Raw genomic sequence first — 72,089 nt, 5'->3', positions numbered from 1 at the left:
GACTAACAGCTAAAAAGAGTCTGTGTTTATGACAAACTATATGATGAAGAGACAGTAACACACACAAACTCAGGTTTGTTATATATGCATTAAACCTTAAAGTCCTTCAAATGATGAAACCCTAATATGTTCTCAGCATTGAGGAAGAAGCAATTTGTGAAAATGCTTAGTTTTCTCTTGTAATTCCTGCCAAATTCTGAATTCTATAAACATTCCAGACATGAAATTATTTGAAATTGGACCAAAGCAAAACTCACTGGCACAGGTCACTGAAAATTCACATACTATTATTCAGTCTGAAGTTTGTAGTGAAAAGAAAGAGCCAGGGACAGACCACCAGCATACCACAGCTTGACAGCATCTCAACTGTAGGTTTCATACGGTCACAAACTACCCTTTTCTAAAGGGCCAAGGCAGACTGGGTTCTCACTGTGCACCCTACAATCACACCAGTACCTATATAAGAACTAAGATAAGTAAACTGCCCTAATTCCCACATTTTAGGAGAGTGGGCCAAAACAATGGGTTGCAGAGCACGTATTCCTCATCATTAGAAGGTAGAGAATGTTCATGAAACACAGCTAGGAGCTATTTGCTTATATTTGGCAGGGTTTTTTCTCTTGAATTGTATTCAGTTTCTTCCAATATACTCAGTCTTTCCCCTTTCACCACTCCAATGAGGTCTTCTTATTCTGATGAATACAAGATCCAATCAACTTCAAGGGATGGTAGTGGATTGTGTTTCTACTTTTACCTTAGTTTCCACTTATTCTATCATTCATTCTTCGTTAATAATTTTTGTTTTTTTCCCCATTCTTTTTCCTCTTACAGTTGTACTGCAATACAATGGTAATAGCCAGAACCCTGTACTCTGATTCTGCCTTCCATGAATCTTAGTAGAATCTGGAATTCTACCAGATAGCTGGAGAATTACATGTTTTGGCCACAAAATCTGCCATTTTGCAGCATTCAGGCATCCAACATTTTAATCTGTCATGCCGTGACCTGACTGCAATTTCCCCTCTGCAGCTTTCATCACGAGGGGTGTGTGCATTCCATAAGCATCACATTATCCTGCCCTGTTGCTCAGACAAGAGGGAGCCAGAAAATGGGACAATGGCTCTCTAGGGTCATTATGGTCACCCTTACCTATCGTTGAAGGCATCTGCCCTGTGTGAGGGTGGAAGGGAATGTGGCAGCCACGGGCTGTGCTGACGAGCCACAACTTCTGGGCAGAGTTCTGTCCCCACTGGACTATGACATATGCAGGCCAGGATTAAAACAATCTGGGAGCCTTAATACAGCATGACACAAGGCCCCCTGTGACACCACCCACATGACCCTGCCCTGCCACCCGCAGGCCCACTCTGTTTAGGAGTGAGGGTGGAATTAAGCCACCACCACTCCCAGAGAAGCAGGGGTAGTACCAGAGGCCCCCTTGCCCTTGGCAAAAGTGGGATCTGCAACAAGGGTCCCTGTTCCCTCTCAAAGAGGCAGGTGTTGGCAGCAGGATACCTTCCCCCTCCAGCTTTTCCCCATCCCCAGTGCTCACCTCAGCAGCTGGGTGCATCTGTCCCCAAACAGATGGACGTGAAAGGGGATGTGTTTAGCAACTGGACATTCTTTTGGTCACAATAGGAAAACAATGACATTGCAACAGGATTGGATAAAAAAAGAAACAAAATAAGAGCAGCCACACTATTGGCTGTAATGGGCAAAGACTGCCATATATGCCAGCAGCATCTGGATAGGAGACCAGATAGACCCATGTAAATCCTAGAAGTTCTCCAAAAGCATTTGCAACCCTGACAAAATTCTCATATACAAAGCTATTGTTACAACAGGTGTAATCAAGAATCTGGAGACGCAATGATAAGTATAATGCCAAACTGTACAAAATGACTGACTCATACCATTACAAATCTTAAAAGATTGATTAATTTGTGATAGATTAGTACTAGGAATGAAAGACGCAGAAGCTTGAAGAAGAATATTCAGAGAGCCCAAGTTAACTCTACCCAGAATTATGGACATGTGAGCAAGCTCCCCTGCAAAGGCATAGAGAATTTTCCAAGCAGCACTGGGAAAGCATGGAAACACAAGGAAAAGCACACCAAAATTTGTGTAAAAGCGAATGCCCAAATACAGAGCAAAGGATATAAACAAAAGGCAAAGAAGAACTCTGAGTATGCTGGAGAAAAACATGAGAATGGAAAATGTCCCTCTTATTGGGTTATCTGTAATAACTGTGGCTAAAGAAATTATTATTCCAAAGCTTTCAAACAAGAAAAACAAAGAAAAAAATGTACCACATTGAGGAAGCATGCAGTGACTCAGAGTATGAAAATTTGCACGTAAATTATATTAATATAGTGCAAAACAGCAAAAATGAACAGTTTCCAAAGCTCAGAGTAGCACTGGATGCAAAAATAAGGCAGCAACACACAAACAAACAGGAAATTGAATACCAAATAGACAATTGTCGATTGGTGAATGTGCTAGGCTAAAGACTTCCTCAGCATTATGCAAGAGAAGAAAGTGAAGTTGCAATCAAGCAAAGGCTAATTACAATTATATAGTGACACAGATCCAAGCAACGTAAGCAAAGCAATAAAAAGAGCTCACTACCAAATACCTCCAATTGAAGAAATGGTACCTGACTTGACAAAAGCAAAAAATATCTTCAGCACTTGATACCAAAGACATATTATTGAGAGCTACTGGATAAGGAAAGCAGCAACCTCTTCACATTTTGGACATCAGCTGGTAGGAACAGATGATTGAGAAGGCCATTTGGATTCAAACCTGTAGCGGAAAAATATTTATGCCACCGGTAAGATATACACCTCTACCTCGATATAACGTTGTCCTCAGGAGCCAAAAAATCTTACTGCGTTATAGGCAAAACTGCGTTATATTGAACTTGCTTTGATCCACCGGAGTGTGCAGCCCCGCCCCCCTCCAGAGCACTGCTTTACTGCATTATCTCTGAATTCGTGTTATATCGGGTCACGTTATATCGGGGTAGAGGTGCACTAACAAGACTTAGAGGAGCAGCAGATCATGTCTGCTAGGAAGAGCCAGGAAAGTAAATCTAAAATTGAACAAAAACAAGATGACGTGCACATTTTAGAGGCAAACTACTGTGTAAAGATACAGCATGGACATGATACAGCATGGACAGCCCCCTCTGCTGAGGTGACCCAAGACCATCCTTGACAGGTGTTTGTCTAACCTGTTCCTAAAAACCTGTAATAATGGGTATTCCACAACCCCACTTGGAAGCCTATACCGTGCTTGATCCTTTATAGTTAGAAAGATTTTCCTACTATCTAACCTGAATCTCCCTTGCTGCAGATTAAGCTGTTTTACTTTTTGTCCTGCCTTCACATGGAGAGCAACTGATCACTGTCTTCTTTATAACAGCCCTTAACATATTTGAAGGCTGTAACAGGTCCCCCCTCAGTTTTCTTTTCTCAAGAGTAAACATGCCCAGTTTTTTTAAACTCTACTAATAGGTCAGATTTTCTAAACCTTTTATTATTTTTGTTGTTCGTCTGTGGACTCTCTCCAATTTGTTGATTTCTTTCTTAAAGGGTGGTGCCCAGAACTGACCCAGTACTCCAGCTGAGGCCTCCTCAGTGCCGAATATAGTGGGACAATTACCTCCCGTATCTTACTTACAACACTCCTGTTAATATACCCCAGAATTATATTAGGCTTTTTTTGCAATTGCATCACACTGTTGATTCATATTCAATTTGTGACTATTGAGACTTCTGAGAACTAGATGAACTGTCAGATACTACTGCAGTGACCATCACAGACAACTCAATGAAGTACTTCAGCAGACACGGTATCCCAAATTGTGCAGGTTCAGATCGTGGATGCCAGTGCACATTCAGTGAGTTTGTGCAACTTACTTGGCAAAGGGAATTCAGTCATATCATATAATTACTGTACCACAGCCAGTGAAATGGCAACACTGAATTGGCAGTTAAAATTGGTAAGACTATTAATGCTGCAAAGAGCAAAGAAAATATATGGCAAGCCATTTTGGAATGGAGAAGCACTCCCATAAAAGGCATGAGCAACCCAGTTACAACAGTTTGTCAAGACACTTGTGTACCTTGGTGTTGGTAGCCCAGCATTATTACCACTTGAGTAACAGGCAGAAAGAAAGAAAGCAATGCAAAGGCCAAAGCCTATTACAACCAACAAGGTGAGACCTCCCAGATCTACAACTGGGAGACTTTGTTAGGGTCACATTATTGCCTCAGGATAAATCAAGCACTTGGAAGCAAGCTACAAGTGTTGACTAGATAAATCCTCATTCTTATAACAGTGGATGGGCATATATTTCACCAAGCCCCCAGATACATACACCTACTAGGAACACAATACTTTGTACAACACTAAGGCATGAAAGAACAAACCTTCAAATCCAGAAAATATTTTAATTGACAAACAGGTTGTTAGTTAACACCAACTTTTTTTAAAGTCATATGTATAATGATACAGATTTTACAGTGGATATAATAGAATGCTAAGCAAACATATTCATGTTTAATTTTGCTATTTCAAATCAATGTGACAAAAGAGATGTTATGATAAATAGCTTCCCAATAGGGGTGTTACGGTCTGATTATGCATAGGCATCATGTCTAGGAAGTTAGAGAACTTTACTTTCTGGAAGTGCTCGATGAAAGTGGACTATATGTGCAGGAAAGAATAAAGCCTGAATATTGCACTCTCTTGGGTCTCTGTTTATGCTTGCACACAGAACGCTAATGGTGATTTGAACAGCATGCTCTCTGCCAAGTTGTCCATAAGCAGAGGAGATGAAAACCTGGCCAATCCACACAGGAGGCACCACTGAAGGTGGGTGGGTGGGAGGGCATAGTACCAGCTCCATGGCATTGTCCCTAGTCATCCGTAGATTGAGAGGGGTTGGGCTGGGCACAGCCACTCTTTGCAGCGGTGTTTCTCCGGTCAGCCCAGCAAGGATCCCCACCCAATTTAAAGCTGCTTTGTGCATGATTCAACTTGAATTTAATCAACCTGTTGATTTGTGTCCGGTCAGAAGTTTGCACTTCAGCAATAAAAAGACCATCTCTTGCTGGGCTTTCTCAAATATATAGCTGTTTGTGGCCAGGGAGGGACTGATATTAGGACATGATGCTGCTGACATTTGGGGATGATGATGTAATGGTAGACTCCTAGAGGAGAGTTTGAGCCTCCATGCTGCCTTTGGATGACTCCAGATAATAATTTGTTTCCAGTAATCCCTGTATTAAAAGGCATTCTCCATAGTCAATGAAGGAGTCCTGTGTCTTGCCAGACACTCCTCTTCTTTCGCCTGTTGATTTCCTATAGTCCTCTTTCTCTTCACTTGAGACACCCAACACAAGTGAACAGCAGTCTCTAAATGAAAGCCACCTTTACTGATAGTTTCTTTAGCTGCTTTTTTTCCCTGAGTAAATGGTATGAATGCATTATTGCCAGAATACCAAAGCCTGCAGGGTTTGTCTTGTGGAGGTGTTTTTTGAGCTACCAATAAAGCTCTACCTCAGGAATTGGGGGTGAGTTTGGACACTAATTCAGGGATTGTGTGTTCCCAGGGTAGTGACTCAATCACACACGAAAAGTGAAACTGGGCTACAAAATGACAGAATGAATCTCTGGATATTTTCTTATGAACTTAGAAGAGAAAGAGAAAATGACCGTTTTCATCCATCACTATGTTTAAACCATAAAAATGAGTTGTGATGTCAGTCTTTTCTGCATCACAGATGTTTGCAATAAGTATGCAGTTCAGAACATACAGTAAAGATGAATGAATCATTATTATGTGTAAGTAAACGTTGTGGCTCATTTGTCAGATCAAGCTGAATTGCATTGTATCTTTTCGGATTATAAATGGTTCACATTAAAGAACCATTGGGGGGAGGGATAGCTCAGTGGTTTGAGCATTGGCCTGCTAAACCCAGGGTTGTGAGTTCAATCCTTGAGGGGGCCACTTGGGAATCTGGGGCAAAATCAGTACTTGGTCCTGCTAGTGAAGGCAGGGGGCTGGACTCGATGACCTTTCAAGGTCCCTTCCAGTTCTAGGAGATGGGATATCTCCATTATTAAAGCACCAGCATTTCAAGAAGGCTGGGAAAATATCTTAGCTGCTTGTAAATGCTCTAGTGCAGAACCTTTGCCCAGTCTCCTTCCTTCTGAGTTTTGTAAATAGAAGCTTAGGTAAAAGCACTATTATTTCCAGTCCAAGATTCTGTTGTGTGAGAGGCTGCCAAATCTTTTCCTATCAAGGAAGTCCGAGTAGCTATCACATCTATGACAAGGCTCTCAAGTGATATATAGACTTATTCCTCTATTTATTTTTAAGTTGCCCTTAAACACATTTTCTTTTGAGCAATGCTTCAACCAAAAAGACAGGAAAGTGGTTTTTTTTTTCTTTAAACAAGTGAACATTTTTAAAGGTGACACTATGCTTCAATGTTTTTTGGCACACAGAATCCATCTTAATGTGAAGTACATGACAAAAAGTGCCAGGCTTTCTATAAAGATCTTAACTAGAATGACTGAGCCCCAGTACCACACTGTAAATTAACCATTGTCCTTTGTCAGCATCAACTGTGCCCCATCGTGTCAAATAACCACAGTTAGCATTCAGTGTATGAACATGGCTCCATTCATTTCATCCAGCAGTGAATAATTCATATATCAAGTTTTACCCTGGGCAAAATACACTGACATCAAGAGTCATTAAACTGTAGTCATTCATTGAACAAAATAGCTATTGATGCTCTAATGTGAACCATTAAATCTTGCCAGTTAAATTTAAGAATGAATCAACTCAATTCATTTGACATCTAAGCTCACAATAACATTGTTACACACTCAGTTTTCAAACTGTTTGTACCTGAAAACTGAAATGCGGTACAAAGTGGGTTTTAATCTGTTCATAATGGGAAAATCTCAACACAGAAGATAATTCTTAAGTCATAATATAATGTTTCAAGTTACTGAGAGCTTTTTAAATTAAGTATAATCCCCTGTTAACATTAAATGTTAAAGTAACTATTGTCACTGTTCAGCACAGCTGGGAAGGCATCAGCACTCCCAATGCTCTGTCCCAACATGCAGTGAGCCCAGTTTATAACCTGTGGATCAGTGATTCTCAAACTGAGGTCCACAGAGCACTTGCTGGTGATCCATGGAGCTGGCTCTCCTCTTCCTTCTCCTTCTTTTGTTCAAGTTAATTCTACAAGCCTCCAGGTTCACCAGTATGAAGGAGAACTTAGACGTCTGTTAAAACATCTAGGAATGGGGAGGTGGAACCAACCTAGGTGCTTCTGTTAGGGGTTACAGCTGCACAGGAGGAAGACAGGAAGCAGAAGCTGTGCTCATGGTCTATAGCTACTAGGCACTGTTGAGGGAAAAGCCAGGAGCTCTCCAGTACTAAGGACTATCCAGGGGAGAAGTGAACCAGTCAGCCTATTCAAGTAAGAAGGGGAGCAGAGGGCTTAGGTGGGTGGACAGCATAACCAGGGAATCATAGGAGAAGGAAGCCAGTCAGGTGGGTATACGTTCCCTAGGAGGGGGAACCTTTGTCAATACATGCAGTGGAAGAGGAAGACTATCCACAGTGCCACTGACAAAAAAATGTATGTTTAAATGTAAATAAATCACAACATCTCAACAACCAAGGTGTATGTCTGCCTAAATAGAAAAACCATGCCATTTCACTGTAACCCAGGTGCTTCTTGGTGTATGTGCTGTATCCACACTACTCTGTCAGTTCATCACTGAGGTTGTCAGGGCTAACTCAGGAGATACACTGGCTTATACCAGCTGAGATCAGGCTCGGTAAGCCCTTCAAGGCAGAGGTTTGCCTTGTCTGTGTTTCTGTGAAGCAGGCAAAGTAGTACACTTGTGGTGCTACTCAGACATAAAGACTAATAATGCTGATCACGTGGCAGAGAAGCACGTGCAGGGGAGATACAGAACACAGAGGAGGAGATTAAATGAAGAGTAACATTACAATCAGGCTAACTTTCTTTGCAAAGGACAAAACAGTTTCTATTTGCTAATACTGATTTTTTTTCTTTTGATGTGGTTGCGATTCATGAGACCCTCAGCCACAATGTAGTTTGAAAACCCCTGTTACGGATGTGGTCTGTGTTTAGGTTGTTCCAAAGGCCTGGTCAGAGTCTGGAGGGGCTCTTTTGTGGAAAGAACGTATTTCTTTTTATTTTTAATGTTATTTCTAATTAGAAGTTTTTAAAAGGATGGTAGATCAAAAGGGGAGTTTGACTTATTAAATGACAAATGAGCCATTAAATGGATGGTGTTGGTACAGCATAGCCTAATTGCTGGATGGATATTGCATTTAAATCACTGCATATTTGGATATGATTGTCTTAAAAATAATGGACCCAAAAAAAGTGAAATGTGAGTGGTGCCTAATTAGGAAAGATTAACAATTTACTCCTTTTTTTCTAATTGAATGGAGACTATAACACTTTAACTCACAGAACTTGATACCATTCCCCTTTTTGCTTGGGATGTTAACCTGTTGCTTTCTGGAATTGGCTATTTCATTGGTGACGTGCACTTTGAATTGATGAATAGAAAAACAGCCCTAAAGTGTGATAAGCATTTGAGATCTACTATAGAGTAAATGTACAAGCATCCACCCGTTGCGAAAGATTAACTTGGAATATTTACAGGCTGTTAACCTCTTTCTGGTTCTGAAATATTCTATATGGCCTTTTGCATATCCTGAGTTCCCTACACTGAAAATAGTATTAAACAGCAGTGACTACTGTATTGCAGTATGTCCATTGTATATTCTGTTTATTTACTTAATTTGCTTCCTAGACGTGTTTTAGTTGTTTTGTATGGAAAATAATGATACTTTTTTCGTATAATCTTTTCATTATGTGGTTTACCACGCTCCAGCTGTATGTCAGAGTGTTTTTCAGGTTTGATGAATACCATGCTGCCAACACCCATCCTGCCATGTGAAAGTTCCATGAATAAATAAAATACTTTTGGTTCTCGATTTGGCATATTAGGTTGACTGATGTGTTCATTGAGCTGAAAAATCATTGTTATGAGGTTACTGGCTTAAAGAATAGCGTGCAGTTTGATTTGTACAGACTCTAGATTTTGTTAGCTACTTAAAAAGAGTGTCATTGTTCACGTGACCTGAAATAACCTATCTTAAAAGTATAATTTACATGTCCCCTAGACAATGAAAAATAGATCATCTTCCAAAACAAGTGCCACAAGCTTTAAAATCGCAGCTCCTAATCTGTGTAACCTAACACCAACAAATCCAGGTTGCTGGTTTTATTGTGATTAAGGATACATATGCTCACTGATTTCATCATTGCTTGCTCTTGCTGCCTGCTCCTTATTTGTGACCAAGCTGGATGTAAAAGGGTCACAGAGAAGGGTGGGAGTGATTAATGGGGACAGAACTGCAGGGTCAGAGGAGGGAACCTCAAAAAGTACTGTTGGATATTAAAAGCCAGCTGATGTAAATTGACATAGTGCCACTGACTTCGGTAGAATTTTGTGAATTTGCACCAGCTGAGAATCTGCCCAGTAACTTTTGGATAATTAGCTGACCCTTTTGGAAGGTTGCCTCTCATTAGCAGAAAAGTACATTGAGCTCAACTTTAGTGGTATGCCCTGTAGTGCCTCAATGCCAAATTTATAAGCAGCTCCATTCAGGGTAGGCATGTACATGTAGCTAAGTAAAAACAAACATTTCCATGTAGGAAGAAATTTTGATTTTGATTTTGATTGTGGTTTTTTTTAAGTTGTATATCTACGGAGAGTGTGATTATCTAATGGACATAGTTAATTTATGGCACCACTGTTTATTATGGATTACAATCTGCTTTCAGAACTGCATGCACTACTCTCACTAAAAGCAAAAGGAACACTGTGTATCTAAGGGCAGAACTTTCCCTGTATGTATTGGATTTCACAGGAGAAGTGAGAGAACTATATATATATATATATATATATATATATATATATATATATATATCTACCATGAAATCGCCAGAGAAAGCATTAAAAGTCCTGTTACTTATAGAGAAGGATATACAGTAAGGAAGTAGCCCCAACAATGCTAAATGACATGGCTCCCTACTTATTTGCTCTAACCCAATTGGTGGCACTTGAATTTGCCAAATCATTTTCGTTTACAATGTACTACTATTACTGTACCTCTGAAACCAGGTACAAGTTAAAGATTGAAGCCAAGATTCCAAAAGTGACTAGCGATTTGGGGGGGGGGGGTCTCAATTTTTGGGTGCCCAGACTAAGAAAGCTTGAAGGGGCCTGATTTTCTGCTTGTTGGTACTTAGCACAAAGTGCTGTCAGTTGAGCATCCAAAAATTGAAAATCTTGGCCTAAAGCTTTCACTTGCATCACTGACTTCTCATTTACTGTAGTTTTGTTTAAAGCCTTTCAAACATCCTCTGTAGCAGGAGTTCTATGTCACATCGTCAATTAAACATTTGATCAGTAACAAAGGAGATGTTTTTCTTTTTGAGGTGAGGAAATACAGCCAATAATATCTATTTATCTTACTGAGTCACCATATTGTGTACAGTTCAAGTATTACCCACTATGAAAAGAAAACAAATTATTTTGTCTCTTTTTCATGATAAAATCAAACATTAATTCTGTAGCATGTTTGAGTAAAAATACAACACATTGGTGATAAAGGTGAGGTGGGAGGGCTCTCAGAACAGTATACAAAAAACAAACAAACATCAAGCGTTTGGTCTGAGCAGCTAACAGGACAGCCAGATATGCTCAGTTCTACCAAAAAAAATAAAGGCACATTATTAACTTGTGCTGTACATTAAGGATCCAGCCCTTGGGTCTGGTGGAATGTGATTGCTGCAGGACCTAAGGATCAGTGATAGGAAAAGGTGGCTGTATGCCACCTTAACCCTTCCCCACGGATTCTGTTCTGCTGTAACTCCAGCTGCAGCAGTCCCCATCAGGCTAGCATGGCAAGTGAGGATTGCTGGAACACAGACTCACTCTGGGCGCACACCCTTCTCCCTAAAACGTCCTGTGCACTGGACACTGCAGGGTTGGTGGTGCAGGCCCAGCTATGATAGTTCTGCACCACTCAAGCATTTCCCTTGCACTGAGTTCAACTTACTACCTGAATCCTCATCTGGCCACTTAGGCCATCTTTAAGTCTGCTTTGCACTGCCAGCGCTCACTAAAGGGAGGCCAGGATCTAGACCTTCTTATATACACCCTTACCATTTGCATAACACACACAGATGGGGGACATGTTGCTTATTCCAGAGACCCTATGGTCTAAGACAAGACAGAGGACAACTATTCATGAGACTGAGAGTCCGGCAGTTGCTAATGATGAGAAGGAGAGGAGGGATTTCTGGCAGAGGTCAGTTTTAGAATGAATTTGAAAGGGGAAAAATCCACAATCTCCTATACTTCATCCAAGAATATTCAGTGCATCAGTTGAAGTGATGCAGAAGCTGAGGTGTTGTTCAGAGAAGTGGTAACCTCTAGAAACTGAGATAGGACAATGACCTGCAAAGAAGCAAAGTGTGGGTTTTTCCCTCCTGCACAGTCAAATATGGTTACTTTTCCCTCCATTTGTTTTTACTTTAATAAAAAAGACAGTTTCAGGATCAATTTCTTAGTTTCGTATAGAAGTCAGCTCTTTAATCTAGCAGAAAAAGATAACTAGATCCAGTGAAGCTAGACAAATTCACACTAGAAATAAAGAGCAATTTTTTAACAATTAAGCATTGGAATAACTTAGCTAGGAATGTGCTAGATTCTCCCTTACTTGAAATCTTTAAATCAAGCCTGGATATCTTTGTAAATGACATGCTATAGCTTAAACAGAAGTAATGGGCTCGAGGCAGATATTACTGGGTCACATTCTTTGACCTATGTTATGCAGGAGATGAGACTAGATGGTCATAAATGGTACCTTCTGAGCCTAAAATTTATGAAAATAATTTAATGTGAGACTTGAGTTCAAAGTTTTATAATTACCACATTGCTTGATACAAATGGGTGAACACTACTATTCTAAAATACATCTTCAGTAACATTAGTAAAGGAAATTGTTTTGTCTCAGTAACTGTTTTTGTACTCCTGAAATGCAAGGAAATGAACAAACCATATAGTCCCTGCTCCGAATGGGTATTAGGTAATCTCTCTGTTGAGCTTTGGTTCACACTGTGAAAAAAGTTCATGAACCCCTGATCTCACTCATTTCTTTGGGACTTTTATTCAATTATCAAAAAATTACGTCTCATTTATCTTTGTTCCCTATTATTATTTTATCCTACTTTATAATGAGTGAAAATTTAAAAATCATTTTCCTTTTAAAACAATAGCACAAAATTTCATTTTAAGTGCCTGATCCAAAGTTCAATGAAGGCAAGGAAAAGACTCCCACTGGGCTTTGGATCAGTTTCTAAATCTGTAAAAACATGAACTAGTTAGTCCTCATGATATCTCTGTGAGGTGGGAAGGAATTATTCCCATTCTGTACAGAGAGGTTAAGCAACTAGTAAGAGTTCCTGGCTCCCAGTCCCATGCTGACTAGACAATACCAGTCCTGTTTCACACCCATTCATTCAACAGTGGAGAATTTAATGAAGCACTACAATAATCTAAAGTGTTCTTTGCATTTCATTAATATTGCCAACATTTATTTTAATACAGTTAAATCAGGGTAGCATTTAATTTAATTTTAATAAGATAGTTATTATCTTAACTAAATATCAATTGATTAATAAAGAAAACTACACTGTGAAACAAAGATGTAAGAAATAAATCTTGTTGCCATGCAATTAATGTAAAATTACATAAATAATAGATGTCTAATTAGATCCTGTATAACAAAGAGTTCTATGTATTTATTGATATTCGTCTGGATGGCTGTTGCCTATTTATGTTAGATATTACATTGAGATAGGCCTGAACCAAACACCCTTGGTCTGATTCACTTAACATATGCACTTCGGGGAAACTAAGAGCTGCATTTTTACATGTACAACAACTTAACTCTTTCATTCCCAGGACCGATATAACATGAAGAACTTTACATTGTCATTTTCTATGTTGAGGCTTCTAGGAGCTACAGCAAAAATAAATGTGTTTTATTAATAATATAATAATAATAAATTAATAATGTGCCTCCTTCCCTTCAGTTGCCTATTGCACCAACCACCTCCCTTCCCATTTGTAATAATTTAGGGTTTATCTACAGGATTTTTAAAAACCAGATTGAATTGAGTTAAAATGCATCCAACACAATCCATCACTGCGCACTAACTCCGCATTTATCGTAAACTCTGGAGTCCTCTTGCAAAGTGAACTAGTTTACCTCAGATTGAAATAATTCGGCCTATTGTTCATGAGGATGCAGTGGCTACGCACCACTTTGTGCAGCCATCCCACAGTGCTTTGCAAGTTGATTGTTACTGACCTATTCATTTACCTGTGTGCCCTCCCTGGCGTTGGTGTCAAATTTCCAGGACAATACCTGCCCCCATAAATGCTGGTGCAGAGCCAGATTTTGCCCATTTGCTCCTGGATTCCAGTTTATGATTCTTGTGATACAACCATGATAGCTCTCCAGAAGCCCTACAATATGCCTCACCACAGCTCCCTGGAGCCATGCTGAGACCCTTGATCTCATTGCCAGCTGTGGAGAAGTGACAGTTCAAGAAGCTGTTGTGGCCAAGACCTTTTTGTGGACATTGCAAAACAGATGTCCTCAAAGGGTCATGACCAGGAGACTGAGCAGTGCTGGATAAAGAGCAAGCAGATCAGGAGAAAGTACCTTGAAATGAGGGACAAAAGGAGGCAATCCAGCAGGTGACATGTGAAGCCTGAAACTATCAGAAGCCTGCATCCCAAGAAAGGGGAAAAAATTCATAGGTAGCAGTTGTAGACCAAACTGGATGAGCAAGCATCTCCGAGAGGTGATTAAGAAAAAGCAGAATGCCTACAAGGAGTGGAAGATGGGAGGGATCAGCAAGGAAAGCTACTTTATTGAGGTCAGAACATGTAGGGATAAAGTGAGAGAGGCCAAAAGCCATGTAGAGTTGGACCTTGCAAAGGGAATTAAAACCAATAGTAAAAGGTTCTATAGCCATATAAATAAGAAGAAAACAAAGAAAGAAGAAGTGGGACCGCTAAACACTGAGGATGGAGTGGAGGTTAAGGATAAGCTAGGCATGGCTCAATATCTAAACAAATACTTTGCCTCAGTCTTTAATGAGGCTAATGAGGAGCTTAGGGATAATAGTAGGATGACAAATGGGAGTGAGGATATGGAGGTACATATTATCACATCCGAGGTAGAAGCCAAACTCGAACAGCTTAATGGGACTAAATTGGGGGGCCCAGATAATCTTCATCCAAGAATATTAAAGGAACTGGCACATGAAATTGCAAGCCCATTAGCAAGAATTTTTAATGAATCAGTAAACTCAGGTGTTGTACCGTACGACTGGAGAATTGTTAACATAGTTCCTTTTTTTAAGAAAGGGAAAAAAAGTGATCCGAGTAACTATAGCCTGTTACTTTGACATCTGTAGTATGCAAGGTCTTGGAAAAATTTTTGAAGGAGAAAGTAGTTAAGGACTTGAGGTCAATGGTAATTGGGACAAAATACAACATGGTTTTACAAAAGGTAGATCGTGCCAAACCAACCCGATCTCCTTCTTTGAGAAGGTAACAGACTTTTTAGACAAAGGAAACGCAGTGGATCTGATTTACCTCGATTTCAGTAAGGCATTTGATACAGTTCCACATGGGGAATTATTAGCAAAATTGGAAAGATGGGGATCAATATGAAAATTGAAAGGTGGATAAGGAGCTGGTTAAAGGGGAGACTACAGCGGGTCATACTGAAGGTGAACTGTCAGGCTGGAAGGACGTTACTAGTGGAGTTCCTCAGGGATTGGTTTTGGGACCAATCTTATTTAATCTTTTTATTACTGACCTGGGCACAAAAAGTGGGAATGTGCTAATAAAGTTTGCGGATGGCACAAAGCTGGGAGGTATTGCTAATACAGAGAAGGACCGGAATATCATACAAGAAGATCTGGATGACCTTGTAAACTGGAGTAATAGTAATAGTAATAGGATGAAGTTTAACAGTGAAAAGTGCAAGGTCATGCATTTAGGGATTAATAATAAGAATTTTGGTTATAAATTGGGGACACATCAGTTGGAAGTAACAGAGAAGGAGAAGGACCTCGGAGTATTGGTTGATCACAGGATGACTATGAGCCGCCAATGTGATATGGCCGTTAAAAAAGCTAATGCGGTCTTGGGGTGCATCAGGCGAGGTATTTCCAGTAAAGATAAGGAAGTGTTAGTATCGTTATATAAGGCACTGGTGAGACCTCATTTGGAATATTGTGTGCAGTTTTGGTCTCCCATATTTAAGAAGGATGAATTCAAACTGGAACAGGTACAGAGAAAGGGCTACTAGGATGATCTGAGGAATGGAAAACCTGTTTTATGAAAGGAGACTCAAAGAGCTTGGCTTGTTTAGCCTAACCAAAAGAGGCTGAGGGGAGATATGATTGCTCTTTATAAATATATCAGAGGGATAAATAGCAGGGAGGGAGAGGAATTATTTAAGCTTAATACCAATGTGGACACAAGAACAAATGGATGTAAACTGGACATTAGGAAGTTTAGACTTGAAATTAGACAAAGGTTTCTAACCATTAGAGGGGCGAAGTTCTGGAACAGCCTTCCAAGGGGAGTATTGGGGGCAAAAGATATATCTGGCTTCAAGACTAAGCTTGATAAGTTTATGGAGGGGATGGTATGATGGGATAGCCTAATTTTGGCAATTAATTAATCTTTGATTATTAGCAGGTAAATATGCCCAATGGTCTGTGATGGGATGTTAGATGGGATGGGATCTGAGTTACTACAGAGAATTCTTTCCTGGGTGCTGGCTGGTGAGACTTGCCCACATGCTCAGGGTTTAACTGATCGCCATATTTGGGGTCGGGAAGGAATTTTCCTCCAGGGCATGGGGCACGGGTCACTTGCTGGAGGATTCTCTGCACCTTGAGGTCTTTAAACCATGATTTGAGGACTTCAATAACTCAGACATAGGTTAGGGATTTGTTACAGGAGTGGGTGGGTGCGATTCTGTGGCCTGCATTGTGCAGGAGGTCAGACTAGATGATCATAATGGTCCCTTCTGACCTTAAAGTCTATGAGTCTATGTGAACTGTCTGTTTTATGATGAACTGGACAGGATTCTACACAACTATCTTACAACCTATCCCAGACACTGTTAGACACCTACTGTCCACAGTCTCCCACCCACCGAGGATGACCAGCTAGACCAACCAGAGGATGAGCAGGAAGATGCAAGAGAGAAACTATCCCCTGAGAACCAGGATATTTCTGGGACTCAAGATTCTGACACCAGCCAACTGAAAAGTCAGCCCCAGTCCTGCCCTGCTACAACAGACCCCAATTCCTGCCCTGCATCAGCTGAGCATCAGTCCCAGCCAGAAACACAAACTGGGCCCAAAGAGGCAGTTCCCTGGAGGGAACTTCAGCAAATAAGTACCTATGTTTACAATGTATTAATTATCATTATGCTATATTGCCATCCTGGTTTCAGTTCTGGATGCCCCTTGGCCACAGCCATTGTAGACAACCTCCCTGACCCATTTTCTATGGCATCCACCAGCATGGTGAAGCCACAGTCTGTACCCCCTTCTCCTCTCCCCTCCCTCCCCCACCCTCCCAGCAGATTCAAACAACAAAAGCATTCATTTGTGCAAAATGCAACATTTTGAGACAGTGGTTACAGAACAAGAAGTTTGATTAGTGTTCATAGTTTGGATGAGATATAAATGAACACTGCGTGGCTGGTAAAGGTACACAGAGTACTGCTCCCACCGAGGTACAAATTGTCATGACCGACAGGGCCTCAAACCCAGGTCCACAGGAGCAGCCACACTTTAACACTCCATTTGGCAGCTTGCTGACACACGACCCATTAAGTCCAGGCCCTATTTGATATTTTGCCCCGACATCACATTGACAGAGTCCCAGAGCAGCCGATTGGCCTGCTGGCCCTACTTAAGCCAGGAACAGGAACTGAACAACTGGGATCCACCCTGCTCTGGATTGTGAACCTTGTGCCTCCTGCTCCTCCAGTGTGACTTCCTGGCCTCCTGACCTGACTAAGCTCCTGACTTGTTGTTCTGATCTCTGGTTTGTCTCCTGCCTCTGACCCCCTGGTATCCTGACCCAGCTGATGCTGGACTCTGGTTCTGACCACTACCATCTGGCTGCCCACAACCCAGTCTTGATAAAATGCCCTGTATCATGCATTGTAGCTGACGATCATTACAGGACCCCATCTGTTTTTCTCTGCACTTTCTTCCATGTCTGCAGGGAAGATATAGCAGAACTTACCGCTGAGAAATTGCTCTATTTCATTTCACACATTGTAGCAAGTAGCCGCACACCCATGCTCCCCAGCATAGCTTGCAAATCCCCTTGTACTCCTGCAGCACTTCTAGAAGGGGACCATCCTGGTGAATAACTTCATGGTGCATCTCACTGGTCTGACCTTTGCATTTATGAATTCTCTGCTCCTAGTCACCTACATCAACACAACGTCATGGAGAGTCACAGCAGCCTAAAAGGGATGTAGAGGGAATTACCCACTTCAGCGCTCCCTCATAGCCCTCTGAACTTCTCCAGCACTAGAAGCTCCTCCAGCGCACAAGCAAAACTGCAAAAACAAAATGGGAACATAATTCTACCCCACCAACTGACCAAACATCTTACCAGTATATACAACAGACAGAAATCCCAATGCAGTGAGCACCATCCTTGCACGCAGACCTCTCACCACCTCTGAGATTCCCCCAAGACTGGGAAGAGTCTTAGAGGTAAAGTCACATATACATATTGAAAACATACTATCATAGTCTGTCTGGGTTATGAACAACAAGGGACTGTTTTTTCTCCCCATACTCTCACAGCATTTGCAACAGCCAGACTCTCATGGACAAGGCCTCAATGTACTGCTGGGGTGGCAAACCTAAGAGAGCAAAAAAGGAATCCTCAGTATAAAATGTTTGTAGAGCTCATCGCAGAATCCAAGAGGAAAACCAGACTGGATGAGAACCGAGAGGGAGAAAGAAATGCAGCTCTACCAGGAGATTGTGGCAGTGACTGAGGACAGTGTAGCAGTGGCCGGTACCACATCCCAATGGCCAAGTAGAGTATGGTAAAAGGGACCTGCAGAGGCAACTCACGTTCGCTCTCCTGAGCTACAGTGCTCTCCTCCAAAACATGCTCCTGCTAGACCAGCAGTCCCGTAATTTGGAACCCAGCTATGTTCTTCAGTCCCTTGACAACACAGGCTACTGGGACCAGCAGCGACTCCTCCCTGCTTTACCCCTGTAGCAGTGCTACCAGTGGCCATTCCCCTCTTGGAACAAACTTCTGGGCACCAAGAACGCTGACTCCTGGGAGCCCAATTGTGCCCCTGATAATTTTGAGCCATGGCACTTAACCCCATGTGGACAAGAAGAGGCAGAGGGAAGGCATCGATTCACCTGTGACTTTATGCACACGCCCCCCCACAGCCACCTTGGGTTGCAAGGTTGGTACTGTATCACTTTCAGTTTTGTTTATATTGTTGCTTTAGTTAAATGTATTTTCAAATACAAAAATATTTTTCCATGGGTTCAATTCAGACTTTATTTTTGGTTTTGTTGTTGTTCTTTCATAACAAAAACTGTGTACAATCCATCCATAGAGTCATCTTTACATTTAACTCCTGAAAATCCTTCAAATAAAACTGAAATAATTCATAGGGTTTTACAAAAGTACATATAGAATGTTGCACTTCCACCACCCATATGCAATGCCCCACTGCTCACAATGTATCTATCCTAATACCCCCATCCATGGGCTAACAGACATATTTGCTGAGGACACAACATGCAGTCATAATAGTCGGCATGTTTTTTTTCTGCTGCTTCCACCCTATTCCATAAACAGCAGCATCTTTCTTTCAAATGGCTAAATACTCACTCCATCACCATTCTGCACCTAGTCAGGCGACAATTAAAATGTTCCTTCCTTCTCTCCAAGCTGCCTGTGAATTACTTTTTTAATCAGGGCATCAGAGAATAAGCCAGGTCTCCCAGAATAACCATATCAACCTGCACACCATGAATCTCGACAGTGGTCCTGGGGTAAAACAGTGCTTTAATCTAAATAGAACTGAGTTCCAAAAGATCCTAGCCTTGAGGTCCCTGCCAGAGCACCATGCCTTTATGTCTGTAAACCTGCCACAGTGATCAACCAGTCCGTGGAGCATCATGGAATAATACTCCTGTCAGCACCCTTGCCAGAGGAGCTGCTGCTGTAGAATATTCTCCTGCTCCCGCATAATCTGCTTGGTGGTGCGATGGATGAAGTCCAAAGCCAAATTCATCTGGCTTTGAGTGCTGTAATACTACCGAAGCAGCCTCTGTGTGTTCACTTGTCATCATCGTGGTGTGGGGCAGACTGACAGAAACTCAAAAATGGCATGAGCCAACCCAGAAAGGAAGTATGGGGCAGAGACAGTGGAAACATGGAATTTAAAAAAAAATGACCCCACCTAGCTTGCCACAGCAAAAACATCCCAGGATGCCTGCTACTCATCAGTGAAGCAAAGGAACATGGGTTATGCCCGCTGTTCATAGCAAGCTGCCACCATGTTTTTACACAATGAGAATTGAAAATGGAACAGGCATTCTGTCTGCATGCTATTATGTGACTTACGTACTGTGAGTTATATGATGCACATCAAAAAGATTTGGATTAAGCATCCTGTGTGTAGACACACCCCTAGCAGCCCTATGCGGATTACAGGAAGGACAAATCTTTAGTATATTTTCAGTTGTTTTGTAATGTGATTTAGCAACTGGAAGGGAGAAGGAGAATTACCAGCGCATGACCAGCTAACTCTCTGCAGACTACCAATGATTATTGACCACAGGATACAATACTCTGTGTTAGATAAATGATTTACTGAAAATTAGCAAGTCAAGCTTATTCAAAGACCCAGGCAATGTCTCAATGTGATGTGGCAAATCACTTTAAAGGTCTTTAAAAACCTTTGATACATAGAGCAGAACTAGATTCAAAAAGTATTACTCAAACACTTAATTTCTGTATACTTCTGGATAACGTAATAGAAACAACAGCTGGAGTCTGCAAAAGAGTCTTGTATTGCCAAGACTTTATGATGAAACCGAACAGTCTGAAATACGCAGCAAATATAGGACTTGATCCAGCTCCCACTGAAGTCAATAGTAATATTTCCAGTGACTTCAGTGGGAGCTGGAGCAGGCCTATCCCTAATAAAGATAATTCAACAGACTGACTTTTAAAATCAAAGTGAGTCATGTACCCCTTTGGATGTTCAAAGGGAACACGTACATTTTACAACAGGAATTAGAAAATCAATGCATCATACAACATGTGCAAACAAAAGCATTTTTAAAAGGCTTCTTTTTTTCTCCATATGTAAAATGTATGCATGTAAAGTGTGCATTTGCCAGTTTGCACACAGATCCCAATCTATGTGTGCTAATATCGCAACTACAAGCAAAAAATTGATGGAGGTATACACATCATAAACCCAAACAGTTAATCATTAAGGGTGAAGCAAGGAACATACTCTTAACAGTGACTATGCTGAAGTTTAAAACTTCTATATTTGGTCCCCTACATATTATCAATTTAGGCTTAACATGCAAGGAACACACATGGATCAGATAGTCAACGTTTAAAGTCAAGATCATGCCCAGTAATTTCATACATAATTCTTTCATCATGGAAGTGTGATCCTTGCACATTTACTGGTAGAAGGTGACTGGGGAAATACAAATATATAGATAGAAAAGAAAGGAAATTCAGTTTAATATTAATATCCAAATAGTTAAACTTAACAAGATTTATAGTAAAGTAAAATTAGGTGGAACAACATATAATTCCTAGTACTGTATTAATCTTCTCATGCTTTACATTTCGCATTATTTTCATGAAGGTTTCATTTACTGAATTTCCTGGTTTATTTTCTAGTGAAAAACAAGGAAAATTAAGAAAGATCTTTTTTTAAAAAATTCTAACTTAATTGCATGATTGCATAGTATTAGATAAATGCATCATTTGCAATAACTAGTTGATACACTGTTAAATATTATTTTGCAACATTATGTCAAATGATGTATTAATGGTACTGCTGTAATTAGCATTGAATCATAAATATATTAATATACCTTATTAAGATGTGGCATGATGTATTTATGTGTTGGTTAGTTGTTACATAGATGACTAATTCGGGACACTTACTGAATCAATGTGCCAGATTTTGGAGCTCGATGATTTTGTATTTATTTTTACTGAGAGGGAAAACTGAGATCTTGACACTGTTTCTTGTGTCACTTTTTGCCTGAGTAAGTGTATTAACTTGTTTTCCTGGTGAAACTGCCCTTTGTGTAATTATATGCTGCTTGCCATAATTCCCCTATGGTTAGGATTTTGCACATTTCAATGTTTGGGAGTGGTTCTCGCCAGAGTTTTACTATGGCCTAACTACAAAGGTAGGAATCATTTGCTAAATGTAGACTGGGGTATGGCTTTGAAATGCCATTAGTATTTGCAGGTTTTTGATCCAGAATCATGTCTATAAAATACCTTTTAAAAAGACTGAGAGCTCTCTGTCACTTGGATCTGCATTATCATGGAGGCCTATAGCATACAAGCAACATTAGGAATGGGTAAGAGATGGGAAAAAGCATGCTGTTCAATGAAAACCTCAGGGATTTTTAAAAAAAGTTAATTTAGTTGTGATGAAAAGTGCTGGCTTGGTTGACCTGGAGACTGAAGTTATCAAGCTATTTCGAACAGATACAGCAGCTGCAGTATAAAAACTTAGCACTTATATAGTGCTCAACAAGTTTTAAGCAACAAAGAGTCCTGTGGCACCTTATAGACTAACAGATGTATTGGAGCCACAGGACTCTTTGTCGCTTTTTACAGATCCAGACTAACACGGCTACCCCTCTGATACAAGTTTTAAAGTGCTCTGTGACTATCATGTAATGTAACTAATTTTAATGTAAATACTAGTTTCCCAAACTCCATTCTAGCTCGCCTTGTTTCCTTTCTGGCACCACATCTAGGGGTGATGAGAAGATAGTTCAGTGTGCTTGCCCAAGCCATCCTGGGACTTCGTCAGTACTGCCAACAAAAGTAGCAACTATGGATACCTATTTGCTAGCTATAGGACTATTTAACAATGGGGGAAGGATCATAAGGTCATGTCACTGAAACACAATCAATCTTCTTGCTTTTACTGTGTTGTGTGGGATTTTAATATAAAAAATAATATGCCAGAGGTGAGGTGTGTGTGTGGGGACGGTGGGGGGGGGAGAGGAGGGGAGATTTTTTTTTGTTTTTGTTTTACTATCCTAAGTAGTATTTCATTAGTGTGAAAAGTAACTAACAGTAAAGAGAAAACAAAGAGAGAGGAAATGAACATTAACTGGCTTGAGCAGCCTTTGACAACTCCCCTTGTGGGAACAATGAATAATTTATGTAGAGTTACCCACTTCAGATTATCAAGTGGCTAGACTGAAGCTGGGAAACACTCCTGGTTCAAATCCAACACAATAAATAGGATTTTTAAATTCCTTTGTGTATTCCTTTATTTTATTCATTGCTATTAATTTTCCCCATACAAAAAGGACTTGTAGTGGGAAGATAAGATTTCATATGCTACATAGTATACTTGTATTAGATGACTCAGTGGCTTCTGGATTCCCTGGCACACCTACAGAAGACTTACGTTGCAATCTGTGAGACTCAGAATGGGATTTCTGCCACTGGTACTTTAGCAGGCTTCCCTCACACATCATCTGAAGGAATGCTCTGGAGACCCACGCGGACAAACCCAGGAAAGAAAGTATTTAAGAGCCAGTGTACTGATAGTGAAGGACAAGAGATCATTATAGCGTCCCACTAGGCCATCGACTGGTCTGTCAGTGAGACAATATGCTTCTTCAGATCCCTCTGACACTCAACTGCCTCCATCTGCCTCCAAGGATAGATCATCAAAAGAAGTCCTCCATCCTGACAGGAAAGATGTACTCCAGCCTCAAAACAAAGGAATATATAATACAATATTCATCCCTTTGCCTTCTGCTGCAGCACATAAATCAGACCTAGAGTGGCCTGGAGTATGTGCTGAGCCATAAACAGCCTGGACCAGTGATGTGATGGCCATGAAATCTTGACCTGACCTATAAAAATCATCATCTGCATGCACACTGAAGTAATCTGAAACAGTCTTGGAGACTCCAGTAGTGCCCTGGGCAGGAAATCAGTCAACTCAAGCAAGGGCTCAGAGATGTGTATGGGCAGTCTCACCACCAACAGTATTTTCATTTTAACCCCATCCCAGGACTCATACATAGGAGAGACATGCTTTATCAAGGAGACCTCTCATATTTAAAGTCCAAAGCAAACATGATCTCACCACTTCCCAATCCTCTCCTTATTCATGCTGAGTCAAACACCTGGTTGGAGACAACTGGGCTAACAGTGGACTTGCAGTGCCATGCAACCAGCTATTTGTTGTACATGAGCCTTAACCTTTCTCGGGCCATGGATGATCAGATAGTAATTTTAATGACACTGACCTTACATGAAAAGAACAGGAGTACTTGTGGCACCTTAGAGACAAACAAATTTATTAGAGCATAAGCTTTAGTGGGCTACAGCCCACTTCTTTGGATGTATATAGAATGGAACATATATTGAGGATATATATATACACATATACAGAGATCATGAACAGGTGGGAGTTGTCTTACCAACTCTGATAGGCCAATTAAGTAAGAGAAAAAAAAAACTTTTGAAGTGATAATCAAGATAGCCCAGTACAGACAGTTTGATAAGAAGTGTGAGAATACTTACAAGGGGAGATAGATTCAATGTTTGTAATGGCTCAGCCATTCACAGTCCTTATTCAATCCTAAATTGATTGTATCTAGTTTGCATATCAATTCCAGCTCAGCAGTTTCCCATTGGCGTCTGTTTTTGAAGTTTTTCTGTTGTAAAATAGCCACCCGCAGGTCTGTCATTGAATGACCAGACAGGTTAAAATGTTCTCCCACTGGTTTTTGAGTATTATGATTCCTGATATCAGATTTGTGTCCATTAATTCTTTTGTGTTGAGACTGTCCGGTTTGGCCAATGTACATGGCAGAGGGGCATTGCTGGCACATGATGGCATATATCACATTGGTAGATGTGCAGGTGAATGAGCACCTGATGGTATGGCTGATGTGATTAGGTCCTATGATGATGTCACTTGAATAGATATGTGGACAGAGTTGACATCGGGGTTTGTTACAAGGATAGGTTCCTGGGTCAGTGTTTTTGTTCAGTGATGTGTGGTTGCTGGTGAGTATTTGCTTTAGGTTGCGGGGTTGTCTGTAAGCGAGGACAGGTCTGTCTCCCAAGATCTGTGAGAGTGAGGGATCATCTTTCAGGATAGGTTGTAGATCTTTGATGATGCGCTGGAGAGGTTTTAGTTGGGGGCTGAAGGTGACAGCTAGTGGTGTTCTGTTATTTTCTTTGTTGGGCCTGTCTTGTAGGAGGTGACTTCTGGGTACTCGTCTGGCTCTGTCAATCTGTTTTTTCACTTCGGCAGGTGGGTATTGTAGTTTTAAGAATGCTTGATAGAGATCTTGTAAGTGCTTGTCTCTGTCTGAGGGATCGGTGCAAATGCGGTTATATCTTAGAACTTGTCTGTAGACAATGGATCGTTTGGTGTGTCCTGGATGGAAGCTGGAGGCATGTAGGTAAGTGTAGCGTCAGTAGGTTTCCGGTTTAGGGTGGTATTTATGTGACCATGGCTTATTAGCACAGTAGTGTCCAGGAAATGGACCGCTTGTGTGGATTGATCTAGGCTGAGGTTGATGATGGGATGGAAATTATTGAAATCATAGTGGAATTCCTCTAATAAATTTGTTAGTCTCTAAGGTGCCACAAGTACTCCTGTTCTTTTTGCAGATACAGACTAACACGACTGCTACTCTGAAACCTGACCTTACATGAAACATCATGAATCAAAGATCAGGGATGCAATCTGCTGAGAGACACTACACTGAGAAGAGACCCCTGGCTTAGCCCCTGGGACTGATCTTAAATGTCACTCTTAGTTTTTGCCTTCTCATTTTCCATCTCCCTCTTACTTGCTCAGCTTTCATTTTCTCAAATCTTGTGATATCATTTTTCTAGTTCTCCAGTCATCATTGAATCTTCTAAGCTAGTCAGGATCTGAATTTCTAATGTAAAAAAACTAATCATATAAATTAACCCTTAAAATAGTTTTCAGTCCTCCTTTATACCTTATCAAGAAGCAAAAAAGCCCAGTTTTGTTTTTCCTTTGACGATCACTGTTAATAATTCATGGTCTTATTAAAATTTTTAATCTTCTTTTGTGTGTTTGTATGTGTTCATATATACACTCTGTGTAAACTCTATAGATATATACTGTGTGTGTAAATTCTATTGCCTCAGTGCACTGGTTGGATAATCATCAGAAATTATATACCAGAGACTCCTGTCCTTTAAAAATCAGAAAAACCTAAAAGCCTTTTTTCCTATTACAGCTATTACAGTATAAGAGATTTTAGAGGATCTCTTGTTAGGAATGTTAACCCACAATATATTTGGTCCTAGATTCATAGATTCTAGGACTGGAAGGGACCTCGAGAGGTCATCGAGTCCAGTCCCCAGTCCTGTTTTGTTACTAATGAAATCCTACACTTCCTGTAACACTTGGGGGCATATTATTTTACAGATTACAAACCACCCTTTGGATATCTATTAAACAAATCCAAATGTGTCTTAATTACAGTTATGCACAGCAGCTAAGATAACAGAAATGTAATGTGACATTTCTAGTGAAAATCTTTACTGTCATTTAAAAGTTTTCACTAGTTCCAGAACATACACATCCCTGTAAAGATGTGTAAGTTAAACTATAGGGGCCCAATTCTCCTTCAACATACCTTCCTTTACACCATTGAAACTTTAATGACCTCAGTGGCATTACTTCCGATTTCTACCAGTGTCATTGAGAAGAGAATCAGGCACCATATCTCCATGTGTTAGCCTCTGTAGCAAAAGCAACAATCTATTTGCTGCCAGTGGTGAATTACTGGAATTAATATGTTTTTAAAGTTGCAAATATTCACAAAGGTCAGTAAATGAATCTCTTAGATGTCTATAGAGTTAGTGAGCGGCTTGCATTTAAAACAGAAGGCAATTGTAAAGATGGTCCCCCACACACCGGGGGTGGTTTATAATGGTTGGAGCAGGCAGTTAAGAATGAGTGCTATATTCTCTTTCCTCTTCTGTCACTGACTCATTATGTACTTTTGAATGAACTCTTCTGTGGATCAATTTATCCATCTGTAAGTTGGACAGAAGTGGAGTGAGGCTTAACTAATTAATATTTGTAAAGTGCTTTAACATCCTTAACTGATAAGTATTACATATAAATGAATCTTTGGCAATTATTATAGAATAACTTTCATGCAGTGTAAGGCTACAATCTGGGAAAAGGTTATGCTTCTGCATAATGCAGTTGCTCAAATGCCACCCTTTCTCTCTCTCTCTCTCTTTTTTTCTCTCTCTCCATATGAATCTAAATTTTCTCTCCTTTTAAGCAAAATGCTAACATATTTTTTTCTTCCATACAAATAAAACCTAGAACACATGCAGGTTAGCTTAAGCACCTCTAACAAAACATCTGTGTTTTTTTCTGAAGCTGGATACAAGGTGATGTAAACTGATTAATGCTTTGAGTGAACACCTATACAAAAATTTGGAAGCCAACCCAACGTTTGGAAAACTGTAGATAATTCTTTCTTTGCCATAAAGCTGTGGTAGCTCACACTATTTTTCGTATTTCAGCTCCTGAGACTCATACTAATAATGGCATTTATTTAAAAATATGTAGCTAGGCAAGCAACCCATAGCCATTGTTCATCCTGAGAGACAATTAATGCCACAATTATGATGTTAATACTCACAGTAATGCTGAATATTATAATTCTATCTTACACTATAGTTTTTCCTTTGTTGTTACCTTGGAACTGTCCACTTAGATTCCTTCCCTTAAAATCTTTACAAACTAGAGATTATACACTCACAAACACAGACATACCATTTTGCTAGCACAAAAGATTATTTTAGCTCTTGGTCCTCCTTTTGTGTATCATTACAAATACAAATTCCTCTACCTCAGTATATATTTTACAGATGATCAAAGCCTCATATTAGCGTTTGGATTAATTCTTCATTGTGAGTGGCCTAAAACAAAGTTTTATGCCAGTTTGTAATCCCCACCCGCCACCCCAGACATATGGCTGAAGCTGGATTTTTTGCAAGGGATGGAGTTAGGGTGGGTACTGGCTTGTCTGCTCAGACAATTGCTTGTTGGCGCAACACAAGTTTGCGGGCCGAATTTAGAATTGAGATTGGAGCTGAGTTTGGGATGAGTGTAGGAGTAAGTGTAGCCGAATAAGTAGGGTTGGGACCATTTGTGGGCCCAAACTATGAATGTAAGAATGGCCATACTGGGTCAGATCAAAGGTCCATCTAGCACAGTATCCTGTCTTCCAACAGTGCCCAATGCCAGGTGCTTCAAATGGAATGAACAGAACAGGTAATCATCAAGTGATCCATTCCCTGTTGCCCATTCCCAGCTAGGGACACCATACCTGCCCATCCTGACTAATAGCCATTGATGGACCTAATCTCCATGAATTTATCTAGTTGTTTTTGAAATCTGTTACAATCTTGGCGTTCACAACATCCTTTGCCAAAGAGTTCTACAGGTTGACTGTGCTTTGTGTGCAGAAATACTTCCTTTTGTTTAACCTGGTTTAAACGTGGTTCGTTTTGCAGCTGGCTTGTGATTTCAGGGTAGGATCAGGTTTGGTGTCATTTCATGGGTTGTGGTAGGAGAAGTAGTGGGGCAAATTTGAGGGCTTGGCCTTGGTATAAGTCTGGGACAGGCTTGTGCAATGGGTCCTAGCTAAGGCTGAGGTTGGAGTAAATTCTTGGATAGGGTTAGTGTAAGGGCTGATTTGAAAGTCCAAAGGTTTTGTTAGATCCAGTTCATATAACCAAGCTAGAATTAGAGTTGGCACCAATTTATAGGCTCTGGTAAGAGTTGGTTGCAGTTACATCTTAGGCTTGCGAACCTGGGGTAGGCTTGGTATCAGTATCAATTTGTAGGCCTGGCTAGTGTTTGGGTTGGCATCTATTTGTAGGTCCAGACTAGAATTAATGCTGGGGCTGACTAGTGCTTTCAGGCTTAGGTTAGGGTCAGTGCCAATTCATAGGATAGGGCTATGGTAAAAGTTTGGACCAAGTCAAAGTCTTTGTCTGGCTCTACTTGAAGGGTGGCAGTTTGGATTCTGGGCATGGGTGAGGTTTAGGGCTGGGTCTTTTTTGCTGACTTGGGTTAGAGTTGGCTTGGGACTAGTTCACATGCTTGTTTGAGTTGTGGCCATCTTGTGATGTGCATCTGGATTCTTTTTCCATTGGATTTGCAAGGTCCCAAGAATATAATTTGTAATTTTTCCATGAACAATCACATCTTCTGAAACACTGGGACAACCTACCTGTGTTTAACAGACATTCACAATAATGGCATAGTTATGTGAGTCAGTTCTCAAAATAGAATTTGGCCCCTGGTTTCAGTGATTTAGTAGACATCCGGGCTAATCAAGATGTAATTCATATGTGGGATTCTTTGTTCTTTAATCTTTGAAATGCTCACATTTCTAGCATAAACTGTTTTTCTCTTTAATTCTGCACCATGCTGTCTATACGTAAGCAATGCTGTTGTCATGGGGAACCAGGCCTTCAAGTAGCTCTTTGTGAAGCACTGAGTTGCTACCCTTTGCTATTTAAAGGTTTCCCAGCAAAGTGAGAAGTACTCTCCACGCTCATAGTGCAGTGCTCAAAGGACAAGCTTAAGTTGTGAATGTCAACATACCTTACTTCAATGGGAAACCAAAGTATAAACAACCTATGAAGGGCATCTGAGAAAGATTTTAGTAATTTTTATTCTATCAATTTAAGAATAAAAAGCTAGACATTTTTTTAGTTAAGTTTGAAAGAAGCCTTCACTATAAGGCCCATTGTGACATGACTTTCTCTTCTTTTCACCCAAGCTTGACCAAAATGAAACCAATCTGCCTGAAATTTCATAGGTAAGAATTTATGTCAGGGTTATAATGGAACCAGCTATTCACAGCAAGTAATATATTTGATTACTTTGATTTACACTAATTTGTTCTTTACTTCAAGGTAGTTAACTAATGTTTCATGCAAAAAAATTTCAACCTATGGATTGTACTCAGAGCGTCAAACAATGCAGATGTATTTGCTGTTTGTTATTATTCATTACCCTAAGTGACTGGTCATCTTAGTCATACAATACTGCTCCCAGACTAGATGAATGTAACCTTAAAAATGAGAACAAGCGTGGTTTTTGGTTTCCGATGGGAATAAGCGGAAGCCATTTGTGCAACTCAAACCTAGGCCAACAGTACTAAAGAATTTTTAGGATATTTTAAACATGCTTTTTTTTTATTCCTCCCCTTCCCTGAAAACTGCAACATTCCAATAAGGGCAGCAATTGATATATATTTGCAACCATATATCTTAGCAAAGTGTTTTGCCTGGGGGTAAGCAGCTCTTTTTCAGGCTTGGTAGGTATTTAATAGATACAGTACATGGACATCAGTCACAACCAGTCTTGTAACTAATACACACATGGTTCTTCCTCCAATCTCTAATATTTATAACTTACCCAGATGGGAGTAGTCATAACACTAGCCATTCTGCATTTTCTACAAAGGGAATTGGAGAGATGCAAACTGGGGAATGGGGGATTACAGCTGGAGGAACATGGTTAGGGTGAGGGGAATTGGGAGTAGCATAATCAAAGAGAACACAGTAGTATGAGGGGAGCAAACCAACAACATTTCCCCAGAGGGACAACTGCCTTCTGATCCTTCCTCAGGGCACTGAGTGCTGCATCTCCCTTTCTCATAATTGCTGGTGCAAATCAGAGCCTATTACTGCTTTTTCTCTTCCACTCCCCTCCTCCATTATACCCCACCCTCCTCCCACCACCTCTCACTGTCATTCCAATCTCTTTCTGGTATCAGCCCCCTCCCACTTATGGGGAACCCTTGCAGGACTGCAGGCTTAAGGAGTCCTTGTAAGGAGGGCACTTCTCTTTTGCAATCTGTATTTTAAAATTATCTTTACAAACCGTCCACAATCATTCTTTAAAAGATGCAGATGTGACTATCATGATGGAGAGTTAAGATGCTGCTAGGTAAACAGTAAAAGCAAAATGCCATTTGCTGCTAGGTCTTTTAGCCTTTCACAGGGAATTAGACCTTTTTCATTTTTTTTTTTTTTTTTTTTTTCACAAATGAATCATTTTATAAGAGAAAATTGCCATTCTCTTTCAGGTAGATGTAATTGCTATAGTGTCAACAACAGCCTTTTATTAGGGTTAGGGTTGACCCAAATCACCATCGACTTATTTAATCAGCAGAGCAGTAGCTGTTGGGCCCCCAGGACAGTGAGTAGACGGCAGAAGGGAGAGCTCTCGTGGGACTGGCTGGGTTGATCTGTGCTCTTCCTGGCCCTGGCATGAGTTAGAGCAGCCTAGGTGCTGTTCTAATTTATGCCAGCTGGTTATGGGGATTGTCCACCAATTGAGAAAGCACAAAGGAAATTGTCTGAGGGGAGGGAAGGAGGATCTGGCCCATTCCGTCTGCAGTGCTTTTACCATGCTGTTTTATGGTGATAACAGCAAGTTACTCATGATCTATAGGCCTCATCTTGCAACGTTCTTATGGAACACTCTCTTTGTTACTTATAGACTGTGCCCATTAGTGTTTCAAGATCTGGCTCTATTTCAAGAAAAGAAATATTAAACATTCCCACTCCATTTGTGAGTCTGAGATTGACTAAACTACTGCTATTGGATTTTATTACTAACATCCTGCTGCCATGATGATCAACAGTAATACTGCAATTATTACTCTCTCTCCTCTATTTAGCTTCTAATTCTACTTCTGGTTGAATGCGATTTCGAGTTATTCAAGTAATCAGAGAAATCCTGGAATTAATTTTGATAACTTCAAATGTTTTTCAGCTGAAACAGAAAGTAGATGTTATGCAGGGTGGCTGACGACAATGGAACATGTTTAAAGGGAGTAAAAAATAAAATAAAAGGCATATAAAATACCAGAGTAGAGAAAAAATTCAAAAGTACTCTTAAATGAAGATTGATAGAATGATTGTCTAAATTCTGTATCAATTCATTATCAGCTATCACCACCTAGTGGCAAAAGGAGTCAAGCTACATAAATTTGCCAACCTCTATTTTTATATAGATTTTTAATAACACAAATGTTCAGATCAGGTCAATAGTAGATAAAATCTTTACATTTGGTTACCATTTTTCGGGCCTGATTCTGAACTCACACTGTTTTTTACAATAATGTAATTTAATTTGTTTCAGTGGAGCAACTTCTATTTTACACTAGTTTAAATGAGATCAGAATCACGCCTGTTATCTATTAGAAATGTAGCATATGCATTGATTAAACTTAAGTTTACTGGGTCTGATTTTGTTCTTGTGCATATGCTGCATGTGATAAACAGATGGAGAGAAAATGGTCCTGAACCAAAACCCAGCTTCAGATGTAATCCATTCCTCTAGCCCATTACAGAAACACATCCAAATTCCAAACAAAGAGTGAAATGTTATGGCTTGGGCTTCTTTTGATATAAGCAGAGAAGTCACAAGCCTGATCCTAAAGCAAATGGGGATCTAGTCATCCAGTTTTTTATATGGATTTTATGGTCTATAGCTCAAACATACTTTGAGGAATAACTCCCCTCTCCCCTTTGTCAGCAAAGCATGTGACAACTTAATTTCCATATATACTTCTCATTTTAGTCAGGCTGAGCAGTAATTCTTACTTAACTTCTGGGAAAGTAAATAGTTGGATAATATACACACATGTATGGAAACTTTTGGATTTTTTTCCCTTTAAAGACCAATCCTGAATCAGAAAGGCATAGGTAAAAACTTGAGGAATGGGTCCATACTCAGAAATATGATATTTTGGAAGTGGCTTTCTATTCTCTTCCTTTCTGTATAATTCTTGTCTTTGCCCCTGAATGGTCATTGGGGTCTTTAATAAAATTGGCATATCGCTATGTTCATAGACTACAATATATGGAATGCGGTATTATTCCCTTCTATATGAATATATACTATGCTAACAGCTATAATTTGCTGTTTCTGCTTTTTCATTGTATTTCCACAAGGTACAGTCCTGGAAGCTGAAAGTTCCACCTGTCTTTTAGCAGATTCCCTTGTAAACAGGGTGCATTCCATTGAATTTCATTGAGTTCCTGTAATTTTTAAAATATAAACCTAAAAACAACTAACTCCATTCCTGCAGGACAGATGAAAAAATAGAAAGCTTCAGAACTGTATCAATATCAAGATAGATGTTATATTCTCTTCCTCTTGTTAATATGCATGGAACAGACTAAAAATGCCAATTGGTTTATTTTAGAACAAACCCCATCGGAGACTAAAAATAAGATTAGTTTGGACGTAATTTATGTGGCTATAAACATGGAGAATGTAAATATATGGATTCTGCTCTTTTGCCATCTTCACCCACATCAACATTGTCAATTTCAAATGTTTTGAGGTCATTTGGGCATATCTACAACATATGGAGGTCAAAAGAGGCGCATATTTATTATCCATGTTCATGCTTCAATTAGAGATAAAGTGCCCAGAACTAGGTTAACATAACCCCAGTTTGGGAAGATTTTCAGTGATTAGTTCACTTTTCAAAACAAGATGATCTTATGGACTCAAGGATTATAAACTAGGGCATATGTGCTTGTGCTTGTCATGTGATACCAACAGGGATATTTTGAAAATACCTGAAGAATCTAGAGCATTTAATTGCTAGAAAAATACATCAGAAAGCATGAGGAGAGAGACTGGGTGGTTGTGTGTCTTACATTAGGTTTTTTCCTCACTAAAATTTTCAACTGTGAGAGCACTAGCACAAACAGGGTCCCAAGCAACCGCCAATAAGCATTGTACTCAGGGCAGGTATGTACAAGAAGTACTGTAAATACCCTGGTATAATGGGGTCTACAAACCCCAAACTGAGCATAGACAGAAGGGGAGGAGTGCTTCTGTTTACAGGCAAGCAGCTTGACCACACCCCCATGCAGCTGCCAGAGCTGCCAATCATGCAGGCAGGCACCTACAGCTTCAGTCAATAGAGGAAACAAAGCCTGCTATAACAGGGAGAGAACAGGGAAGGAAATGGGGGCAGAAAGGCCTGGGGCAGCAAAGGGGTGACATTCCAAAAACCAGGCTGTCTCCATGAACACAGTCAAGAGACTGAAGCAGACTGCTAGACTTAATTAGAGGTGAGGGTCCAAGAACTGCCCCAACTGGGGGCAAACTAAAGAGGGTCAGTCAAGAGCAGCAGAGACCCCTCAAAAGTCCACACCAGGAGCTGGTGACACCTAATAAAGGTGAATACCACAATTTTATAAACATCCAGATGTTAATTGTGTTCATTATAGGAACTGACTGTGAAAATGAGGTTGGATCCAAATTCAGGGTAGTGTGGAACTGAGGTTTTGGTCTGAACTATCATAGGAATAAATGCTGGCCCTGGAGTTCAGATCCATATCCCAAACTCATCAAAGTCTGGTGATGTTTGGATCTAGATTTTTTTTTTTTTTTTTGCATTGTGACATTTCTTCGTGTTGCTCTTACTTGAATGAAACCGTTCGGTAGTTTCTCGGTACCTTCTTAAAACAAAATCTATTTGGTTTTTTAAAAAATCTACAATAAAACTTTGTTTAGCTATCAGTGTGGTCTCCATGTCATAAATAGTTCCTTGTTTTCCCCTCTGATTGTAATTTCATTACTTGTTAACAGATACAATTTTTAAAAGCACCTAAGTGACTTAGGAGTTCCATTTTCAAAAGTGACTTAGTCAATGTGATTTAGACTCCTCAGAACCAGATTTTTAAAGGTATTTAGGCATCTAAAGATAGACAGGCACCTAGTGAGAGGCCCGGGCACTTTTGAAAAACCACAGTAGGTGTTTATCTGCATCTTTAGATGCCTAAATACCTTTAAAAATATGGCCCTATGTGCCTAAGTTACTTAGATTGCAGCAGGAGCAGTTGTACAAGAGATCTCTTTATGTCCTGGGTGGAAATGAATTTGATTCCTTTACAGTATAAACTATACTTGCCACAATATAGAGGCTTTAGTTTGCACTCAGTACATTCTCCTGCACCTCACACAGATCTCTGTTCCCACTTTCCTCTGGGCGCATTTTGCAAGTAAGTGGTCACGTGACAATTTAGCATAAACATTCTAGGGTGTACAGAGTACAAGCAAAGCTAGTAACTGATTCATGTTCCTTTGAAGCAAATAATTCCGCTAAAACTACATGGAGTAACATGGTAAAACCACATGATTTGTAACACATTCAATTATATGCTCAAAGAAGATTGATGGGGAGAGGAATCTGAGATGTGAAATTGATTGATTGGTTCTGCCCTAAAATCCTAACTCTGGAATTTTGTGAATTGCAACATACATGCAGAATATTTTACTGTTCTGCTAGGGTTTCAGCAGATGAACTACAGATGTTGGGCAATGCTGGTCTATGATACAACATGCCAATTTTTCCTACTGATTTTTGTGCAGTTTGGAAAAGTCTTTAAAGATGATTTCAGATGTATATTCTGCAGTTTTAATTGATTTTGGACAGAAATGTATGTTTTGTACACATTACAATGACTAGCTTATTTAACTTTATTTTTAAAATCCATTTTTCCATTTGTATGCAGTATTTTGGGATCAAGTAGTTATCAAATCTTAATGCTGAAATGTAGAGTGTGATGAAAAACTGAATACTCCTCTCTCTAACTTCCCTGGGATATCTCCCAGGGTGAATATACATTTTTAATGTTTGAATTACCTTAACTTCATTCTTTCCTCCCCCACAAAAATAATCACAACACCGATGCAGTCCAGGATTTTTGCATGTACCTTAAGAAGTGAAGGGCCATAACTCCTGACATAACTTTAAAGAAGAGAAATAACCACATTTATATTATTCCTGTGAAAATAATTCCATAGAGTAAAAGTTCAGTCAAGGTTACTTTCATTTTCTAGCACCTGACTGATGCATTGAAGATGTGTCAATGCCTTCAAACAAATGCACATCATCTATCTTTTAGGTAGGGTATTATTCCATTTACAAATAGACACGAGCAAAATGAATTACAGAAGATGGACTTGACACACTGTGCAGATGATATAAAGTCAATACATTAGAGGCACTACAACTTAACCCCCCTTTCCCCATACACAAATAGCTGTCTGTGTCAGTGAGATGCACTGCAGCTGGAGAGAATCAAATTCAGATAAGGAATTCATTTCCTAGGCTTTGGGATAGTAGAATGTGAAATGATAATTTGTTGAAAAGACTATTAGCTCTTAATTACTTTTTAGCTATGAAATAAACATCGGGTGTAAAAAGCATAATGTCTGTGTTGTAACCTTTAAAGTCTGAAAAAGGGAATTATAGTAGTTCTTTGAATGGTTGCTTATGGCTGTTACACTGGGCGTGTGTGTGTCTTGTGCACTGGTGCCAGAGAGTCACGGTTCTTGTAGGGGTGGCCACAGCTGTGCCCTGACATGCCTGGTGCTCAGAGCTAAGGATATAAATGGGCAAAGTCTCCCTGCCCATCTTTCAGTGCCTTCTTATGAAGGTGGTCATAGTGTGCTGTCAGCATGTTCCTTCTGTGAACAGGCTACTATAGTTGGTAGTTAATAATAGTTAGTGGTACTAACTGTTGTTTTTGGGTCCCTTGGACCTCTTTCTTCTTTCCTTTCTTTCTTCTACTATTTGTTCTGCTGTTAATAACACAGTTGCTAACTTTCATGCGGTAAATAAGCACCACAATTTTCGCAATAAGCCAAAAATCAAGCTAATCCCATTTCAAAATAAGGCCAAAACAAGCCAATCCCTAAGAACCCCAACATTCTATGTGACTAGATCCCCCCAGCGTGCAGTCTGGGACTGTGGAGGGCCCGCTGTACACCCCCAACTCTCTCCCCCTTTGCTCCCCTTGCCCCTGCTTGCCTCCCCTTACCCCCCGCTTGCCAGGAGCCGATCAAAAAAATGAAGCAACAAGCCAAACAAGCAGCAAGCCAAAAACTAGCCAACAAGCAACTCACAAGCCAATTAAGCCAAAAACAAGCCCCATTTCTGTCTTTTTTTTCATGGGTTTGGCATGTCTGGTTAGTAGTCAGTGGACTCTGGGCTCTGCCTTGTACCAGGGGAGTCTATGCCAAGGTCACCTGGCTTCAAGCCCTGCTCCAGTATCACAAGCTGTTGCCTGTGAGCAGCCCTCATTCTCACTGTCTCAAGGGCTTGGGTGAGGGTCACGTCAGAGACAGGCAGTCTGATTTGCTAGGGCTTCAAGATGAGAACTAAGACGCAAATTGAGGAGCATCTCAGGTACATCTTCATGCAGGCCACCCATTGCTGCTTTCCTTTGTAAGTGGAAGTGTTTGTCTGTCTGGATGGCTAGCCACAGTGTGTCTCCTACACAATCCATGATTCAAAAGATTTTGGACTATTTGGACTACTGAGTCAGGTTTTTTGGCAGTCAGCTCCATTAAAGTGCACCTGGCTACAATCTGAGCATTTTACCCCCATATTACAGGTGGGTCTGTATTCTCTAATCCTGTGACTACTAGGTTCCTAAGAGGCTTAGGTGGGAACAATCTTTCTATCAGAGACCCTACTCCACAGTAGAATTTAAATTTAGGGCTTGTTTACACTTAAAATGCTGCAGCGGCACCCACTGTAGTTCTTCAGTGTAGAGGCTACCTATGCCAGTGGGAGGGCTTCTCCCTTCAGTATAGGTACTCCATCTCCCTGAGAGGAGATGCTACATCAATGGGAGAAACCCTGCCATCAACATGGGGCTGTCTACCCTAGGAGTCAGGCAAGCATAACTGTGTTGCTTGGGAGTGTGGATTTTCCACTCCCTTCAATAACATAGCTATACCGACATAAGTTGTTAGTGTAGAACAAGCCTCAGTGTTATCAGTCCTTATGTGTCCCCCTTTCAAAGTGAAAGCCTCCTGTTCATTATTGTACCGCTCAGCAAAGGTGCCCTTTCTAACAGCCAACACCTCAGTGAGGAAAGTAAGAGAGTTATGTGCCCTGTAAACAGATCCTCCATACCTTGTGTTTTTTACAAGGCAAGGTACAGGAAAGCCCACACCCAAGGTTCTCTCCAAAGTAGTGTCTGATTTCCACCTCAACAAATCAATATATTTATCAGCCTTCTGGCCAAAGCCACATGCTCCTGAAGATGAAGAAAAGCTCCACACTTTGGATATTCACCAAGAACTGGCCTTTTATCTGGATAAATCAGAGACCTTTCTGGTCTCTTCACAGCTGTTCATCTCCTCTGCAGAATGAATGAGAGGGCATCCTGTAACTGGGGAACAACTGTCCAAGTGAATCACCAGCTGTATTGTCATGTGCTACAAGACCAAAGGCATCATGCCTCCTGAAAAGCTGCCTGCACATTCAGTCAGAGCATGCTCAGCCTCCAGGACAATGATGGAAAATGTCCCTATCGTGGACATCTGCAGAGCAGCAACGTGGTCTTCAGCTTAAACCTTTGCTAGACATTATGCAATTTCTACCGCAGCTAGGGAATGATCTGAGTATGGGAAGGCAGTCCTGTAGCCCCTCTTCCAATGAGACTCCCCACCTCCACTGGAAACTGCTTGGGAATCACATAGTGTAGTGGATATATTCAAGCACTCGAAGAAGAAACATTTACCTCTTGTAACTGTTGTACTTCAAGATATGTTACATATAGGGTGACCAGACAGCAAATGTGAAAAATCGGGACGGGGGGGTAATAGGAGCCTATATAAGAAAAAGACCCAAAAATCGGGACTGTCCCTATAAAATGGGGACATCTGGTCACCCTAGTTGCATATATCCATTACGTGACCCACACTCCTTCCCTAATCACTCAGGGCAAGGTACCACGAGGGAAAACTCTCCAGCACTGGTGGATGACACACACACACACCTAGTGTAATGGACATATACAATATATCTTGAAGGACAACAGTGGCAAGAGTGACCATTTCTTTTTCTCCTAATGATATAAAATTTATATTTTTATATATATATTTATATCTTTTATATATTTGTAGCAATTTATTTCTTAGAGTAAGGCCCCGATTCTGCACCTTCACTTATATATACACTTAGCTTTAATCATGTGAGCAATCTCATGGGATCTCATGCATAAGTGTCTGTAGAATCAAGGCCTTAATGTTGTAATCCGATTTCTAAGAATATTAATCCACAAGTATATGTGGATCATGTACAAACTAAACCTGAATTGAAATAGCCTCACATATCTTCTTGATATGAAACTCTCAAGGACCCACACATAATAACTATATGTATAGAGGAAGTAAAATCAATCTTTTGACTGTTATAGAAGCTTTTTAGCTATTTAGTCGGATAAGCTACACGTGTGGGTTATCCACAGTCCCTACTGACTAGACGTATTCATTCATTCCTGGCCTGATCCAAGGCCCATTGAAGTCAAAGGCAAGGCTCTCAAAGACTTCACTGGGTTTTGGATCAAGTACACAAATAGTGTTTACCATGATTTTGAAGGCTTGTCTTTCTGTTTTTAAATTACTGCACTCACCTGTAATGTTATACAATATATGCTTGTACTACAGACTTGCTTTTTTTTTTAATTTTCAGAATTTCCAAGTTATTTATTAATGGTAACTCCTCCGGGAAAGCATTTCATATGAGTTCAATCGTATTGTATTTCTCCTCTTTAAATACTGCCACGGCTGTTATTTTGATAAGCCGTATGTTATGATTGTTGGAAGCCCATAAAAGATAGTGAAATACCTATATTTTATATTTCCAATGTAATATGTAGAATTCTATTTACTTTGTGTATCTTAAATTAGAAGGTGATGGGGAAGTTTTCAGAGTAGCTGTGTTTAGGCAAAAGTCTCTCAAATTGTTGGAGGTCAGTTAAGAAAGACTATTTGTAACTTTATCTGAATAATGTAGTATATGGCATTAGCAGGCTGAGGAAGAAGAAATTTGTTTGCAGTAAGAGGGAAAGGTTTTGTACATATGAGAGGAAGAGAACTTTTGGGGGTGGGGGCATTTTAAGGAAATGAATCCATTGGTTTATCTGTATAAGTTTTATAAAATATGTAGTATTGCTTGCAGGTTTGCACAAATGCTTGATAAATTTACATAAATAAATTGGTGTCATCTGGGAGATATCTCTCCTGAAAGTGCAGACTCAAAGGGATAAATTCGGTTTCATGTACCCATGTGCAGTGCCCACTGAAGTCAATATGAATTGCACTTGTATATCTGAGGGCAGGATTTGGCCCTAAAACAGTATGTAGTCATTTATTTATTTAGCTGTTGTTGGAAGCATTAGAGAGACAAGGTGGGTGAGGTAACATCTTTTATTGGACTAATTTCTGGTGGTGAGAGACAAGCTTTCAAGCTATACAGAGCTCTTCATCAGGCCTGGGAAAGGTACTCTGAGCATCACATTGTCCCTTCTCTCTCCCATTTTTTCCTGTGTCTGCAGAGGTGTTAACAGGCCAATCCACTTTGAATGGTCCCTTAGAATATGTGGTATCTATTCTAAACAATCTGTTCCATCTTGTATGTAACTGTGACCCTCTGAATACTTTCCCCAGAACCTGAAGAAGAGCTGTGTGTAGCTTGAAAGCGTGTCTCTCTCACCAACAGAAGTTGGACTAATAAAAGTTATTACCTCCCCGACATTGTCTCTCTAATATCCTGGACCAACATGACTACAATAACACTGCATACAACATTGGAAGCATTGACAGTCTCCTCCAAAACAGACATCATGTTGCTCTCTTTGCCTTGACTAGCCAGGACGGACATAGCTCCCGTTCACAGCTTGTAGCCTGAAGCAGAGAAGACCTTGCATTTATTCCTTTAGGATATTGCTCTGAAATTATGAAGCAGAAGTGTTGTCTGCAAAGCAACATGAAAAATCCTCAAACTGAGGAAAAACTTGACTGTAAATGAGTGGAGGTACCACAGATTAGCCAGGCTACATGCCACTCAGAACAGTTCTGCTTTGCGTGAAAAGCTATAATAGAGCAAATCCAGAACATACGATTTTAAAAGCTATTTATTGGCCTGACCCAAAGCCCATTGAAGATTATGGCAATGTCCTAAAAACACAATTGCCCATTAGACTCAGAGGACTTCTTTAAAAATTTGGACCTAAAATCTACTTTTGTGAAATTAATTCTTAGCCTCCTTTCTGTCTTTTCAAACAGTGATTTAAGGTATTAGCGTGACAGGTTGGCTACCATTTAGAGTTATATTTTGGGACCTAGGCAACAAGTAGCATCAGAGAGGGCTAAGAAACACATAGCATGCAGTGAAATTGTAATGCACTGCTTTTGGGAATATGCATAATAAATAAACCCCTGAAGTTCCTTCTGCCATTGCTGCTTAAAATGAGAACTTAATTCATCAACAAAAGTTCCATGATAGTCTGGAATTTGTTTAAGGGCCTGTTATATTCGCTTTTTGAAAGTTACTCCTCACACAAGTTGAGTATTGATTTCCATTTGTCAATTCTGTACAGCCCTTTCTTCCTTTACATTCTAGTTTTATTGAAACAATATAAAGTATATGTTTTTACTAATTATTTTATACATCATTTAAGCCAATGTTGAAACTATGCCTGCTTCATGTAGATAACATCAAGAAAGATAAAATGAGTTTGCCAAACCACCAAATGCATTTAAAGATAATTGTTTGTTTCTATCTCCCATCCCAGAGGGAAGAACCAGATTGCAAAACATTGAAGCTAAATAGAATGTGGCATTAGCAATGAAATGAGAATGGACATTTTGTTCACAACACCAAGTTCTATTTATAAGAGTCTATTGAATGTTTCATCCAGTAAAATCACTTCTGGAATAAAAAGAACTACTGCTTGTACACAAAACACTAAAATAGTCTACTCCAACCACTTCAGACAGGATCTCTGGAAATAATCAACATTAGGATGATGCAAGAAGAAATAGCAGCAACCATTTGGTGATGCAGAATAAAGGGACAGGATTTCGCTCAAGTAGACTCAAGGAGTTGACTATCATTGTAGTGCATTATTAGGGACAGCAGAAGTGGTAATTTGGTAGACATAGTTGATGTTATTATTGATGCCCATTCCCTTGAATATGAATATTTGAATATTTCCAGTAACTCTTCTGGAAACAAAAGACATGTATTTAGAGTGCCTCAAATAGCCTGAAATTCCCTGTATTGTTGAGATACTGAGGGGTCAAATGCCTTCAAGTGCTTTAAAACAGGCTATTTCTTCAACTGACAGGAGTACATCAAAATGGTAGTGGTGCTTCTCTGTACTACTATAATTAAGGGTCTGTCAGGATTTCCATTAGAGTCTCCTATTTTCCTGCACTGAAATGTTACAAGGCTGTTAGAACATTTTGTTTTAAGATAAAAGCTGACCCATAAGGTCTAAATGAGTGCACGCTGTTTTGAGATTTCAACATCCATTGAATCATTTTAAAGTGATAGAAGATGTAGGACTTGAAGCAGCAATTTTCAAAAGGATCTAAAAGGAACTAAGCACCCAACTCTTATTCACTTTCCATTGGATTCAGCTGCCTAACTTGCTTAGGCCCATTTGAAGATACTAGCCTAATAGTTCTTGGCTTCAGATATTTGTATTTCTATTTTAATTTTAAAAAGAAAAAGCTTTTTAATTTTAAATGAATATTTTTACATTCCAAAATTGTAGAATAGGCAAAAAAACCCCACCTAAACAAAAAAAGGTTACATTAAATGTACTGCATATATAGATTCCCCCCCTATTTTTAAAATGTACCTATCATTATTATTATCTTTGCCATAAAATAATGGACATGATAGATACTTTGTAGCGTTGGTGAAGCAATTATGTTCAGCTGAAGATCAGACATTCACTTAAAAACATGTCTACAGAATTGCAAGGTATTTCCATGCAGGAGCCATTTTAGCCTACAGAGTAACGAATTAATAATATTCAGACTTGAAGATATCCTTTAGAGGTTTTTCATCTCCTTTTACAATGTCTTAATACCACTTCTTCCCGCAGCTTTTGTTTCTACAGAAGTTTTCTTCCTCAAAAAGAAATTAAATCTTTTCAGAAAAAGGCATTTTATTTTCATGTCATTTGTTTCAAATTCATTTGTACATCTTTGCAGCATTGGGGCCCAATTAACTTACACTTATGTAAACTGCCACTTAATGTAATGCGGTGGTGTAGCTGTGCTGGTCCCAGGATATGAGAGAGAAGGCAAATGAGGCAATAGCTTTTATTGGACTAACTTCTGTGACTGAAAGAGTCAAGCTTTTGAGCTCCACAGAGCTCTTCTTCAGAGTTCTTCTCAAAAACTTGTCTCTCACCTACAGAGTTGGTCCAATAAAAGATATGACCTTATCCATCTTGTCTCATTTATGTAACAAGCAACTAACTAATGAACAGTGCCATCAGGGGGGATATTTTTCTTTTGTATTCATGCCCCTGCCTGCCATCATTGCAAAAAACATGCATTGTACTATTACATAGTTCATAAACACAATACCTGAGAAATATAGCTTTATTTTAGAATTTTTATATTCTACATTCTTTTTCTGGGGGTTACAGTATATTTCAACTTCTTTGCAACTGATTAGTTTGGCACTGATTCAGCAAATGGTGTCTTTAACAATTTAGGATTTAGGAAGTTAAAGAACATGCAACTTTTTTTTAAAGGACAACTTATAGTAAAGATTTCAAGTGATGATAAATAATAAAATAAGCCTCTCGTGCATGAAATATGAATAGTTGTGCTTAACTTTGACTTATCATCCAAAAAAAGTAGACAAGGTACTGAAAAATAAAAAGACTACTTTTACTTTTGACTAATAAAGAGTGGGCTAATGGGTTTTACTTAAATTCTTTCTAAACATCCCCTTTTATTATCTGCAGTAAAAGATCGGCAATTTTTTTCTAAGAAAGCTGATAATGTGGGAAGCAGTAGAAAAGTTTAAAGAATTTTTGGCTGCATGGATTGCAAAAGATGGTTCTTATCAGACAAAACAGCATGCAATACAATTAACAAATCATTTTTTTTACCAGCACATGACATCTAACATGACATAACGTTAAATTTGACAATGAGATATCTAAACATATATTAAAATGTCAACAATTTAAATACCTGATTTTTTTTTTTACACTGTGACTTTCAGTTGAAACAGTGTTGTGAAAGTTTAAACACACGTGATAGTTCCATATACATTATCTTAAATAAAAGTGAGAACTCAATCGTTTCATTCTTCACTATGATACACTCTGGGAATTATATACAATGAAAAATGTGACATTTGTTATCGTCTACATCAAATACATTGCAAATCAGTTTATTGCAGCAATAGTCATGGTGATATGTTTTCTTCTGCTTTTTCTCACTCAGTTATGCTTACAGTCATAATTATAAAAAACAAGTAACATTTTCTGCAAATCTTTATATATGTACTTTAAAAACCAGCTTCCACAAAGACAATTTACGTCTGTTAAGAGCATTTAAAAAATAAATTAAACAGAGACTTGACTCGGCTATTTATTCTCTTCTCAAGAAAACAGTTCTTGCCAGTAATCTCAACAGGATGCTAATATTTATAAACTTGGCATAAGGATTAATGCTACCAAAAATATACACACAAAATTAATTCTGAAGAACATTATGATCAAGTAGAATCCTTTTAATTGGAACAAACCAGTGGAAGTAGAGACATTCCAGTTAAGGTTCCAATCCTGCAATCCTTTCTAACATCCCTACTCGTATGTATTTATTTGAAATCCATGGGAGTATTAGTGTGTGAAAGGAGTATTCATACAGATAAAAATTAGCAAGATTGGGTCCTCAATTATCATCCCAATTAAGAGCGGATCATGTAGTACACTGTGCTGGTAAATATTCATTAATTGCCTAAAAACACATATTACAGTGGAACATGCTGGCACATAGCGTAACTTATCTTTCCCTCTAGCTGCTGATCCACAGAGGGAAAGAAACTACTACTGCTAGTTGGTAATGGAGTTATTCCGTTAGCTCAAAGGGTATGTCTACTCTGCAGTTAGACACCTGAGGCTGGCCTGTGCCAGTTGACTCGGTCTGGGGAGCTGTTTAATTGCAGTGTAGACGTTTAGGCTTGGGCTGAAGTCTGAGCTCTAAGACCCTACAAAGTGGGAGGGTACCAGAACTCGGGCTGTAGTCTGAGTCCAAACATTTACACTGCAATTGAACAACCCCTCAGCCTGAGCCCTGGTGTGAGCTCACATCAGCTGACATGGACCAGCTGCAGATGTCTAACTGCAGTGTAGACATGGACAAAGTAGCTTCTGATTGTAGGCCTCAGTTCAATTCCTGCTGATCAACAATGGCAGAAGTTGAAACGGTACTGAAAATACAAAGCATGCAGCATTTTCAAAGCAAGCACTGAAGTTAATTGATCTGTGTAATTTACACGAGCTTGGAATTTGGCCCTGAGTAAAATCAATTTGTTTAGCAGCTATAGTAAAGCACCCTTTGACCTCACTCCTGTCCCTCTTCTTTTATTAGTTGTCCCCTGTAATTTTTTGGTCTCCAGGTCCTGTGGACCCCCCTTAGGCTGGGTGGGGGGAGATCCTTTAGCAGTGGGTGGGCAAAGCCTGCCCACTTCTTGGATCCCAATAGGAGCTATAGTAAAGCATGGAAGGAGCATGAAATGAACATGCAGGGCTGTACAGAGAAAATTCAGGATTGCAAATACCAATCTGCTGCTATGAACAGCTTTGAAGACAGTACTGTAGGATTACACTAAAATGCACTTCTCACAACTAAGTGTGCTGGTATATGTAGTGATTTGTCATTGAACATATTTCCTGGCAATCACACCAATTAAGTGCAAAGACTGAGTATCAGGATGCCAATTAAATGGATTCTTCTGAACTAATGCAATGACATGGATGGAAATTAGATTAGTAAACCACATACTGCCACTAAAATATCTGGTTATAAAACATATGGCCACAATAGCATACAGCAAGATACTGGGATCATTTTCAATAGGCTCTAGCATTACATAAATAGAAAAATCAAATGCAAACTGACATAAATAAATGTTACTTCACTTATAGACCCCCCAATGGAAACAAAATTACTAAATAATATACATATTCTTTCATACTGTATATATTATATATATTTATATTTAATATTTTATGGCATGAACAAATGAATAAGAAAAAGTACAATGCTTAGCTAACAGACATGATTCAATATCTGTTTTGTTGAAGCCTTGTGCCAGTAGCTCCTGCATGTTGTTATATAATATAATCTGTTACTGTAGCTATTTGCCTTTTTTACCCTGCTTGGATTTTGAATTCACCTTTCGGGCAGCACTCACAGGTTCACCTTTTTTCTGTGGCCTCCATAGCTCTCTTGAGCAGTCGACAGGCTCATAGAAGAATATAACTGGCTGGATGCTGTTCTTCTCATCCTTGGTTTTCTTTAGGAACATTCTACCTTTTTGAAGGGAATGAGGTTTTGCATCAGGTATATTATATGAACCATGCTGATTTCCTCGGCTTCTGAAATAAAAAAAAAAAGTCAGTCAGATTTTGCAAAGGTGGCAAATGGTCTGATTTTTAAAGGTGCTGAGCACTTGCAGCTACCGGGGTATTGCATGGTAAAAATAGCATTTTTAGAATGACAACTGTAAATTGTTCTTTTGCTTTGGAGAGTGTTATGTAAGAGTTGAGACTAACATATAGTAGTTTCCCTTTACTCCAAGGAAAGATAGACATTCACATTTCTTACTAGAACACGCTATGTGCATCATCGGATGCACTTTCAGTGCATGTTCATTTAGAGTGAAATTTGTCCATGTGCTGCGGGCCAGCACAAGGCATACGTGTCCTCATTTGATATCTTAAAGGGATTTACGGGACTTAAGTGGTGCACAGGACTTCCCTCTGCGAAGGATGAATTTCACCCTGATTTTTAAATAATAATATTGACCTATACTGCAGTGGAGAGTGGGGAGTGGGACTCTGGTGACGTCTCAGTGGTGGGAACTCAGCTGGATCTTTGGTTGCTGTGGTGCTGGCAGATCCCCCTGGGGGTTGTCTGCCTTTTATTTGTAAGCCAGCCGACAGTCAGTATTGCAAATTCAAGTCGGAAGCCTCTGGCCGGCTGACCAATTGAGGAAGTTTTTTAGTTTTTAAATCATGCTTGTTGAGTTAACTTCAATTCTGAATGTTTGGGGTGTGTGTGGGTCAATAGTAATAAGTAATTGGTGTGGGGAAAAGAAAAAGAATGTAAGCCTATAAACAAGCCAACCTCCTCCCCCTTCTTTTGTTTGTCCTAGTTCATGCCTAGTGTGACTTTATTGAAGTAAATTGACTTGAACAGAGCTACTTCAGATCGACACCATTGTAAGTGAGAGCAAAACCAGGTGCTCTATTCTGAAATTCTAACTTGAACCCAACATTTAAAAATATTGTCACGTTTTTATTAAATAAAACCATGACAATTCCATTTTTACATCATATTGAAACATTTACAGTAGATATGCATACTATAAAAACAGTATTACTCAATGTAAGGCACCAACACATGTCTACCCAAATACTGCAAATGAAGCAAAGAACAGCTGGTTTGACATACATCAATCTGTGTAAGGGCTACCATCTTCCAAATCTTATTCTTTTTGCAAAACTCATAGTATTAACTGTACAGAACATTAAACTGTACTGCACATTTGATAGACCTTTCTAGAAAAAGGTGCAACTGGTCAAATGCATGCAATTCAAACCCCATATTCATAGAATTCTAAGCAGCATTGCCAACTTAATCAGAGTTCCATGTTGCAGGCTATATTTTTTATGTCCGAACTTCAATTTTAGAACACTAGCCATAAACATTTTGACACTGTAGCATGGCCTAATACTTTGTTCAGTGTTAGAGTTCTGCTCAGCGAATGACTGGAGGATTTAAGTCCAACTTAAATGATTCAGTAATAGCAGGAAGAGTACAGAAAACTACTGGCAAGATAAATTTTCTATAAATAATCTTCTTTTCCTTCAAATGTAGCCCAGTGTGAAATCTTGTCCATAGGAACAGAAAATTGTTACAGATGTCACTGTGACTGTTGCTTTAAGACATTGCATTCATGGAACTGTATGTTGGACCAATTAATTGGTTGATGTTGAAAGATATGGCGGTTTGTATTTGTCAAATATAACATCGTGAAGCTGACTCATTTGTTCTCAAGGCAGAGGCAAATTATAGACCCATTCCAATGTATGATTTCAGTCACATTATTACTGTACTCAGAAATGTTACTCAAAACAAAATATATCAAGGGTGATATTTTTAAAGGGAGTTAGGTGTCCAAACCTCATAGAAATTAAATGGCAGTGTGACACAGATTGGACCTATGTCTCTAATTTACAGTTTATAACAACAGAAAAGAGGGGGTTGGAATGAGGAAAATGCCAATCTGCCTGTTAGAAAGCACCACACTGAAACTCAACTGGGTTGTTATTAAGCATTAGCAAATGTCTTTTTGTACCTTTAATAAACCATTTACTGGAGAAAGCACGCCTCAATACCAGGGCCAGGACTGGCTAACGACCGAAGACACATCGGACCAGAAGGGGGACTCATGAGAGGTGGGTGCTACACGGTTACAGACACAAATGATTTACAGTCCTCACGGTTATAGACTTCAGGGCATATGGAAGGCAAATTAACTTAAAAAAACCTCAATGTATTTAAAAATACTTTTTATCTTATTAAAACAGATCATAATGGTAAAAGATCACACCAACCAGTTATGAACTAGTCTGTGTTGCTAGATGCTGAGATAGTGTACAGTGAGGCTTACTGAGTTATTACAGCAAAGATACATTTAACATCTTTTGACAGTTGGTTCTGACAACTGTCCTATCCTCTGTTTCACCTCTAATTATTAGCACATTCTGACATAAGGCGGTAGGACACTGACGTAAAATGTTATAGGCCCAGTGGGGCTATAGCTGCTTACACCAAATAAGGAGTCTCCTCCCAGAGTGTTGGTGGGACTCAAACCTGGTTCTCTTGCTTGAACAACCAGTGACCCACAATGCTACTTTTTAAAAATAAAAATATTGTAGGAAATTTTTTTTGTAGTTGAAACTTCATCAAATTGCCAACATATTTGTTTTATGGAGAGTAAACTATAGAGATACAGTATGTCAAATCAGCTGATGCATATAATGCTTGCTTAACTCTTTTACCTTTAACTTAATTTGTAATGTGATCTCAAAAACAGCTGGCTTGACAGTTATGGAAACTTCATCCGCAGAACAGGCATAGCAGCAATAGGAGCTTCCCCATACTGCCTCAGCTCTGTTTGTGGTAACCATCTCTATAAAATAGCAGGTAATTTCAGTCCATCTGCTGATTCAGTCCTTGGTGTATCTGCTGAGATTGCTGGGGTGCTAATCAGTGCGCGTTCTAATGGTGTTTTTCATAAGGACAACTGCTTATCAGTGGCTGGATGAAGACCTGCAAGTTATTTCATATAGGCCACTGAAATCCCAGCAGATGGTGGCAACTACTGGATTCTGCTAAACTGTGCTGCTTTAAACCAGTGGCTTGTATATGCTGTTACCAATCCCCTCAATTATCCATGTCCATGTCACTTACCCACATCTGATTTCAATACATAAGTTTTATTGAACTGGGCCTGATATGTCTTATTTCTACAATGCTGACATAAGTGGGTGTAACTCCATTGACTCCAGTGGAGTTATACCCACTTAGGTGAATGTGTCAAGTCATGTTTCATTTCATGCATTCTCCCACTTCTTCCAATGATATAAACAGTGATAGGGGTCTGAAATTTAGAGACACTGTCAGCTCAAGTAGAGGTTTTTGGAAAAAAGTTTGTTTTTACTAATCTAAAACCAGTAGAGAAATGTTTCATGATTTTTTAGAAAAACTTCAAATGGAATAAATTGTTAAAAAACCAACACAAAAATCACCAACTCCTGCACTGTTAATTAATAATTCCTACACTATCGGCAAAAGTGAAACTGATTCCAATAATTTTCATTGTCCAAGCTAAGAAATTAAAAAATAAACAAAGTGAAAAGAACACCTCTACCCTGATATAACACGACCCGATATAACACGAATTTGGATATAACGTGGTAAAGCAGCACTCTAGGGGGGGGGCAGGGCTGCACGCTCCGGTGGATCAAAGCAAGTTCGATATAACGTGGTTTCACCTATAACATGGTAAGATTTTTTGGCTCCCGAGGACAGCGTTATATCAGGGTAGAGGTGTAAATTGCATTTTTAAATTTGATTTTAAAAACTGAAGCTGTTTTAGTCACATACTATATAGGTCAGGAAATTTTGTTCATAATATGGTATTTTTAAGTTGTGCCCCCTTTAAAAAAATCTGACATAAATGGCAAGTATAAATCTCCCGTATATGGTACTCAAGAATGTCCATGACAGAATGTTAAAGACATTTTCATCTGAAACTTAGTACGTGTTCATTTGGTAGATTCAAACTTTGTGAAAACCTCATACGGTCAAACAGGAAGCAGTAATTTATTGGCATAAAAGGATTCTATTTTTTCTTGAATAAAATGTTTATTTTTAATTTAGCAAAACACCTGGTTTTCCTTTATTATGCAAAATGCATATATATCATCAAATATAGGACCTGCTCCAAAGCCCACGGAAGTCCGTGTAATGGACTTAGGATCAGGGTTATACAGCATATGCAGAAATGTAAGCATGTTAAAATGCAAGCATGTTTAAATGATAGAAAAATGAAATGACATACATACAGGCATCTGGGTTTCTTATTTGATGAGAGGTCTGTAAACTGGAAAAAAAACAGAAATGTTCATATTATGAGCAAATATCATAGTGACATGAGTGGCGCGTATAAGAGGCTTAGAGAGGCTAAGCCTCCCTAAAATAAAAAAGACTGGCCATGTAGGGGGCAAATGATGGAGGTGAGTCACCTCCCTTTGGAGGCGTGCCTGCCTGCCGCCTTTGTGCCTTGGGAGCAGGAGCACCGGAAGCTCCCAGAAGTGGCGGCGGCGGGGGGGCACCACCACCGTTCCATGCCATTCCACCCTGGCTCCTCTTCTCCTGAGACCCTGCCTCCTGCTCGCTCCTTTCCGCCCCCTCCAGTCCATCGTTTGCCCTAAAGGCAGGAAAAAAAGGGGAGGACATATAGATAAATGAAGATAATAGCAAAATGAAATGACATACACAAGCCTTCCCACTTTTTTCGTGCCTTAAGGGCGATTGACGGGTGGGGGGGGCTTAGAGAAGCGAGCGGCGGGGTGGGGTCTCAGGGAGAGGGCCAGAGCGGGGAAGCAGGGGGAACTGTCTGGGCTCCTGTGGCCCCGCCACTTCTAGGGAGCTTCTGGCGCTCCTGGGTGTAGCCTCCCGAAACAAAAAACTCACATGCCACCTATGCACAGTGGTCTTTGGTCATTTAAATCACTTAAATGCATCTGAAGAAGTGAGGTTTTTACCCACGAAAGCTTATGCCCAAATAAATTTGTTAGTCTTTAAGATGCCACCAGACTCCTTGTTGTTTTTGTAGATACAGACTAACACGGCTAACCCCTGATACTTTAAATCACTTAATATCTATAAAAAACAACGTATATCTAAGGCTCTGATCCTGCAAAGATCTACACATGTGTTTAACTTTAACCTCAGTCAGGGGCACCCCTAGACTACACAGATTTCAGGACATCAGTATGTTAAGAGGTGGAACTCATTGCCTGCTCTAGGGGTTGAGGGGAAAGAAGCGAGATTTATTTTGTCCTCCTCAAAGTTAGGAAATTCAACAGGTGGAAACTTGCAGTGCTTCCTAACTCCTATGCAGTAAATTCTACATATTGTTAGCATGTAGCCCAGTATTTGTAGTGGAAGAAAAGAAGTAGTTATTGGACGTTTGTCATAGCTTAATAACAGTTTGGAAACAAATAAAGGGATTTCTTTTTAAATACAAAACCCATATTTTGGGTCATCTGGTCACTTTTAGCTATGTGTACACTGCAACTGTAGGTGTAATTTGCAAACCTGAAGCAGAGCTCTGTGTGGCTTGAAAGCTTCTCTCTCAACAACAGAAGTTGTTTTGATAAAAAATATTACCTCACCCACCTAATCTCCTTAGTTAAGCCACTGTTATTCTCTCATCTTGAGGCCATGCAATCTAAGGGTACGTCTTCACTACCCGCCGTATCGGCGGGTAGCAATCGATCCCCGAACACGCTCACCGTCGACTCCGGAACTCCACCACAGTGAGCGGTGGTAGCGCAGTCGACGGGGGCGCCGCGGCCATCGATTCCATGCCGTGTGGACCCCAGGTAATTCGATCCAAGATACTTCGACTTCAGCTACACTATACGCGTAGTTGAAGTTGCGTATCTTGGATCGATTCTCCCGTCCCCGCCCCCCGCCGTGTAGACCAGCCCAAAGGCTATGAAATTATCTTCCAGCTGTATATTTTAGTCCAGTTGCTCATATTTTTAATTCAATTAAAATTTAAAGCCAAATTTAAAATGACTGAAGTGCAATAGTGGAATATTTTTAAACTATTCTAGTTACAAAAACAATTTTGTATATTCAGTATGCAGAATCATATTTCCATCTTTCCCTTCTTTCACCACTAGGAACATTTAAACAAAAAATTCTTTGTTTCTTTTCCTACTAACAACTCTTCCAATTTAATAAATAATCTTAAATCTTGTAATTATGCATGCCTTGTTAGTTCATTTACCAGCAGGTATTTACAATTTTTTTATTGTAACTATAATCAAAGTAAATTGCTAAAGAAGAATAGCAAAGGCTGACTGTAGGTACTTCACATTTGATTATACAGTCTAGATACAATGAGAAGTAATTATTGTGTTCAAGATAATTAATAAGCCATTGTTCCCCATTAAACTGGATTAAATAAATTTTCCTTCACAACCTTTAATTTTGCCAAAATATATTTATTCTACAAGAACAACTAAAACTCTCTAAGCTACATTCTCAGCTATGCCAAGAGCAGCATTCACTGGAGTGGTCAGGGTTTCCAGTCTCAGAATTGTTATCTGTTTTTCTGCATGGGATAATCATACACAGTCAGTCTGACCCATTCTTATAGTCCTTATTCAAGCAAGACTGTCAAAGGGAGTTTTGCTTGAGTAAGGACTGCAGTATCAGGCCATATGGCAAGATGAAAGGATTGATACATTTGACTCAAGTAATAAGTCTTCCTGAACAGTGTTTTCAAATACTCTGACTTTATCCCCCCAAATAGCAGACCAAAGAGCCATGCCAAAATCCCAACTTTTGCATTGCAAGAGTTTTGTGGCAAAACCCGAGTTAAATATTAGCAAAGAATAACAAAGATCCACAATTTTTGCTTTCCTCTCCCTAACCTTCAACCCTACCTGCAGCACAATGCTCTGAAGTTTGAGAACTGTATAGGAATGGGGCCTAAAGAAAACTGGAGAGGAAAACATCCTCTGCTGGGGTCGGGGAATGGTTTTATGCATCCGAGTGGCATTGCACCAGCTTCCTGGATCACATTTTGTCCATTTTGCAATTCCTCAATTCACAGGAGGTCTACTGTGATCTCTCATGCCCTTCCAATCAATGATCTGTCCATGACTGAATTCAAGTACAATACACTGTTAGAACTCCCAATATCTACCAACATTGCCTGCCTGAAGCCCCAAATTAAACACTTCCCTTTCCAAATATTAATGTGAATTTTAGTGCTTCTGAAAGGTGCCATATTGACAGCTCTGGAGATCTTTAAAAATAGACAGCAATGACGGGCCATGTCTCCCTGCTATTGTCCAACCAATGTGCTTGACTCTCATTGATGCCCTGGGGAGTTCCATTTCCATGTTCATTCATTCTTTGATCTTGCTACTGAAATTGCTAATGGAGAGCCGATTAGTTCCAAAGGTTGGGGTGGTATTTGTGTTGCTCAATAATCGCTAAAAACAATGAGGAGCCCTTGTGGCACCTTAGAGACTAACGAATTTATTTGGGCATAAGCTTTCGTGGGATATAACCCACTTCATCAGATGCATGGACTGGAAAATACAGTAAGCAGGTATACATATACAGCACATGAAAGATGGGAGTTGCCTTACCAAGTGTGGGGTGGGGGGGGTGTCAGTGCTAACGAGGCCAATTCAATTAGCGTGGATGTGGCCCATTCCCAGCAGTTGACAAGGTGTGAGTATCAACCGAGGAAAAATTTTTTGTAGTGACCCAGTTCACACAAGAGATCCACTTCCTGGACACTACAGTACAAATAAGCGATGGTCACATAAACACCACTTTGTATCGGAAACCTACTGACCGCTATACTTACCTACATGCCTCCAGCTTTCATCCAGACCACATCACATGATCCATTGTCTACAGCCAAGCCCTCAGATACAAGCGCATTTGCTCCAATCCCTCAGACCGAGACAAACACCTACAGGATCTCTATCAGGCATTCTTAAAACTACAATACCCACCTGGAGAAGTGAAGAAACAGATTGACGGAGCCAGAATGGTACCCAGAAGTCACCTTCTATAGGACAGACCCAACAAAGAAAGTAACAACGCCACTAGCAGTCACCTACAGCTCCCAATTAAAACCTCTCCAGCGCATCATCAAGGATCTACAATCTATCCTGAAGGATGATTCCTCACTCTCACAGACCTTGGGAGACAGGCTAGTTCTTGCTTACAGACAGCCCCCCAACCTGAAGCAAATACTCACCAGCAACTACACACCACACAACAGAAACACCAATCCCTGCAACAAACCTTGTTGCCAACTTTGTCTGCATATCTATTCAAGGGACACCATCATAGGACCCAACCACATCAGCCACACCATGAAGGGCTTGTTCACCTGCACATCTACCAATGTGATATATGCCATCATGTGCCAGCAATGCCCCTCTGCCATGTACATTGGCCAACCCGGACAGTCTCTACGCAAAAGAATAAATGGACACAAATCAGACATCAAGAATTGTAACATTCAAAAACCAGTAGGAGAGCACTTCAATCTCCCTGGACTCTCAATAACAGACTTAAAAGTTGCCATTCTTCAACAAGAAGCTGCAGAACTGGAATTAATTTGTAAACTTGACACCATCAAATTAAGCCTGAATAAAGACTGGGAGTGGCTGGGTTACAAAAAATAATTTTCTCACTGTTGATATTCACACCTTCTTGTCAACTGTTGAGAATGGGCCACATCCACCCTAATTGAATTGGCCTTGTTAGCACTGAACCCCCACTTGGTAAGGCAACTCCTATCTTTTCATGTGCTGTATATTTATACCTGCTTACTGTATTTTCCAATCCATTCATCTGATGAAGTGGGTTACATCCCATGAAAACTTATGCCCAAATTTGTTAGTCTCTAAGGTGTCACAAGGACTCCTCGTTGTTTTTACTGATACAGACTAACATGGCTACCACTCTGAAACCTGTCACTAATCACTGTTGTTCACTGAGAAGGGGACTAAGACACCAAATAATCATTTCACATAGGACACCAGCTATGGCTAAAAGCCATCAGATAGTAACAACTTTTGGACATCACATATTTCAAAAAGAAAATAATGCTCTTAGAATCAAGAGGGCTAGGTCTACACTGGGGGGGGGAGGGATCGATTTAAGATATGCAAATTCAGCTAGGCGAATAGAGTAGCTGAATTTGACGTATCTGAGCCGACTTACCCCACTGTGAGGACGGCGGCAAATCGACCCCCGCGGCTCCCCTGTCAACGGCGCTTACTCCGACCTGCGCTGGTGGAGTATGCATGTCGATTCGGGGATCAATTGTTGCGTCCTGACGAGACGCGATAATTTGATCCCCGAGAGATCGATTTCTACCCGCCGATCCAGGCGGGTAGTGAAGACAAGCCCGAGGACAAATGACTTTGAAGGCATTTACTGTTGACACAACCTGTAAACTTACACAATAAATTTTGTCTCCTGCACAACTATTAGCACATTTGTAGTGAGTGTTTCGATTTCTAATTGTCTAATATACTCACAAAAAACTAGTGTCCACAGCTGAAAGTTTGATCCTGAAATAAATTTGTCTCCCAAATTCAGCATTTAAAAATAATTATTGGTCCAGTAAATCCTTCCCCCACCCCTGTATTATTTTACTCTTTTCTGTTGGAGTTTTGATCTGATTTCCATTGTCTTTTGAGTCTATTAGGATGAGCGTGCCTGTAGTCACACCACGTTGGTTTCTGTGGTAACTTGGTGAACTCAGGAAGGTCAGGCTGGTCAGTGTTTGGTAGTGCAGCTGATTTTGAAGGCAGTGCTCCCTCCATGAGACAATAGATCAGTATGCTGTTAAAAGGTACTGTGCTATTGGAAGTACTCTTTCAGATGCAATTTAAAACAAAGGTTCTTACCCATAGTTTTCTTTAAAGATCTCTCAGCACTTTCTGAGATATCAGCTTGGTTTCCATACCAAATTTCTACTCTCATGTTATTTCAGTACCTACCAAAAGATCCTTCTATTTCAAGTTAAGGTGACCTTTGCTTTCTGCCCTTAAACTGCCTTTAAGCACAGTGTGCAGACAAACAGTAGTTGCTTTTTTCACCTAACGTAGCTGCATTTCCATGATGGATGAAGTCCATTCTAGGTACAGTTTGTCCTCTGTATCCATTTAAATGTCAAAAGTCCTTTGGAATTCTTGTAGATGAAGCTTACCACACAAATGTAGTATATTAGAGGGAAATTACTGACTCAAAGTAATAGTAGTGGTTATTAATGGAAAAAATTATATCGGCTATTTGTCCCAAAGGCAAGACCTTTCAGCAAAAAGGCAGATGGACGTTTCATTATTCCTCACTTTCTCCTTCCCATCTTTGGCTACTGCTGTCCTTTTCCTCTCTTCTCTAAGATTGCCTGCATTTTCTTTTCAGCAAATGATGGCAATCATAGAGAAGAGAGGAAAAGGACAGCAGTAGCCAAAGATGGGAAGGAGAAAGTGAGGAATAATGAAGTCTGGCTGAGTGGTGGGGAAGGAATGGGGTTGGGATGAACTGAGCTTCTGTATGTGTTGCTCCCCCAGCCACATGACTGGATGGCATTGAAATCTTTAAAAAAAAATAGTGGAATTCTTAATTCTCTGCATAAATAGTTGTACAGTGCAGCTACATTTATAGATACATCAGCCAAAGTCATAAGTGAGTTTTTCACTGCTAGGTAGAGATACGTGACATTTTTCTGCAAATAGTAAATTTGCCCAAAAATGCATTGGGGGGGGGGGGGCGGGGAAGGGGTGAGGGAGCGAAACATTTTTGAATTTGCATCAAATTTGGCACATAGTTTCAGCCAAAAAATTTGAAAATATTTTAAAAAAAGTCATAAGGTTTAGTTTGGACCTTTTTGAAATGAAACATTTTGAAACAATGTTTTATTTAAAAATTGAGCTGTATTTTAAACAAAAGGGGTGACATGCCCCAAAAATACCACATTTTTTCTGTTATGTTTCATAAGTATTTTTGATCCAAAATTATTATTTTGGTTTTTTTTCATTTTGGCAAGAAAAAGTGGAAAAAATCAGGTTTTTTGGTTTTAAATTAACTCAAATTTTTTGGGAGGGGGAGATTTTTTAGTTCAGTTCCTGAACCAAAATAGCAGCTACTCATTCAACTCTACTGCTAGGTTAAAGCTTTGTATACAACCCATGTTGGTAGGGGTTACCGTCTATTGGCTGTTCAGTAACCTGTACTACATTTCTGTGGCCCAGATCCTCAAAGGGCGTTGCCTAATTCCCATTAATTTAAATGTGGCTAGTATCCACATCACTAATGATACCTTTGTAATCAGTCCCGGCTAGAGATCGAGGAATGATGGACATGGAGCATTGCCTGTCCATTACTAGTAATGCTTAGAGAGGTGTGTAATGCTTTTGTTTCCAGCAGTAGCTATTTAGCTGTCATTTGTGGATTTACAAAACAAAATGCACTCTTTCTTCTGCCACTCTTAATTATCACATCTAATTCATTACCTTAGGTCTGTGTTTAAATTTGTTTACCATTACAATTAAAATAGAATTTTAAAGCTTCAAATAAAATTCAGATGCGACTCAGAACTTCTCAGGTTTCTATAACATTCACAAGTGCTTGACCTGCGCCTATTATCATTTACCACGCAGCATATGCACAGTTTGTTGCCCATGTAGAGCAACAGCTTAACACCACAAATAAAACAAAAGTTCACAGAAATACAGACATTTTACAAGTACAATCTGATTGGTTTCTAAATGATTCAGTCTTGTTGAGTCTATTCGCATTGAAATTCAGGTACTTTCCCTGGAGCAGTGAACTACAGTATAATTCATTAGATCAGTGGTTCTCAAACTTCATTGCACCACGACCCCCTTCGGACAACAAAAATTACTACACAACTGCAGGAGGCGGGACTGAAGCCTCAGCCCATCTGAGCACCGTCACCTGGGTGTGTGTGGGGGAGGGGTGCAAAGCTCAAGCCTCACCAACCCATGCCTGGGGTTGCAACATGAGCCCCACTGCTGCCCAGGGCTGAAGCCAAAGCCTGAGCCCCACAGCCCCACAGGCTTCAGCTTTGGCCCCAAGCGGTGGGGCTTGAGCTTTTGTCCCAGGCCCCACAAGTCTAACACCAGCCCTGGTGACCCCATTAAAACAAGGTTATGACCTACTTTGGGGTCCCGGTCCACAGTTTGAGAACCCCTGCATGAGATGACAATTTTGTGTGCTTACCATGCGTTCATTGACATCATTGTAATTGCACATTATCTGCTGATTTTGATAATATTCTAGTTGTCTTTCTGCCAGATCAACCCGCTGCAATAGATTCTCAATGAAGTGTTGGAGCCTGGCTTTCCCACGGACCTCTTTCTCAGCTGCCTCTTCCAGGAAGTGGTTAAAAGTAACAACCTCTCTGTAAGACAAAAGTATGTGAAATATAGCAACATCATAGTATTGGAAAGAGTCTTGGCTTTTTTGTTGTTGTAACTGTTGCTAAGAAACAGCAGTGGAAAGGGGATTCTCACCTGTATTCTAGAAATCTGCTACCAATGCCTTTGTGTTTACTGCCATATTTCTCTTTTTTTCTGGTTATGTAAATGATTGGAAATAAGAAAAAAAGACAAAGACTTGGAATTTCTTGGAGAGGCTTTCCTAATCCTATAGATTTTTCTTGTTCTCCTGCTAGCAGTCCTGGAGGTGCAGGCCACCCCAGAAAGGGTAGGAAGGTTGCCCTGCTATGCCACGTACCCCCATGCACTCCTTAAGGGGTGGCACAGCTGCTGTGCTTCCCAGGAACTTACTAAAGCACAGTGGCCTCCTGGAGCTTCTTCTGGGCCAGGATGATGCACAGAATATCCCCTGCTCAGAGCTGTGCCTTAAAATAAAAACATGCAAATATGGGATAGATTTAGCAAAATGTGATTCAGACAACTTCCTTCCTTAAATGGAAATTCCACCTCAGACGCTCTTGACAAATTCATCTCGTAAGATCCTTGCCAACAGCACTAAAATCACTCATAATGAGCAATATGTATATCACATAGTAGATGAGGATCTCCCATATAACCTCAGAAATAACCTTCATCACCAACTGTGGTGGCTGGAGAGATTTTGTAAAAACAACATTTAGTACATTCCAAAATTGACACTTCCTTAATGTTTAATTGCAAGCGTGATGCCATTTCCCCTGTTTACATACACACTAGTTTGACACTTAACCCTGAAATATGACTAGAAATGAAAAGAAACCTAAAACTTCTCATCCATCCTGTAAATTAAATTAAATGAAACAATTTTATGATTCCCAAATAGCTTTATTTTAAAACATCAGCTCTTCATTATTCAACAGAGCCACTGTTGGCAGGCCCATTAAATTGTATTTTGGCTTGATCATTACAAAGGGCACAATAGGGCAGAAAAAGACTTGTGCTCCAGACAAAAGTGTGAGTAAGGCTAAGTAAGACAGCCCGAGGCATAATCCCTCTACACTGCCATGGTAAGGAAAGGGGCAGGGTGAAGAGTGAGCTGGTTAAGTGCAATTCTGAGCATGTCAGATTTGCCCCAATCACGAAGTGCTAGATAAACTGAGGTTACTGGTATGCAAATACAACCATGTTTTAGCTTCATTCAAAACACAGAATATGGGAGGGGGGAAATCAGTGTTTGGTAAATAAAAAAAGGACAAAACTGGCCAGGGGAAAATGTAGTCTGAGATGAGAGCGCTATAAACAGTGGCTAAAAAGAAAAACATTATAGTGGTGATGACCTTCTAAAGCCCTGTTTCTTCATCAGCACTCAGAAGTTTCTCTTTGCATTTCATCTAAATTTATCTAAAAAACTGTTTTAATACCACATAGTTGTATGTAGATAATAGCGTCCTTACAGTTTTTCTGCCCAACAAACCATGAACTGAATCTGTCCCATGAGCAGTTTCAGGCACAAGCAAATGACTATGGAATCTTTACATGCAGAATTTGATTTAGCAGGATTTTGCTGTAAACAATACCAGAATGCACTAAAAAACTCTCTAATCTAGCAGGAGTGGAAGGTGCTCCAGGAATGGTGGTTTAAAGGCACACACAAAGGCTTTGTCTTTCATTCCAGCGCCTTTTAGGATATTTACTTATACATAGTCCAGATTTTGCTAGTGACAAGCAAGAATGAGATAATGGGAACCTTATTTCTTAAACTGTCTACTGGGTAATACCAGCTTTATGGCTATGTATGGTTTCTGTCACTATTGGCTTTCTCCAGAATAACATGAGGTTTTCTACAAACAGGTAAAAGGCACAGATCAGAGTTTAGGATAATGCTAACACTAAAAGCAAGATGAATTTTAGCACTTGACTCTCCTCTCACTAACTCACTTACATCGTTGTAACTCCTTTGACTTCCATGAAATTACTCTGGGTTTATACTGATGCAAGAGCAAATAGAGGCCCTTGGAATCTTACACTTATCTGGACAGCAAATCAAAAGTCCCTGTATGTGTCAGAGGAAATTTTTTACTTTGTTTACAAAAAAAAAAATCTGTTTTACAGTGTTACTCCTCACAGAAATGATCTAATGAATATGTCTGCCCACATGTTATTGCATAGATTACATGACACAATGTTTTGCAACAGACTTTACAGAAAATAATAATTAATTTGCATTAACAAAATGCCTTCTCATTTCCTACATGCCGTCCTGTTTAGTAGGGGACAGGAAACTCAAAGACATGGAAACTTGCAGTTTGTTATACTGTAGGCCTGAGACTTAACTCACCCAATACTAAACCAGCCTTGGGTGAAACTCCATGATTTTTCCACTAAAATTAAGGAGGGAAAATGCTCCACTGCTGCTAAGGTGCCCCCACCTCAGGAATGCCCCTAACAAGAGTTATAACACTAAGGATTGTAAAGTAGAGACACCCAGATGCTGGGAAGTTTAGGGAAGAAACAGAAAGAATTGGTAAAATAGATACGATAAGCTCTGACCAGTGAATTTAAGCTGACCATCTGCACATACAAAGAAGGTCATAAGTTACAATTTGGGCATGAGAGATAAAATATAAAAAGAGTTGAGCAGGGAGGAGAAAACATAGATGCCAGTATGTGATTGGTTAAATTTGGTTACCTAGGGGAACTGAATAATGTGATAGGTTTAGTAAAGTTAAAGGAGGTAGCTAGTTTTGCCTATATGATGTAAACTCTCCCCCCCCAACTGCCCCCCCCCAAAAAAGCTCTTTGGGAACCATCTCCGGATTGGAATTTAACATCAAGCTGCTAGAACTCTGATCCCTCTGCACTACCGTGATGTGCAGAGGCATCGCCGGAACCCCAGACAAGAGGATCCTGACTGGCCATCAGGTGAATTTTGTCTGTATATTGAGAGTGGTGAGCATGAGAGATTTGCTTGGTATATGTATTCTATGTGTGTTGCTAATAAATAGATGTTTAGAGCACAGCTGTGTAAGGCTCTCTCACTGGGAAAAGGTCCCGCAAACCTGTAAAGCCCTGAGCCCCGAGGAAACGGGCAGGTACTTAAATTGACTTTCTTCCTGAGCCCCATGGGTAAGGATAGGCACCTTACACCCTGAGCCCTTGGAAGGAAAAGGGTGGGGGGCCTAAATTGATTGGGTCACACCTTGAGCGTATATAGGGTATAGGTGGGCTGGCCTGGTTTTTTTGTGAGTAACAATCCATTACTCTTTGCCAGGGAGAGGAGCAGATAGTTGGTTTTCCTTCCCACAGAAACAGCAGGAGGATCAGCTACTGAACCAGCCAATTTAGAACAATGAGAAGCTACAACTTTTTGAAGTACATAGTCATCCTGGTGGGATTCAGTACGACAGCATGTCTAGAGTTGAATAATTGGCAGTTGCTGTAAGATGGGCTGGATAATTTCATGAATACTAATGATATTTGTACCTATTCCAGGAAAGATCATTAAAAGGAGACATAATCTCCTTTTCTAGGGTGTGCATGGATCACCTGCAGAGGCAGAAAGTAATTTCCCCTTCCTTCACATTCATAGTTGGCTAGATATATTATGTAAGGGATTGATTTTCCTTTGGAAGATTGAGATCACTGTCAAAGGCAGGACACCAAGCTAGATGGTCTGATTGAGGATGGTAAATCCTGTGCTTTTTAGTGTAGATTCATCCAAGCAGTTTATTAATGTGTTTTTAATGACTTTACTGTCAACTAATTTGCTCCCTACAGAAGTGAGCCTCCCCACTCTATAACTCCCAGGGTGGGTTTTACTCTCTTTTTAAAGATAGGAACCACAGTAGCAATTCTCTGATCCTCAGGCACCTCTCCTGTTCTGTTAAGGTAGATTACATACTTGTTAGTAGCTCTGCAATCTTATAATTATTATATTTTGTACTTCCTTTAACAACAACATCAAGCCCTAAGGATTTGATGCTATTACGTTTCTTTAGTTGTTCCAACCTTCTTCCTTAGAGACATCTTTCTCTCTGCCATTGCTATGCCTTGATTACCTAGAAGTTGTTCACTGGGGAATTTTTCCCCTCATCATCCATACTAGAGAAGACTGATTCAACAAACCATTTAACTTCACCACAGCTACATTGTCTTTTTAATTGCCTCCTTCGCTCCAGGCAGTTTGCATGGTCTTACTCACAGGCTTATATATGACCTTCTTGCTTCAGATCTATTTTTAATATATATATAACTAATAGCTATGTGCTTTTTATTTTTTCTCTTTAGTTCCCGTTCACACCTTGCCTATGCTAGCTAAATTTGGATTTTGTTAATATTACGTACACTAAATGTCCCCATTTTTCACTCCTTTGCTTCACAGAAAAACTGACACTCACTATGGTATGGCCAGATGCTAATGAAGTCAGTGGCATCCTCCCCATTTTGGGACCCTCTGTTTAGAGGGACAGAATGGAGAATACACACAATATACCAAGGCAAGACAGTTGGGACCAATGTCCTCACAAACTAGCCTCTTCAGCAAATTCAAGGTGAAGTGGGAAACATTTGATAAGGGCTGCCTCAAAGCTGGGACACTGTACCTTCAAAAGAGAACTCCTTTAGGTCATGCTCGCTATGCTACACCCTGTGTACTCCCCTAATATTTCTAAACAGGCTCTCTAGGGTTATTAAACCCACCTGAACCCCTCCATTTTCAACATTAACCCCTTCCTCACTTCCCCCAAATGTAATCTGTTGGCTCTCCTTTCCATAGTCATTCAGCCTGAGGATTCCTACCTTTTGTTTCTTCAAAAATACCTCATTTATCTGCTATCACTTAAAATAATGCCTTAAAATATATAGAGCATAAGATGCTGAGCCCTGCTTGGATACCTTCCAAGCAGTGATGGCTTTATTCAGTGGAGCTCAGAATCTCTATGGACTTATTCACAGAGGCTGGTCCCTCCAAACCAGCATAAGGCCTGGTCAGCAAGGAGTCACAAAACATAGACAGGAATAGGTGAGATTCACTCTTATGACTTTGTTTAGTCTATGGATTTCACGCTGGTCCTGCAACATCATTTGAACCAACACTTTGGTTTCTTGTTTCCTTGAGCCCTCTTGGTGTTACGAATTGTGGACGTTTGTAGATACCTTGAGTATCTAAAATATTTTCAATTTGTAAGTAATTATATGCTTTTGTAGAAACAGAGGTAGTGTTTGGGTGTAACTCTAAGGGTGAAGATGTTTCTCATTACTTAAAAACTATTCACAGGAAGGGATAATAGATTCTGTCAGCTATCTGGATTGAACCTTCCAACAGATTCTGAGAATATGGTGTATTATTTAGTCAATTGCAACAGTATCCTCTCCTCCAGTAAACTTTTTAAATGGAGAAAAATACCAAGATACTTACTAAGATTTGGAGTCAAAACCCTAAATTACATTTTTGAACAATTTTGTCCAAACCTCCTCCCCCTCAAGTTGTTTTAAGACGTGGAATGTTGCTAATTTATAATACAGCAAGCTTTATTTTTTAGTTCTTTGGTTGGTAAAGTACCACATAAATATTGAGGCCTGGTTAGAAATTAAGGTTGCTGTCTTAATGGTATTTCAGCAGCCCAGTAAGTATTATCACCTTAAGGCTGGTTGGCCCTACTAATTACTATACTTACAGGCAATGCAAAGACTGTCTTTGCTGAAAATAATCAGAAACACATTCCACTGTGTACTTTAAAAAAGCATGAGTTGCGTTGGTCTCTGTCCGATTGTGAACCTCGTATTCCCATTGGTGAGTAGTTATTTGCATCAGTAGGATGAGTCAGGAGGGTCTCAATTTGGCCCTAAGATGTCACCCATTCACAAAAAAACCTCTTCTGTGACCCTAAATGATTGATTGGCAATCGATTGGCAATCCCTTGATTCGAGGATGATCTCTACCATGGATTTACATATGGGTCCTGAGATGACTCAGGAGTCCGACACTGGAACCGCAAATCTGCCCGCAGTAGATAGACATTTTGTGGCAGGCCAGCAGCCTGCTGGGAGAAAGTTATTTCTTTGTCCTTCTCTCTCTGTCTCTTCAGCTTCAAGGGCAAGGCGCTTCTCCTCAAAGTGGGCCGCTGCCTGGTGGAGATTTGGCGCCATTGGGGTCAGTTGGTAGCTTGCTCTTCCCAGCTTGTGTGAGCTGAGAGTAGAGGACTTGTTTTGGGGGCTAAGAGTCTGGCATCTGCACATAATGTCCAGCCCAGCGTAGTTGGTGAATGAGGATCATTGCTTCAATGCTGGTAACATTTGCTTTAGCAAGGATGCTGGCGCTAATGCGGTTATCTTGCCACTTGACATGAAGGATCTTCCAGAGACATCGTTTGTGGTACCTCTCCAGACTTTTGAGGTGTTGTCAATCGGTCACCCAGGTTTCCCATCCATAGAGGAGTGTAGGAACAACAATTGTCCTATAGACCTGGATCTTGGTATCCTGCCGTAGGTCACGGTCCGTGAAAATGCGTCGGAGCAATTTTCCAAAGGAAGCACTTGCACACTGGATCCTGTGCTGGATCTCACTGTTGATTTTTGCATTTGGAGAAAGTTTGCTATTGAGCTAGCAAAAGTGCTCAACTGTCTCCAAAGTCTGACCTTCGATGGTTATTTGTGGTGGGTCATGTGCAAGGCCTGAAGCAGGTTGATAGAGCACTTTAGTCTTCTCAGTATTCAGTGAGAGATCTAGGCTTTGGTAAGCTTGTGCATGAAAATCCAGTATGGACTGAAGGTCATTCTCAGTGTGCACAAGGATGACACAATCATCAGCATACTGAATATCAGTAATGGACCCCTGAAGACTTTAGATGTTGAGCGGAGATGTCAAAGATTAAAGAGTTGCCCAACCATTCATTGAATGTCAACTCCACTGGGGAGTTGGTGAGCTTTAACAAGGACCAAAATGACTGCTAAGTAGATGGAAAACAGGGCTGGGGCAACAATGCATCCTTGCTTAACCCCAGTTTTGATAATGAAAGGTTCCTTCTCAAGGCCATTACAGAGAATTGTGGCAGTCATCTGATCATGGAGAAGCCTTGGGACCTTAATAAATTTTGGAGGGCAGCCAGATCTGGCCAGCACCTTCCACAGGGATTTGCAATTGACAGAGTCAAAGGCCTTTGTCAAATCGATGAAAGCCATGTAGAGATCCTAATTTTGCTCCCAAGATTTTTCCTGGATTTGGCAGGCAACAAAGATCATATCAGTTGTCCCATGGGATGGTCTAAAACTGCACTGAGATTCGGCCAATATTTCCTCAACAAGGGGAAGTAATTCGTTTAAGAGGATACGGGCAAAAATTTCCCCTCCTGTAGATAGCAAGGCAATGCCTCGATAGTTTCCACATCCTAAGTGACCCTAAATGTACACCAATGATAAGCATTAACTAACTGAAGGAGATTTTTCAAAGATACCAAGGAAAGGTAGGCACCCAACTCCCACAGACTTTCAATGTGGTGCCCAACTCCCCTTTCAAGTTTCTGTGAAATTTGACACACATGGCTTGAGTTGAAAACCTCCAGTATTCTGAATCCCCTTTCTATTCTCTGTGCAAGTGGATGTGACCAGGGCTCTGCTCCTTCCCTTTCCCCTCCGGGCATCCCAAGAGGTGCACAGAAGGAATAGGATATGTATTCCAAAGAGCCACTGACAACAGCTGTGTCAGTTTGCTACTTAGGGGCATAAGGGAACAGCTCTGTGAACTGCCATGGAAAAACAAGTCATCACAATCTGGCCCCAAGGCCTACTCTTCATGGGGAAGTTGATTAGCATAGCTCTGTTGGAATAAGCTGTTCCACAATAGCTCCCTATGTGGACACACTCTTCCAGAGTTAAAGTGACTTTTATTCCAGAATAATGACTCTACATTGAGAGTAAGGGTACATCTACACTACAGGGGGGAGTCGATTTAAGATACGCAAATTCAGCTACGTGAATAGCGTAGCTGAATTCGACGTATTGCAGCCGACTTACCCCGCTGTGAGAACGGTGGCAAAATCGACTTCTGCGGCTTTCTGTCGGCGGCGCTTACTCCCACCTCCGCTGGTGGAGTAAGAGCGCCGATTTGGGGATCGATTGTCGCGTCCCAACGGGACGCGATAAATCGATCCCCGAGAGGTCGATTTCTACCCGCCGATTCAGGCGGGTAGTGTAGACCTAGCCTTAGAAACTAACAATATGAAAGGTGGGTGATAGAGGGAAGCCAATAGAAGTTTTGTCTAAGTACTGAAAGTTTGGCCTTTAATAAGTGTCCTTATATCTTGCTCTTATACTAAAGCCAGAGAACATAGAAAGACCAAATAGACAAAACAAAAAGAAAATGCCAGTAGAAATTCTAGATTTTGGATTAAAATCAGCACTGTTTTTTTCTGTAAAGGGAGAGTTCCTGCTGATTGTTATGACTAAGGACAATAAGTAATGATCAAGGCAGAGAGAACTACTTAGGCCCAGGTCTCTAATCTTTTAAATATTTCTCATACTAAAATTTAGGGGTGCACAAATGTCCCCTGGCCTTGCATGCTTACTCTGTCTAGGTTTATTAAAATCAAACCCCTTTTGCTTGATTTTTTTTTCTCACCATACCAATAAATCCCCTTATTTTCCAGAAACAAGCCTCTAGATGCCCTCTTGAACTCATAATTGCTTTTAGCTTCAGTGATCTAATTGGTAGCTTAAAATGTATTCCCTTTGTGCAGGTTTCTGTGGTATTCTGAAGCTCACAGTATTCATGCTGACTCTCACTCTCCTTCATCAAAAATTGAGTATTTCCTTTCTGCCCACATTTTCCAATTAACTCTGAAATTTGCTCAAGGGCTCCACTCACAGCTTAATCCCACAACCTTTACTCATCTGCGTGGTCTCGGTCATGGGTCAGATTGAGGTGGCTCAGTGGCCTGAGTTATCTTTGTTGACTGTAGCTAGTGTTCTAGAGTATTAAACTTTCTTTTGCAAAATAGAAACTGAAATCTCTGGCCTTTCTTCTTTGAGTGATGTCCCTGGGGGTGTTCCACTTCAGGTGTCTGCCTGAGGGCTCATATACACACACCGGTTGTGCCACTTTAAGTATATTGGTACAGGTAAGCAGTCCAGCCCCCCTAATCTAGACAGTTAAAGCAATACAAGGGTGCTTTATACTGATATGGTTATTCCAGTAAGGCAGTGGCACCAATTTAAATATGTCTGGGAGTGGGGTAGGGGAGAGCAAATTCCAGTCCTTGCCCCTTAGGGTTGCTAACTCTCCAGGATTCTCCTGGAGTCTGCAGGAATTAAAGATTAATCTTTAATTAAAGATTGTCATGTGATGAAACCTCCAGGAATACGTCCAACCAAAATTGGCATCCCTACTGCCCCTTCCCAGCCAGGACCATGTTCTGTTTCCTGCTTTCCCCTCACCCGCTGCAGGGCCCCTAGGTTTCCTAGGCTGAGGAGCTTCCCCTCGCTCTTACTCACATCAGCAGGTGCTGTCAGGAGTCAAGTTCCTGGTGGACTCCCATGCACTGTGCCATACAGGAACAGACGCCCAGTGTGACAGATCACAACACCATTTGTCTGGCTGCTCCTCTCTCTGGACAGGGAGTGGCTGGGCTAAAGTTCAGTGCTGTTGCAATCCTGTGTCAGGTTGCAATCCCATTCACTGAGACTTGTCTGAATCAAATTTCAGTGGCACTGCGACCACACAGTTGAGTAGTTCTCCGGCAGCAGCTGCTACTGAGTTAATACAGGACCACTGTTAAGAATTGGTCAGGCCATGTCCTCTGTGGCCTATGGCACTTTAAGCAGTGTGTGTGTGTGGGGGGGAGCATTCACTACCAAACCTCTAAACTAAATAGTTATACCAGCACAACATCTATGTGTAGACCAGGCCTGAATCTGCCAGCAGCCTAAAAGAATATTTCTGAGAGATGTAAACTGCTCCCATGGAGCACAGTGGGATGTTAACTCTGAGGCCTAACCATGTCGTCATTTAAAGTGTTTCTGTTGATCGAAGCATTCACACGAAAGGGAGAAGTGTGATCTTATTACAAAGATTTGCACAATCTACTTAATGCATCTCACATTGACCACACATCTGGGCACAGCTTTGGAGAGTACCACCACTTATTTTTCCCCCCTGTCTGACCACTGCTCTGATTGCCATTAGTAAGACTTCTCATGTAATTGAAAGAATGCAAAATGCTGGCCCCACTGAAGTCCCTGGCAATACCCCCTTTGACTTCAATGGGAGCTGGATCCAGCCCACATGAAAAAGCGCTGCTGGATTAGATCTATTATTTTGGAAACTTACGTCTGTTTAAAATCACTGTCATATCTACTAGGGGTCCTCAGAGTTCTTTTTGGTAACTAATGAACCAGTTTAGGAGCATCACATTTTAAGGAACATGCATTTTACTAAAAATAAGTTATTGCGAACTGTCTGAAAGGGTTTCTGAGAATTCTAAATACTGTAAGTAGTTCATCCATAAATAATGTAACAAACACTGCTACATTTTTAATGGGTGCATCATGAACATATTTTTAGATGGACTAGGCTTGCCAAACGAGTCTGGAATCTGCTTGTGGTTCCAGTGATACACAACATTCTGTTTTTATAGATCTACTTCCCCTCCCCTCAAAACCCCTTCCCAGGTTTTTCTAGAAGTGCACTCTTGAGCAATTGCTTGCAGCCATGCCTTGCTGCTCCATAGGGGAGAAGAAATTCCTTTTACTGCTTCCTCTTGCTGCATCCATACAACACAAGGCAGGCGTTGGCCCTCTGCTAGAGCTAGATCTTGATACCCTTACTCACTGAATATCTTCTTCTACGAGTAGCACCACTTTGATAGGACTGCTCAGAGTAAGCTACTAGTCTGAATGATAAGGACAACACAATCTGGCCCTTATTAAACCTCACTTTTAAAAAATGATATGCAGCATGCATGTCAATTCATTTATTAAGTCAAAGTTTAGTCTCAGTGACACCTGCGCCACTCCATTGAAGTCAAAGAAATTACACTCGTATAATGGAGAGTAAAATTTGATGTAAGCAATTGCAATGTGGAGTGATGACCTAGGGGTTCTTGTGACATGAAACCCATAGTAAGACTTTGGTGGCAACTGCAAATAGATAATGCCAGTGTGGTAGGGGTTACTACTCTGGAAATAAAATAGAGAAGCAAAAGAACACCAGACACACCTCCTATATGCCCTCATGTTCAGTTAACAATAGTACCCATAATCGTTATATATCTATATATATATATCTATATATAATCTACTCTAATATTGCACATGTTCTCCAAGCACATGCAAAGCCATCAATTCTGTGCTTCTATTGCCCTTCCACTTACTCTTCTTTCCTGTGAAGTTCTTCTTCAGACTCTGTAAGACGTTGCTTCAGTACAGCAATCATCTCAACTGCAACATCCACCTGTCTGTTCAGGTCCCTCTCTCGCCTCTGAACTTCCTGTTTCTTCTGAGATAGCTGCGCAAAAGCCGCCCGAACTTCCAACAGCTCAGCAGTTTTTTGGGCCAGCTCTTTGGTAAGCTTGTCAATTCTCTTCTCTATTGTTTTATCTACAGCTTCTACCATCCTATTAAACTTTTCTCGTACATGTGCCTCAAAAGAGGCTTTGGAGTCTGTTGTTGGAACACCAGGTTTAGAAATTTGCTCATCTGTGAAGTCAGCTGACCCGTAATTTGCCACAAAAGAGACAGGCCTTTCAGCTTCCACCTCCAGTGATTTTCTGTTCTTTGGGTACTCATGTGATGTGTCACAAAAATTTATGTAGGATGGTTTTTGTTTTATTGCATTGCTGGTGTTCCCCAGTTTTCCTTGAGTCACAGTCTCTGAGGAAGAGAGCAAGTCTGCATTTTTGAGGGAAGAAAATAGGTTGCATTTTGTCAGAAGGCTTCTTTCTTCATACCTATGATTATACTCCAGATGTGCCCTCAGAGAAGAAAGGCTTCTGAATCTAGTGTGGTCACCGCATCGTGGGCAACGAAATGGCATGCAGATACTGACATTTTCAAATGACTCCTGCCAGGGGTGTCTGCTTTCTTCAAAAGTGTTCTGTTGCATTACTCTCTGAATCCTGGAAGGAAAGAAAAGACCAACTAATTTTCAGGTTTGTTCAAAAAGATGCTCTTATTGCATACTGAGGAAAGTGGTGCATATTTTGCTAATACAAACAAAGAAGTAAGAACAAACTTTAAGACTGATTTTTTTCAAACTGGTTCCTGGGAAAGCAAATTCAACCATCTCATTTGAATGGCAGCACATCACACAGCAGAATAAAATCAACAAATTAATTTGAAACTTTCTTTAGCTGCCTCAAAGCCCTCATTAGGCTCATTAAGCTGAAACATTATGATATTGAGAGCAACTAACCCTGAAGCAGTTGTTTAACAGTCAGACTACATATATATGAAAAGCTAGCCTGTTGTACAATGTTAGTCTGTAGTGTAGCATGCTCAGAAACTAAATAGCTTACTATGCTTTTTCATACTTTCATTATTATTCCTTACTCACAGATAAAGGCCAATAACAAGGTTTTTATATTCATTATGTTGATTAGTAAGCAATAAGACCTGATACCTGTTTCCATCGATAAGACAAATCTAAAATTGTACCTGTGCATATATATGCATATAGGTGTGCATGCAGATAGGTGACAGTACTGGTGGTGACATGAACTCAGCAGATGGGGACAAATGGGGGCTGGGTAGCTTACACACAGAAAAGCTGAAGGGGGGTGGCAGAGGGATGCAAGAGGAGGACTTCAAGCAGAAGGGGGCAAGGAGAGGCTACTTACATGCAAAAGAACGGGGCTGTGCAGTGTGCATGCGGAGGGCACAAAGATGTTTAAGGTACAGTGGACTAAATAAGACAAGGTCACTATTTCTGCATGGGCTGGGGAAGATTAGGCAGAGCTCCAACCGCTCTCTACTGCGTGCGTGTGTGTGTGTGTTAGGCGACCCATCTCCTCCAGTGTGTACGATGCCTGATGCTGTCTCCCTGGATTCCCTAGACCCAGTATTCCGAGGGCTCTGAGCTCAGTCCAGTTCCCTCAGGCACACCCCTAAACCCCATTCCTCCCTGCACTGACAAACACATGCACTGATTGCAGGAAGCACATCTTTTCTCTTTCTCCCCCCGCCTCCAGGCTCTGTGGTGCAGAGAGCAGCACTTACCTGACTTGTTGCTGCTGCTGTGGTGGTGGTGGTGCTGAAGCTGCAGGGGAAGCAGTTTTCAGCAGAGCCGTAAATCACGCTGAGCCCAGCAGAGTCAGACTTATTCACACCCCCCTTTCTCATTCATTCACACCAATACATAGAGCTGAGCAGTGAGCGGGGAGGAGCATCTGGAGGAAGGATGGGGCTGGGCTAAAGCTGAGAGCTCAGGCAGAGCACAAAGCAAAATCCACTTCAGGCCAGCATAGAAGGAGCAGAAAAATAGCCTGCATAAAGGCGACTGGAAACAGAGAAGATGAGAGAGGGAAAAGAGGGAGAGCAAGAGAAATCAGCCTCTAAATCTATACACGTCATCTGATCATTTAATATAGAAGCAAACAAGTGCAAACTAGACACAA

The 72,089-nt window shown here is 40.3% G+C and overlaps 1 protein-coding gene across 2 annotated transcripts; it reads right to left on the bottom strand.

Annotated features, from left to right (window-relative positions):
* Positions 1-43,824: 43,824 nt before the first annotated feature.
* Positions 43,825-71,775, bottom strand: ZNF365 (zinc finger protein 365). Of its 2 annotated transcripts, none has more exons than XM_034777594.1 (5): positions 71,692-71,775; positions 69,849-70,592; positions 58,289-58,469; positions 50,329-50,366; positions 43,825-46,068 (listed from the first exon to the last, which is right to left on the bottom strand). In XM_034777594.1, exons 2-5 carry the CDS (start codon positions 70,577-70,579, stop codon positions 45,828-45,830), a joined length of 1,191 nt encoding a protein of 396 aa, XP_034633485.1. In that variant the 5' UTR covers positions 70,580-70,592; positions 71,692-71,775; the 3' UTR covers positions 43,825-45,827. The 2 variants fall into 2 exon arrangements, with proteins under 2 accessions (XP_034633485.1, XP_034633487.1); XM_034777596.1 differs by having other exon boundaries at positions 45,916-46,068; positions 50,325-50,366.
* Positions 71,776-72,089: the final 314 nt, after the last annotated feature.

This window comes from Trachemys scripta, chromosome 7 (genome assembly GCF_013100865.1).
Source record: "Trachemys scripta elegans isolate TJP31775 chromosome 7, CAS_Tse_1.0, whole genome shotgun sequence".
NCBI lineage: Eukaryota > Metazoa > Chordata > Testudines > Emydidae > Trachemys > Trachemys scripta.
The sequence above is the reverse complement of the archived record's forward strand: the minus strand, read 5'-3'. Positions and strand labels throughout refer to the sequence as shown.

Bases quoted from the DNA above. Each gene is read 5' to 3' on its own strand.
- ZNF365 (XM_034777594.1), bottom strand. From the start codon at position 70,579: ATGCAACAGAACACTTTTGAAGAAAGCAGACACCCCTGGCAGGAGTCA. The intron at 50,367-58,288 runs GTAAGCACACAA...TTTTTTTTCCAG, and splicing joins ATGATGTCAATGAACGCATG to TTTACAGACCTCTCATCAAA. The intron at 46,069-50,328 runs GTATGTATGTCA...TTTTTATTTCAG, and splicing joins AATAAGAAACCCAGATGCCT to AAGCCGAGGAAATCAGCATG.